The sequence below is a fragment of the Humulus lupulus genome, chromosome 5 (genome assembly GCF_963169125.1).
Source record: "Humulus lupulus chromosome 5, drHumLupu1.1, whole genome shotgun sequence".
In the NCBI taxonomy this organism is placed as follows: Eukaryota; Viridiplantae; Streptophyta; class Magnoliopsida; order Rosales; family Cannabaceae; genus Humulus; species Humulus lupulus.
In genome coordinates this window covers 175475679-175547767 of record NC_084797.1, presented here as the reverse complement: position 1 = coordinate 175547767, position 72089 = coordinate 175475679, and the positions used below count along the sequence as shown (strand labels likewise).

The 72089-nt window shown below is 40.7% G+C and overlaps 1 protein-coding gene across 3 annotated transcripts; it reads left to right on the top strand.

Moving 5' to 3' along the window:
• Positions 1–32385: 32385 nt before the first annotated feature.
• Positions 32386–45947, top strand: LOC133777870 (uncharacterized). Of its 3 annotated transcripts, none has more exons than XM_062217624.1 (3): positions 32386–32821; positions 37755–37795; positions 45678–45947. In XM_062217624.1, the coding sequence occupies exons 1-3, from the start codon at positions 32486–32488 to the stop codon at positions 45736–45738; spliced, it is 438 nt and encodes a 145-aa protein (XP_062073608.1). In that variant the 5' UTR covers positions 32386–32485; the 3' UTR covers positions 45739–45947. The 3 variants fall into 3 exon arrangements, with proteins under 3 accessions (XP_062073608.1, XP_062073609.1, XP_062073610.1); XM_062217625.1 differs by having other exon boundaries at positions 37755–37799; XM_062217626.1 differs by lacking the exon at positions 37755–37795 and having other exon boundaries at positions 32390–32821.
• Positions 45948–72089: the final 26142 nt, after the last annotated feature.

Sequence of the window (72089 nt, the reverse complement as noted above, 5' to 3'; positions counted from 1 at the left end):
ACCTGTCACAACTAAGGGGCTAGCCTCAGCCTCAGTCTGGGTTAAGGTGAATACTCTAGCAGGAGTGAGATTGTCGCACTACTTCAGCTCCTCTTTCTTAGCTTGTGTGCAGTCCTTCTTCAAATGGTTGATACTCCCACAAATAAAGCAGGCCATGATTCTGCACTCTCCCTGATGTTGTCGTCTGCATCGAGGACACACTTGGAAACTCCTCCAGTTGTCACCCTCGTTCTGACGACAGCTGAAAGCACCCGTGCCCTACTATCCGAGCTAGGAGGAATGAAATAGTCTGGGGCCTTTCTCTTCTACTCACCGGGGCCACTATCTCGACTAGATCTAGAAAAAGGAGGCACCGTCCTCCAAGCATCGCACCTAACAACGCTCTCTCTCCATATCTGATCCTCGGCCCCCTCAGATGAGAGGCCTTGTCCACTACTCGAGCATACGTAGTAGTCCACGGATCCAAGGTTATCTTAACATCACAGGCGATCATAACATTCAATCCCCGCACAAACCTATCCCTTCGTGCTGCATTAGTTGGCACCAAATTCGGCGCAAACTTTGCCAACCTATCAAACCTCAAGGCATACTCAGTAACCGTCATCTGGTTCAGAGTCAGGTTTGTAAACTCGTCAACCTCTGCAGATTGGACTGCGACACTGTAATACTTCTTGTTGAAAATGTTTCTAAACTCTTCCCAGGTCATAGCTAGAACATTTCTTCTCTGAGTTACCACATCCAACCAGATGCTGGCACAAGCTACCCTCTTGTTCCCTTCCACCCTCATGAAGTCCAGAATGGAAGAAATCATGTTCATCCACTGCTCTGCCTATAGTGGGTCTGGTCCACCCCCGAAGGTGGGAGGATGTTGCTTCCTGAACCTTTCAAACAAGGGTTCCCACCTATTCTCCATGACAGGTTGAGCTGGCACTGGTGCCACAGCCTGTTGAACCTGCAACATAATGCCCTGAGGAGGGGCCTGTTGCCTGAGCCGTCGAAGCTCTTCTTCTGTTCGGTGAAGTCTAGCTTCCATTTTGGCAAAAAAGTGTTGCCAATTCTGTGGGGTAGGTGGAGGGTCTTGACCCTGGTTGTCATCCTCAGTCATATTGCCGCAGAGTCTGACTGATCACCGAGGCATTTCAACAATATGCCTACAACCAATGACGTCGCTTATTAGGCAAGATAACAACATCCAAAACCACCTCCCAATTCACGCTAACCAACAATAAACAATAGTCCATAATACACAAATAACATACAACACTCAGGGGGGCCATGCCCTAGCATCATGAATATGTTAACACATTCATCATGCTCTAAATAAAATAATCAGGCAAAAAGGGCACTTAAACACGTAATCAAGCATATAATTCAATCATTATCGACCAACCTTGAGTCGAGATTGTCATTGGCAGCGAACGTACATGTTTGATCAATCTCTAGGAACCATAAACCTTGGCTCACTCTGATACCAAGTTGTAACGCCTTACTTCCTTAGAGCCCTTACTAAGTGAGTATAAAACGTGCTAATCACCCACTAATCGAGCTTTTAGGTTAAAAGTGTAGCTAAGTTGAGATAAAACCCATTCCAGTCATTAAATATAAGACATTTGGATATTCGTTGAAAATATCAGAAAGTTTTACACTTGGGAGTCAAAAATAATGTTTAGAAAATATTTACAACTCAAAATACATTCAAGGTCGACTAGGCTACAAAATTTAGGTTAATACATAACATTTCCCCAAAATACCCCTGGCCGTGGCAGCCAGGCAGTACAAACATGTACACGTCGCTTCATGCTCTCCGTACTCATGGTTGGTCGACTTTTCCCTTTCCCTTACCTACACCATAAAGCACCCGTGAGCTGAAGCCCAGCAAGAAAACTCAACATAAACAATTAACATATGCATATATCTCAATTAGCATATAACAAAATAGCTAACAGGCTAAACACATTGCGGCCATGTCGTCCCAGGCGCTTTACCAGGCCTTGGGTTTGCGGTCTACACCGTGAGGATGACTCATGCATCCATGAAAGGGTCTCACCCTAGCGGCTTGCACTCTGCGTACACGCCGCTTCCGGACGCCGCTTCTGGCCCCTTGCCGTACACGGCCTTGCACTCCACATGCTTAACGTCGTTCCCAGCCCCTTGCTATACCCGCCTTCCTGCCATTCTCGGCCTATGTTGTTCCCAGCCCCTTGCCGTACCCAGCTTCGTGTCGTTCTCGGCCTACGCCGTTCCCAACCTTGCCTGCTCATTCATAAATATGCAATACATAGCATATAATCAACAAATACTTAAACAAATACAAACATAGACAACAGGGCTACGCCCTACAATTCAATCACATAGGGTCATGCCCTGCAATACAAACTATAGAGCCACACCCTGATCTACGGGTACAACAGTTTTCTTACCTGTGTCCCAAGCTTCCTGAGCACTGCAATCCTGAGCACAATCCTCTAGTCCGAGCCTCGCTAAAAACCTAGTCATAGCGCATTGACAAAAGCTATCCATCAGGCTCTAATCCATTAAATAATTTTGGAATGTAATTCTAGTCTCCGAGAGCTTGGATTCCATCAATTGGGGTGATAAAATCCATCCCGAGCCCTAACTTTTTGGTTCCCAAACCAAGAACCAACAAAAGGCCAAAACATTGAATTAGGGTGGGGGCCAGCCCCTTAAGGGCCGCGGCGCGCCCCAAAACAGAGGCACAATGCCTCCCTGCTGGGAGACATAGGCTGCGACATACCCTGCCTAGGGCCGTGGCACGCCTCAAGAACAGAGGCCTCCCCAGGCTTCACACGGGCCGTGGTATGCCTAGCCTTGGGCCGCAACTAGCACCCCCAAACCCAGAAAACCTCCATTTTTCCTGCATATTCCTCGAGTTCAAACCTTAACTTTCAAAATTCAAATATCTCTTAAGCTCATAATTGACCTGAATTCCTTATACACATACCCTAACAAACACAACAAGCCCATAAACAACCCCATACACCAAAAAACAGCCATGATCAATCTCTAAAATCCATCCTCATGCAAGCTTATATTTCAAGAAGAATTCAATAGCCAAACCAGTAAAATAAGTTAGATTAACCCTTAGCTATGTGGTATCTCCTCCCTTGAACTGATTCCCTAAAACACAGCAAGCTAAGTCCCTCAATTCTTCAGCTTAAGTCTCCCAAATTCCTTCAGAATTCTCAAGCACCAAAGAGTAGAGTGTAAACCGAATGGGAGAGAGACTTGAGAGTTTTAACTTCTCCTTCTTCTGAGTTATAGTGTTTTCCCCAAACCTCTAAGTGTATATCCATTTGCCAAAAAGACTAAATTTCCCCTAAGCCTAACCTCACCTCTTTAGTGTCGCCAAGGGCATTTCAGTCATTTTCCAAATCCCGTTAAGTCCCCGAGTATTCCTTTAAATCCCTGTTTATTCTCGATATGTCCAATAGGTACCAAACTACTACCCGTTACTCAATAAATTCCAAACACATATTATATACCCAAAATACCCCTAGGCTATTCCCGAGCCGGGTATTTGACCCTGCTGTGACTTTCTAGCTAAACCGCTCCCTAGGACTGTCTCAGATCGTGCATCACAAATATATCACAACTCACACGTGGTGTCAATCACAATATACACAAATATTGCATTTATGGCCTTTAACGGGCTAAAATTACAAACATGCCCCTAACAACCAAATGGGGCCCATATGCATATTTAATTCACCTAAACATGTACTTTTAATCACATACCCAACAAATTCACATATTAATACAATAAATCAATTATTGCCCTCCATGCATGCCAATAAAGACCCTAAGCCTTATTAGCAAAATTTGGGACACTACAAACAACAAGGTCAAGGAAGCGACCTGGGAGCTGGAGGCAGATATGTGAGCTCAGTATCCCGAGCTATTCAGGTAAAATTTCGAGGACGAAATTTCTGTAAGGAGATGATAGTTGTAACATCCCAAAATTACCTAATAAGGCTTTGGGCCTTGATTAGGGGGCCAAGATGGAAATATATGGAATTATGTGCTTATTTTCTGTATTTAATTGTAATTATGTGGATTATGTGATAATATGACTAGTTGTGCATGTTTAAAGATATTAAATGTGCATGTGGCCCGTTTCTTATTAGAAGGGAAATTATGATAATTTGGCTCGTTGTGGGCATAATTATATATCTATGTGCATATATGAGATATATGTGAGAGACCACATTATTATGTGGGTTTATTTGGGTTACTCAGCACGAAGCGATCCAAGGGAGCAAGTTAACAGGAAAGTCACAACAGGACCCAATACCCGACTTGGGGCGAGTCAAGGGGTATTAGACATTTAATTGGGTTATCGGGTTATGTAAATGAATAATTGGAGATATATTTGAAGTTAGTGGGTTTAGGAGGGAATATTGGGGAGTTTGACCATTTTGCCCTCGGGGACGTTTTTGGTACCCCGAGCCTCGGGATTAGCTTAAGCCACTTAAGCTTAGGAAACTAAAGACAAAAAAAATTAGAAGCTGTCACTAACCGGCCCTTTCTCTCTCCTTCATTCTCTTTTTCTCAAAACAAAACTTCACTAAGTTAACCATTGAAGAAATAGGGGAATTTTTTGCTAGATATTAGACAATTGAAGCCTAAAACTTGGGGAATTAGTTCTGCTGCAGCTTGTGGGATTAATCATTAGTTGAGGTAAGCTCTAGACTATGATTTTGGCATTGAAATTATGAGCTTGTTTGGCTGTTTTAGAGTGTTCTTGAACCTTTAAGCTAGAAGAATGGGCTTATTGTTTTGATGAGTTTTAAGACTAGATTTTTGTTGGGTTTTATTGCTGGGAAGATGTTAGAACTATTACACTAATTGAATTATGGTTTTGGGGTGAATTTTGATTAGTTTGGATTGAAATTAGCTGCTGTAAAGTGTGAAAATTCTAGGTTCGAGGGGCCAAGTCACAACCTTGTTCTTGAGGGGCCGCGACTTAGCTTGAACCCAGGGCCTTAGGAGGCCTCTGTCTGGGAGGTGCGTCGTGACCCTATAGGGCAAGTCGTGGTCTGCGTCCCTTGACAGAGGGAAGGAGGCTCTCTGTTAGGAGGGGTGCGCTGCAACCCTCAAGGCCAAGTCGCGGCCTGCCTGGGAATTTTTGGCCTTGGGAAGCTTTTTAAAAAGGGAACCTTTTCCTTAGGGCTCGGGATCGATTCCATTACCCAGTTTAGTGGAACTCGAGGCCTTGGAGGCTAGGACTCGGTCTGGAAGCCTTTATTCGATCGTTGTTGATGGAATTCTATTTTATGGTTGTGACTATGTTACCGCTAGGGGCTAGGAACTGGGATCGTGCTCGATGGTCATTCTTATTTATGATTACTTGGACCTGAGGTGAGAAAACTGCACCCAATACATGTTATATGTGATTAGGGCTTGACCCGACTGTTATCAATTATCGTGACTAGGGCTTGGGCCCTGAGGACATTTATATTTAAGTTTTTGATTCACATGTTGGTTGATATTTGCTTAAGTGCATTATGACTGTTGTGTGAATTCTGTGGTTAGGGCATGAGGCCCCGTTAAATAAGTATGATTAGTATTGTGAAAATGATTATTTGATGGTGTTATGTGATTAACATGCATGTGTGCTTATTTGTTTGGATATGCCTATCCATATCTATTTTTGTATTGCGCTTTGTATTCCTGGATCAGGGCTTGACTCATTAGTCAAGGACGGCAATAGCACGTTTCGCACTGGCCGAAAGGCTTAGGCCTGAACCAGCAACATATTATTACGTTGGCTGACCCTATGATCGATGAAACATTAAAACGCCAGGTATGCTGGACTAGCTCTACGGCTAGTTACTCCAGGCTAAGGGCAAAGACCCTAGGTCACTCTATAGTCATGTAGCTTGGGCATAAGGCCCCGGGATTGACTCTATGGTCAATTGTTTAGGGCAGCAGCCCCAAGTTGGTCCAATGACCACTTGTTTGTAACTAAATGACGAAATTTGTAGGTTATTACTGCTGAACGTGCTAGATAAGTATCTGGAAGTTTATATTATCTATTTATGCACATGTTAAGTTTTCTTGCTGAGCTTTGGCTCACGGGTGCTTTGTGGTGCAGGTAACGAAAAAGGAAAGCTTGACCAGTCATGAGTTGGAGAGCTTCGATGGTGGCGTGTACATATGTGGCTATTCGACCATCATGACTGGGGATATCTTAGAGGAATTAAGGTTATAGCCCTGTGTTTGTCACTTAGGCCGACTGAATGTAATTTTGATGAATATTCACCTTTTTAAAAGTTGGTTGTAATACTTTGGGATCCCATGTCTGTATGAATTTTTTTAAATAAAAGTCAATGGTTCATTTGACCAAAAATTTTAATCCTAACCCTTGACACTAACCTAAGTTACACATTTTCAAATCAAATGACTTGGTTAGCAAGTCTAACACAATTTTAAGTACATAGTGTAATGGTCTTGGATTAGGAGGGCGTTACATTCATGCTCATAGTGAGTTGGCTGCCTAACAATCCTCCCACTACGATGAAGCTCTCTATTGTTCTGACTAGAACTTGTGGTTTCCTCTTGTTGTTGTTCATTAGAAATATTTGGTGCTCTTATTACTTGATCTGAGACCATGTCCTTCAGTGCAACCTTACTGCAAGGTTTGTGGTTTTTAATATAGTCATATTTAAGAAAAGTAGCCTTTTTGATACAAATGTTTTATTTTCTTTAGGACCGTAAAATATACCACATCTGGTCTCTTTGGAATTTCCCACAAACATGCACAGTTCAGTGCGAGATTCCAGCTTTCCAGTCTTTCCTTTCAGCATGTTTGCTGGACACCCCAAATATGAAAAATGGTGTAAAATAGGTTTAGTACCATTCCACAATTTACCCGATGTCTTTTTGATAGACTTGGATGAAACAAAATTCAATATGTACATTGCACATTGAATGGCATAGCCCCAAAATGACAGTGGCAATGATGAGTAACTCATCATTGATCTAACCATGTCTAATAATGTCATGTTCCTTTTTTTTTTTTTTTTTTTCAGAAATGCCATTCTGTTTTGGCATTCCTAGTGTAGTGAGTTGGGATTGAATTCCATTCTCACATAGGTGGTCCTCAAATTCATAATCTAGGTACTCTCCTCCTCTATCAGATCGAAGAAATTTTAGTGATTTACCTAATTGCTTTTCAGCTTCAGCTTGGAATTCGTTGAACTTTCCAAAAGTTTCAAATTTCTTTTGCATCAAATATAAGTAACCATATCTAGAATAATTTTCAATGAAGGTGACGAAATATTCAAACCCTCCTCTTGATGTAGGGTATCAAGAATTTGGAGGGAACAAGAGGCGGGAATTGACTCTAGGGTGATGACATGTCATCGTTGTAGGGTCTTCATCGAAAAAAAAGAGGGAAATATGTTTGGCTATAGCGACGACATGTCGTCATTGTTTTATGGAGAGGGAACTCAATCGCCCAGAGTTGGTTGCCTATTTGCACCCCATATAGCGACGACAAGATTTCACAATTTACTTGAAAAAATTAGTGGTTTGGTGGTAAAAAAAATTATTAGCAAATAAATGTAGTTTTTTATGATTATCACATTGTGAAGATTTATTTTCCACTTGAATTAGTTATGACGATTGACAAGAGTTGGATAACTAATAGACGACGTAACTCTGATGAGTTTTGGAATGGTCTTCAATCATTTATACAAATTGCCAAGAATCATGTGAATGCTTCGAGAGAAGTCAGATGCCCATGCATTCAGTGTGTCAATATGCTGAATCAGAAACTGGATGTGGTGGAGGCTCACATACACATATATGGGTTTCTGCAGCAATACGTGAAGTGGACCTACCACGGTGAAGTTGATATGCCTCCAGTAGTGGACGACGGGGCTCCAGTGACTAATGAGATGATTGACATCATCAATGATGTTATTGATGAACAAGACACTAACGAAGAAGGCGTAAATGAAGGAATTTCAGATGGTGGTGGCAATAGAGTGGAGAATCAATTTGATGACCTGTTTCAAGAGGTCGAAGATGAGTTATACCCTGGTTGTACTTGGTTGTCTTCCTTGAACTTCTTGGTGAAGATGATGCACATGAAGGTTATGAATAAATGGACAAATAGTTCATTTGATGAACTTTTGAAATTTAATAAATTTGCATTCCTAAAGGAGAATAAGATTCTGGCTTAATTCTATGAGTCTAAGAAGAAAATGAGGAAGTTAGGGTTAGGTTATCAATCAATTCATGCTTGCACGTACGACTGTTGTTTGTTCTAGAAGGATAATTCCCAAAAATAGAGTTTTCCTATATGTGGTGAGAGCCGATGAGTTGACAAAGACACAAAGGGGAAAAAAAGTCACCGACAAAGTGTTGCGGTACTTCCCTTTGACTCCTAGGTTGAAGCGTCTTTATGGTTCAAGGCATACATCAAATGATATGACCTGGCATAGTACGTGATGGTCGAAAGAAGATGGTGTGATGCACCACCCTATTGATGGGGGTGCTTGGAAAAAAATTGATTCCAGATACCTTGACTTTTCCAAAGAATCCAGAAACGTTCGATTGGGTTTGGCTGCTGATGGTTTAATACATTTGGTAACATGAGTCTATCTTACAACATGTGGCTAGCAATATTCTTCACGTAAAATATGCCTCCTTGGTTGTGCATGAAAAAGTCATCATTCATGCTGACCTTATTGATTCCCGGTCCAAAATCACCTAGAAAGGACATGGATGTCTTTTTTAGGCATGTGGGAGATGAATTGAAGGAGTTGTGGAATGAAGGAGTTCAAATTAGAGACGCTACAACAAACAGTGTATTCAGAATGCATGCAGCACTATTATGGACTATCAATGATTTTTTGGCCCATAGTAGTTTGTATGGTTGGAGTGGCCAAGGATATAAGGCATGTCCTTCATGCAACGAAGAAGATTCTTATCTTCTATGCATAAGTGTAGGAAGAGTCACTTGTTTGATGAGAATTATGAAAAAGGACGTCCTCTAAGAAAATTCAGTAGTCAAGACATACTCGAATAATTAGTGCATGTTCCAAATCGTTTGCCGAGTAAACATGTCAATTTCGGGGGTGTGAAAAGAAAGCGAGATCCAAAAGAGCTTAATTGGAGTAAAAAGAGTATTTTCTTTGAACTTGATTACTGGTCCGAACTTGAATTGAAGCACAACTTAGATGTGATGCATGTAGAGAAAAATGTTTGTGACAATTTACTCGATACTTTTCTTATGAATGAGAAATCTAAAGACACCACCAACGCATGAGTAGACTTGAAGAATTGGGGTATCTAAGAAGAATTTAACCTCACGGAAGATGGTACGAAGTTGATAAAACCACATCCTATGTACTCTTTCACACCGGATGATATACAATTTTTTTGTCAGTTCATAAAAGGAGTTAGACTTCCTGATGGCTTCGGTTCAAATTTCTCTAAGAAAGTAACTGACAATGATGGCAACATTTTTGGGTGGAAATTCCATGATTGTCACATTCTTATGCAACGTCTATTGCTGGTAGGAGTTGGAGGCTACTTGGATAAGTCTATTTCGAAGACAATCATTGAACTTTGAAATTTCTTTAAGCAAATTTGTGCTCGTACATTGGTTGTTAAGGACATGGAGAATGCAGAAGATCAAGTGATGCAAATTTTGTGCAAGTTGGAGTTAATTTTTATTCTAGCCTTTTTTGACATAATGATTCATTTAATTCTTCATTTATCGCAATAAGCTATGCTCGGAGGATCAGTTTACATGAGGTGGATGTATCTGTTTGAGCAATATATGAAGAAGTTGAAAAATTATGTCAGGAATAAGGCGCGCCCTGAAGGTTCTACAACGAAGGGTTATGTTGCCGATAAAGCTTTGACTTTTTGTTCGCAATATCTTCAGGGCGTACAGACTAAATTTAATAGTCCAGAAAGAAATGTGGATATTATTATTCCTAAAAGACAGTCGTTAGTTTTTGAATCACATTGTTGTCAAGTAGCAAAAAGAAAATAATATCCCTCAACTATGTTCATCGAAAAGAAGCGGAGTGGTTTGTACTCAACAATTGCCCTGAAATCCAACCATATATGGAGTAACTAGCTCAACACATATATGAATTCATTAAATTTAATTCATAGCCAACTGTTATCTTACCTTATTCCTTGTGCTATACAATACATGCCTTCGAGAAAATTCAAACATAAATCTTTAAAAAGATTTCCCTAGCTAGTTTAAATTGAAGGTAAATTATTAAAACTGTAGAATTCGTACGAAATTCATATCGATTAATACTCATCTCATTGTGTTTTTTTCTTGTGTCATACTCTATAGATGGGTCGTCTGCGACAAGTACAACAACTGAGTGTACTGATGAATTATTTGCTTTACCAAACGGGTCCAATTAGAATGCATACTCCTACATGGCTTGCATTGTTAACAGTGTGAATTTTTTGGTCCATAGTCGTGACGAAAGACGTACCACACAAAATAGTGGTGTTTCAGTGCCAGGAACTGATGGTTTCATTTTCTATGGCCAACTTGAGGAGATTGTAGAGTTATGCTATTCCCATGGTTACTCGGTAGTATTATTTCGATGCAAATGGTTCAACACCGATGCAAGCAAGGGTCGAAATGTGATTGAGAATAACATAACTAGTATCATGATTAATTCTGAATGGTACAAGAATGGGCAATTTATTCTTGCCACTCAAGAAAAACAAGTTTTCTACTTGGAAGATCCTTTAAGAGACAAAAATTGGAAGGTAGTAAAAGAAGTCAATCATCGAAAGATCTGGGATCATCCAAGTATTGATGATGATAACGAGGTTGATGTCGTGCATGATAGCACTTCAATCAATATATGACTTTTCTCAACAATGTTTGTTTTTCAATAGTTTCAAATGCATTACCGAAATTATTTAAGTTATGTAATTAACCTCCAACTATAACTAATTTTAAGTTAATAGTTATTTAAACTGCAAAAGATATGTCTACTGCAGTTGCTCTTTCTCATGGCGGTGATGGAGCGGATCCTCCTCCTCCAGATCTCACGCGAGTTCCTACTTCCTGTGAGACAGGTAATATACTATAATTAGTCTATCTTTTATCAATAAATGATAAATTGTTATTATTCTATTCAATTTAATTGTATTGTTTAATTAACATATGCAACGACTCCCACAAAAAGAAAAGGTCGGTCTCGATCCAAAAATTTACAGCAGCTCGTCAACGATAATAAATGTCTGTTGGCTCTACAATTTGATTTGAAGGAGGGAACCTACAAAGCAGTTGGTAATTTTGGGACATTGTTCACGAGACTTATTGGTAATTATTGGTCACCATGTTTCGTTATATTATGATTCATGGCAGAGTGTTCCGGATGAGCGCAAGATAGGATTGATGCAAAAGCTTGAGGTAAATTTATCAACTTATTCACACGTAATGTTTTTTTATAAATTAAAAAATCTCACCATTTTTTTTAAGGAATTTTTCATTCTTTCCCGAGCTCTCCCTAAGTGGCGACTAATAGAGACTAGGAATGAGCGAGAGTTTCAGGATCGCTACAAGGATAGAAAAGGTCGCAAAAAAAGACACTTCGATGAACATGGAGGGTATGAAGATACCAAGGCAGCCAGAAAGAATTACAACTAGAGTTGGCAGAAGTTGGTTGACATTTTCACCACTCCACAGTTCATGGCATGCTCAAAGGCAAATGTTGTTAACAGAGCAAAACAGAAGTATCCAAGTCTCCATGGATTGACTTCTTATGCTTATACTCGATTTAAGAAGGTAAATAAAAATATATAGATAATTTGAAAAATTTTAAGTTATCTTAATAATAATTTTAATATTTAACTGAGATTTTGTCAAATTTTATTTTCTAGAGATGAATCTTCAGACTAAGGAACTGCTCAGCATTATCGATACGTTCCATGACTTGCACAATCATTTGACACGTGGATGGGTGAACACAAATGCTAAGGATGCATATGTAAGTAACTTTCTAAGTTTTGTATATATGTATATTATTCCATTATATTATGTATTAATTGTCTTGTTTCTAAACTGTAGGATGCCTTGTAGCAAGAAGTCCAGATACAATGCCAATCCCAATCTCAATCTAAATCTTCAGCAGGAAGTGCCCCTATCAATGAGACACAAGTCGTCTCAAAGGTACTTGGTCAACGCCGTGGCCACAACTGAGGTATTGGACGCAAGTTGAAGGGCACTAGTACCGTTGCCTCAAGCGCCACCAGATCCTCTTAACAATTAGAGGCATCACCGTTTCTGTCCACCACAGTTTGCCCCCCAACAGTACCACCTAAGGCTTTCTAGTCCATGAATCAACACTTCAGTCAAGCATTTATGACCCAAAACAACAACTTCCAGCAAATGCAATAATTTTTGCAAGCAACAAATCCGAACATCCAAGCTCCACAATTTCAGTCTGTCAACTTGGACATCAATATGATACAGTCCATGATGGCAAGATTTCAATCACAACAACCACAGCAGCCACAACCACCACAACAGCAACCACCACAACCACCACCACAGCCACCACAACAGCCCGGCGATAATGAATTTGGAATTGATTTTGATGAATTTAGTTTTATTATATTATTATTTTGAACTTATTAATATTTTGTGTTTTTTTTTATTTCGGAGAAAATACTACTTATGTTTTGTTTTTTACATGTTTGAGAATATGGATATTGTTAAATTGGTTTTATTATTTAATTTAAATAAGTTGGTTTTGTTTATTTAACTAATATTTAATATTTTATTAAATAAATTTTAATCAATATAATGAATTAATTTTTTTTTTAAATTGTATACCTACAGCAATGACATGCAGTCGCCGTAGAGTGCTCGCTGAACATTAAAATCTGAGTTTTCGAGACACTACAGCAATGCCATGGTGTCGCTGTAGGCATATAAACTCACGCACTCTTTAGCAACAATATGTCATCGTTGTAGATGGGGCGGTCGACGGACCTACAACGACGATATGTGGTCGCTATAGAAGTTTTTGAAATTAAAATTTTCAAATTTTGCAACCACCAACAGCGACGACATGTCATCCCACTATCCCAGTCCAACTAAAAAAAGGATTCCCTACTGCGACTAACATGTCGTCGCTGTAGTAAAACACTACTGCGACGACTGCGTTTTGTCGTCGCTGTAGGTTGCTACACATATGGACCTACAACAACGTCGTTTTGGCGACGACAGGCCATCTCTGTACAACTACAATGACGACTTCTTGATCTACAGCGATGACAAAAGTCGTCACTGTAGAGTCTTTTTCTTGTGGAGTACACCTTTTGCAGAGAAAGGTCTTTTGGTCATCTTGCCTTCCAGACAGGATTCATAGACTGGAAGAGAACAAACAATTAATTCTCTTAAAGGTCCTTCCTTTGCTACTCTATTAATTCTATCAAAACCAATATGCCCCAAAATCAAATTTCATAGATATGTTTCACTGTCGGAATCCGTTTTTACACGTTTAATAGATATTGGGTTTGCAACCTTAAACATTTCAGAGTTGTATATATATCGTTTTTTTGCCTTAAGTTTATACAGCCCATCATTGGATTTCGCATGACATATTTCAATACTAGATCTTGAGATAACAATCGAATTATTATTGAAAGAAATATCAAATCATTATTCATGCAGCATAGAAACTGAAATTAAGTTCCTAGTAAATCCAGGAATAAAATAAGCATTGTCCAAAACAAGAAATTTATTTTTATCAAATTCCAAATGGGCTATTCCAACTGCATCGGCAGAGACGACCTGAACAACCCTCACAGTCACCTCCTCATCAGCAAGCTCCCTCAAAGAACTTAGAATCTGTAAAGAAAAGCAAACATGGTTAGTTGCACTAGAATCAACAGTCTAGTATGATGTATCGTCTTCCACTAAACAAGCTTCTAAAACAAGTAAATCGTATTTACCTCTCCTTTCTTCATTTTCAAATTCATTTAGGTTCCAGTAGCCTCATGTTTGCATTGATCGGACTGCTGTCCAAGCATGGCTTGAAGAGACTCCCATACATCAAATGCACTCTCCATGTCTTCATGCTTCTTTATGAGTACATCACTCATACTAGCAAGCATGTAGCACTTAGCATTGTTGTTGGATAAAATCCAAGCATCATACTTCTCCCTAGCAGTTTTGGGAGTAGTGGCAGCAGGGACCTCCGAACATTCCCTAGTAAAGACACACTTGTGGTTCTCATATATCAAAACAATGTTCATGTTTGATTTCCATTTCATAAAATTAAAACCAGTAAGTTTCTCGTTTGTAAGTAAAGCAGTAATAGGGTTTGAATTATTCATCATTGCTGAAATACATAAATAAAACAAAATTGAATTTAGCATATATTATGAATATCAAAAAAATTTGGAATAGTAAATATGATGCATGAATGAAACAATAATTTAAACAACACATAAAACACAATTATTACTAATTCTATGATAAATTAGTTTAAAATTAATGGACCAGTCTTAGGGTAGGTCAAACTAATCTTAAATTAATTTTGAGACATTTCTCAAATTCATAAGTGAAAACTTAAAATAAACTATTTTCTCTTTTGACTTACAAACAACCACTTTTTTTTGTCAAGATTAACTAGTCTGCTCGAAAACCTAGTTAAACTTTGTGAGTGTAACTCATTATTTTAGATTAATGAATTAACTCAAGAGTGTGCCTTAGGGTCAGTCAAACTTGAAATACATCATCAATCATTTTCTTTATAGAAGTTAACCTTGAATAATAACAAAGTCAGAAACCTTCCTTAGGGGAATGAAAGCAAAGGCGCCTCAAGGCCTATTCCATGAAACATCGATGTTAACTAATAATGGAGACCATAGGAGTTATTGGTATTACCCCTTCTCCCACTCACTATTTTATAATATGTGTTTTCTCAAAACATCCTAGCTTTTTAATTAATTAAATTAATCCAAATAATTTACCAAATGATATTCTAATAATTACAAATCTCATTAAGCACTTAAATCATTAAACAATATTTAATTATCTCACTAAATAGACTCTTAAATATCTAGTCAATAAATGCTCTAATTATTTAGAATATCATTTGTTATCTAATAAAATTAATTATTAAATAGGTCTTTGAAATTAACACTTAAAATCAATTTACCACTTTGTTCTAGATTAATTATATGATTTATTTAATGCATATGATCAAAGAGGATGTTCCTAATTTAAACATATTTCTACTCGATATGAGATGTATGCTTGAATTATATATACTGTGTGGGTAATTTGAATGGCATGTTATAATGCATGACAATGTTATTAAACACTTTCAATACATTCAAACATTTAAATAAATAAATAAAACAATAAATGAGTAAATAAATGTGAGCCATGTATTTTGGGTATTTCTAGAAAAATTACAACACTTGCAATAATGTACAAAATTAATAAAAATAAAACCAAGGAATCATGTTGAATCTCCATCTCCATCTTTTGGGCTTTCTATTATTTTTATGTCATCTAGCCCAAATTTGAATTACAAATGACTTCAATAATTTTAAACAATCTTTTAAAATATTGAACTTGGCTAATATAGGCTTAATTAGTCATTTAGATCCATTTAGAACTTGGGCCACTTAATTCAAAATTTAATTAGAATTTTAAAATTCCAATTAACAATTTTTGGGCCAAGCCCACAAATTCAAGGAAACCAATAATCACTCTAGGGCTTGGGTAAGGAGCCAAGTGAATTTTAGGTTAGCAATTTTATGGCTTGGCTTGGTGGGGCAGCTCAAAGAGCCACCGACAACCAAGCTGCAAAGGTGCGAGCACAACTCTGCAACAAGGTGTGGTTGCGGATGTGGCAGGTGCGGGCAAGGGGTGCTACAGGCGCACATCAGGCTCGGACAAGAGCCGCACCAAGAGCACATCAGGCATGAGACAGGTTGGGGCATCACATACGCATGGATGAAATAGGCAGGGGACTGCGAGGCTAGTGCACAAGGAGCATGGACTCGGACTCTGGCTAAGGTTTGCTAAGAGGGTATCGGCAACCTTTGGGGCTCGGGGCTTGGGATTACAAACTTTTGTAAATAATATTTAAATATATAAAATTAAATTACAAAAATCCTATGCCCCATATTGCTTACAATTTTGTAGATCTAGAAAAAATTAAGAACAATTCCTAAACCCAAAACATCATATACTTAACGACTCTTAAGAACAAACATTCATCAAAATAAATATCCATTCATTCATCAGCTATTACAATAATTTAAGAATGCATATTATACCCACACAGTAATTAATGCATGCAGAGATTAATGACTACTCTGGTACTAATTGTTGGTAACTAGTTACCATATGCACAGAGAAAACCATGAGGTGTTGGGCCCAGAGATTTCAAAAAAAAATTATTTAAACAAACTTTAAATAATTGGATCCATTAACAAGCATAACATTAATCATAAAGAAAAAAAGACGAGGATTTCCTAGTTGAAGAACTATCAAGAATCCTTGCTATCTTTTTGTGTCTCCAACGAATATCCAATCCTAAGCAATTCCTTAAAATACTCAAACCAATATCATCCAAGATGTATCTCTACACCTCAAGACGTGTGTGGGCATGTAGAGCAATGGCATGAAAATATTTCTGATTCACAAGATATTCTCAACACATGGAATCCTAGAATATTAGGTCTAAGACAGATTTCAGGGATGGGAAAATATTACGATATATTTTCTTTCTCTTTTGTATAATTTGTATATTACATCTTTTTGTAAAACTATAATTCTGATAAATTTATAAAAGAATTACTTAAATTCAAAATTTAAAATTCAAACTATAAATGTATTATTAAATAAATAAAGAAAAGAAAAATATCAAGATCCAATCTTGATCTGTTACATGTTGTACACGCCAACTATAGTCCCTGGATTGTGGTTGGTGTGTAGTATCCCTATGTTTAGGGATGTGTTACAACAAATTTTCTTTTAAACATATTTAATAATTTATTTATTAAAAAATATCTAAACCTGATAACTTATCTTAACAGATTAATTAAAGAATAAATATTAATTCAAATTCAAAAATAATTTGAATTATTAGAAATATATTTTCACTATATTTAAATAATAAAATTAATTAGTTCAAAATTAATTATTTTAACTATTTAAATGCTATTTTCAAAAATTCCATTTTATTTAAAAAAAAAAATTAGAAATTGCCTTAATTAAAAATGCCAATTTTGAAAACTGCCACATTAATTAGATAATTGGTCTCAATTACATATTTGACCCGAAGAACAAATTTCTTCCAAATATGTTATTTTCTTGATTTTTTCCAATTTAAACTCTTACATTGAATAGTGTCGATAGAGCCATCTCAGGGACCTATGGACCTATAATTTCAATCTTCAATAAATTTAGATTATTATTTAAAACTCTCTAATATAATAACATTAATTTATTAATCTCAATATTATTCTACCAAAAATATGAGACTACACTCTTGTAATTATAGACATTTATTTATAGAGTACTTTTAAATATATAAAAAGTGTCCATCGATTTAATCACTACTTACAATTCAATCCTCTATTAATGGTTCATAATTAAAGTAGGAATTAATCATTTTACCTCTTTAATTATATCTTGTTTCCTTAAGTACCATTAACTTTACTAGTGAAGGTTACTTCATAAACTAATTTATGAATTTGAGTTCAATAACCTTTCAGTTCCAAAAGCCAACCCTTAAGAGAACCATTATTCAATTCCTCTCGCAAAGGTATAGATTTCATATCTGTATATTATGTCTGCAACCATTTACATCAATGAGTTCCCAAAACAAAAGTTTTCAACTTGATTATTCAAACAAACCATAACGCGTGAATCAAAGAATTTGTATTACATAAACAGAAGTTCAGAATAACTTCAGGATTAATATCAATTTGTATATCATCATCTTATTGATACGTTAAATTAATACTTATAAAGTAAATGGTATTATTAAGTAGTAATAACATATCGGGTCTCGTTCATGTATAACCACTTTATAGAAAGTACCCTACTAATTTGTCCTACTACATAAATAATCCATATCTAGATTACATGTATTCATAATACTAATGAACCGAACTTACAGTATTTAATCCAAAAAATCCATATAACTTTGTTTTACTGCGAACTGCTTAAATTCGTTTCCTACAATCTTAATCCTCTCGTACCAATACAAGATTGTAGTCACAATAACGAATTTAGAAATTTTTTGATATTCATATAATATTATTCTAATAATAATAATAAACAAACAATATATGCAAAAATTCATTTCATTATTTATTTCATAAAACATTGTTCAAATCATATCCTTTAAAGGGCACTAATACCAACATCCACGACCCAAAACGTCTAATCCATACCCTAGGTGTCATTTTGCCCCGTACCCAAGGCAACCTTTTCCCATGCTAATGATCACCATCCATGCCTCTTGAATCCTGACCGTAGGATTACTCTGGAGTGCCTATGTTGTAGGTAATCAATGGCCAGGGTGGAGGTTTTCCCCCAAGCTCTTCGCGTATAAATTTTGAGAATCGCCTCTCAAAAAGCATTTTAGCTTTTGAAATTCAAAACCTCAGAACCTTAAAACTCTCTCTTCTCCTTCACTTTCTAGATTTTTGAATCTCGCCAATATTTGATTTCTCGACGCTCTGGACGGTTGGTGAGAATCATCTTACTTCTGGTCAGACGACAAACAATTTTTTAAAGTCCGGACTCACTTCAGCACATACAAGCCCTTCATCTCGAGTAAGTCTTCACTTCTCCGTTTCATTGTTTGGCTTTAAGTTTATTTTGGAATTCTGTTTAGGGTTTTAGGCGCATGCTTAGGATTTAGAATTTCTGGCACTTCTGAGGTCATTTTGACCTCTTTTAGACCTTTTAGGGCACATTTTGACGTTCTTTATGCGACTTTTCGTATTTATGGGAATTTGACTGGAATCTGGAATATTCTAGATTTTGACGATCTTCATAATTTTCTGGTAGTGTTCTCCAACGACTATCCTTTGACCTCGAAGACACTTCAGTTCCTTAGAAATTCTCTTCTCCACTCCCTGAGTAGTAGTCTTGGGGGTTCTCGTCTTGGCCTATCTTTCTTTGGGTCATGGCGCTAACTGCTTAGTTTTTTGTTTAGATGTCCTAAGAGCTTCAATAACTACACCAACAGGGATTCTACACATTCGACTCTGAGATAATAGAGATGGCTTGAGAAGCAGGAAGACTTCTCGAGAAGGGAAAGCAAGTGGCAGAGAGTACTCAGGCTCTCATGGTAAGGGAAGACCATACCCTGGCAGCGGAGAGGCCCTTCCAGCTTGGCATCTTGGAGGAAGAGGCAAACATGGGTCCCGTGTTGATGGACAAAACCTACATCGCCAAGGGATTGCCACTCCACCAGTACTACGTCGACTTTTTGAAGTTTGTCAGCATAGCTCCATTCCAGCTATCCCTGAATGGATATCAGGTGCTACCAGACTATTCGTTCTGTACAAGAATCAGAACTGGCCCGTTCCTTCTCCAGCTGAGATATTATACATCTATAGATTCTGATATTTCCCGAGAAGGATGATCGGGATGGGTACTACACTCTATAGAAGCATATGAACCTGGGAATGAAGTACAAGGCTTAGCGCGGTAATGAGAGCCACACGAGGGACTCAAGGAACACTTCTTCTGGGCAAGTGGCTTCCCCATGCGGACCAACCCGACTCTTCTCTTGGATTTCACCAGGGTTGGTAAGTATTGCTCCTTGAGTCATTTCATTTATTAGTCCTCTGCTCGTAGTAATTGTTTCTTTTCAGATTCCTTTTGCGACACACTTTTCGTTGACGCCTACAACGAAAGGTTCAAGAAAATGAACGCCCTCATCGACGAAGAGATGAGCCTCACCTTCCTCATCACAAATGCTTATCTTTAGCAGTATGGACTACTTTGGAAGGGGCAAAGGATAAGCCCCGTGGTCCTCACCAGCTTTCATGACTCAAAGAAGTCGCTTCACGAAGAGAGGCTCCACACGAAGTACATAGCGACGAAGTCTCAACATGAGTACTCTCAACGTCTTTGTGAGGAGCACACAGAGAACATACTCACAATTAAAGATGCCACAAAGTCAAAGTAAGACGAGGAGCTCGAGGAAGAGCACAAGGCTGGGATTGAGTCATCCTCCATGCCTCAAGGTAAATCTCCAATAGTTGTTCACTACACCCATCATGTAGGGGAGGGAACTAGTCCCGACCAATCCTTATTCTTACCATCACTCCTCGAGTGTGGTAAATCTCGGGGCGTCCTTGGACCAATGAGGAGTACTAGGACTACCAAGACCTTATCAACGTATTTCTCTACCACCCAAAGAGGATGAAACAACCCCAAGGGTTTATGCCTCTGGACGAGGTGGCATCCATGCACATGTTATGTTTTTGTCAATAAGATACCAACATGACACATCTATGAGTTTTCCCACTCCATTCTTCACCCAGAGGTGCCTTATTGTAGTGGGCCTTCCGAGGAGGCTTCTTTTATATCTTGCATGCATGTTTTTCGCTTTTTCAAATTACATTTCCTTCGAGGACTAGTGTGATTTTTTTCTTCGTGCATAAAGCATAAGCTTGTCCAACTTGGTTAGGCAGAAGCACTAGAGGGTGTCGGGACTGTAACACCCCAAATCCCCTAATATGGCTTAGTGCCAAGATTAGGGGGCCGGGAGGAAATACTTGTTTTAATTATGTGCTAATATAGTATGAACATGTCCTTATCGTGAATTATATTATAATATAACTATGCTTGAATGTTTAGGAATATTAAATATGCGTGTGGGCCCATTTCTTATAAGAAGGACATTTTAGTAATTTGACTCACTGGGGGTATAATTGTGAATATGTGTGTGTTATGATTGAGACCAAATTATTATGTGGATATATTTGGATTATTCAGCGTGAGGTGATCCTAGGGAGCAAGTTATCAATTTAGTCACAATGGGGTCAAATACCTGGCTCGGGGTAAGCCTAGGGGTATTTTGGCAATTTAGTACATTACTATGATTTATCGGGTAATGAGAAATTATTTAGTGAATATTTGAGAATATTGGAGATAACGGGAATTTATGAGGCGTTAATTATGATTAACGTGGAAAAGTGGCAAATGACGGGTTTGCCCTTGTGAGCATTAGAGATTAGCTAATGGGCTAAGGGGTAATTTGGTCATTTCTAGCCTAAGGAGGGGATTCACTTAGAGAGTCCTGAAGCTAGTGGAATGCTTAGAACACTCTCAACATCTCATTTTCTCTCCTTCTCGTTATTCTCTCTCCCTCACACCCCTTGGATGAAGTCTTGAATTCTTGAAGAGAGTTAGCTTGGAAATTTAAGGCTTGAAGCTGGGGTTTTTTGGTTAAGAGCACCTTAAAGCTTGAATTAAAAAACTGAGGTAAGAAGTTCACTATAACGCTCTGGTTATCCCAGAATAGTTATGGTGAATGGTGAACCAGAAATTTAACTCGCTACCCGAGTCCTTTGGTTAAAAACGTGCTTCTAGTGTTATTAACAGGCTAAGGTGGAAGACCAATCAAAAGGAAAGGATATATTTTATTTAATGCATAAAACTGTTTATGGGCCCATCAAAAACATTTACAAGTTATTTACAACTCAAAATGGTCATTACTGTTAAAATTTACAACCCGCCGACCTAAGCGGCAAAAATAGGGTAAACCCCCTAGTTCCTCTGAGAACTCCTTGGCCATGGTGGTCAAGCGGCCACATATGTACACAGCACCACCAAAGCTCTCCACTCAAGGCTGGGTGAGCTTTTCTTTCCCTTTACCTGCACCACGTAGCACTCATGAGGCAAAGCCCAGCAAGAAAACACAATAACGCATGAATATAATATCAACAATGATCATAATAATCATTCAGGACTTTCAGTCCAAAACATATGAGTGACAATTGGAAAAGTCACTAAAGCGAGTTCAATTCCCTTTAGCCATGTGACAATAGGGTCACCGGGGCTTTACAAATAAGTGATCTTTTCACTAGCTTATCAAGATAGGTGCTCGGTGAACTGGTCACCAATATAACCTATCGCATGACCATAGAGTCATAACCATGGGATTCCGCCCCTAGCCATGTGACAAGCAGTCACCTAGGCCTTAGGCCCTGGCTCTGAGTAACTAGTCCTAGACTAGTCAAGCGCTTATAATTTTCATTGAACTTAAGGTGGGTCCAGCATTAATGCTCCTAGAGTCATTCAATGATGATATCGATTAGATCTAATCTTTAATCGGCCCTGCGTTCAGGATGCTTATGCCGTTTTTGACTCTCAGGTTAGTAATATGCGACCAGTGCCGTCCCTGACTAATCAGTGCCATACAAGAGTAAGAAAGCTCTGCTAGGCATTTAAAATGCAATCAATGTCCACATTTACCAACCAACATGCCTCAACAACAATCATGCATGTCATATACACAGGGTGCATTTTTCTTACCTCTGGTTCGAGCGAGAAATAGAACAAGAACGACTCCTAAGAAGGATCGACCTTTTGATTCCTTAGTGGTTACCTTATCATAACCAATTTTAACCTCAATTAATGAAAATCAACAATGAATGGATCTTGTCCTAAATCCCACTCTCGCGACCTCGAAACATACCCACACGGTGAGTAGATTCGATCCCGGGCCTTAAGGATTGAAACCCCGAGCCAAAAACCCTTAAAAACACTCAAAACGGGATTCTGAAGGAACAGAGTAGCACTACAGCGCTGCTCACTAGTGCCCCAACACTATTCTCAGAACCCCAAACTGCCCAACAAAGCACTGGGTAGCGCTATAGCGCCCTCTGGTGGGCGCTGTAGCGCTACACCCAGCCAGATCCTCCCCTGAACCCTCTTCCTTCGACTCCTTCAATTCCAACTCGATTCCAATGCTTCCAAACCTCATTTTTGGTGCCAAATGAACCCAAAAACCATCCCCACATGCCCTAAGCATCACAACCACAAGAACCCTAGCCAAAAACTCCCAACAAAACCAATCATCCAACCTAGAAATCTCAACTGAAAACCAGAGCTAAAACAGAGCAAACCAGGAATTTTAATGGCTAGAAACTTACCTCAAGCTCAGATTATGATGCTCTTCAATGGTGGAACACACTCCCAAGCTCTCAATACTTACTTCCCAAGCTTGAATCCCCAACATAAGCTCAAAGATCCAAAGAGAAAATAAGGAAAGACAGGTACGGGAGAAGCTTTGTTCTATGCTCTATTTTCTCTTTCTTTCTACAACCTTCAATGGCTTTAATCTATCCTAGGGGTGAAAAGACAAAAATACCCCTAGGTCAAATAAACATTTCTAAAGGGTCCCAAGGGTTAAATTGACATTTTCACCTATTTTGTTAATCATAATTAACGCTCTCCAATTCCCGCAATTCTCGATATTCTCAAACACCAATAATTCATATCCCATTACCCTTTAATTCCCAGCAATGCTCTAATCATTAAAATCAACCCGAGACTCACCCCGAGCCCCGAGCTTAAACCTGTTATGACTAAACCGCTAATTAATATTCAAAGATCGTCTCATGCCGAATAGCTTGAACAAATCCACATTATAATGTGGTCTCAACAATATGTCACCGACATGCATACAAATATACAATTACGCCCTCAACGACCAAATTACCCAAACACCCTAATAATCAAATGTGGACCCACATGCATGCATATAACATCATATTATAATATAATTCACATAAACATGCACATAATTAGTTAATGGAATAATTAAACAATTATGGCCCTCCCAGCCTACTAATCCAGCCATTAAACCGCATTAGGGATTTCGGGGCATTACATTCACTCTATTTTCTTGGTAAATTCATGCTATGGTTTAAGTTTCAGCAAAATTGTAAGCTATGGTTGGGTTAGAGCTTGGGCTTTGTTTTTAAGGTGTTAGCACTGTCTATTAGGTGTTATTTGCGATTTGAAACTCATTCGGGACTTTTAGACAAGTTAGGGCAAGATTTGAGAGCTTTGGCTCGTGGAAAAATGGTGGAAAAACCCAATTTTTTTGGGTTCGCGTAGGAGCGCCACGACCCTGTTCTTCCGTGTCGCAGCGCTGGGATGAAACAGGGTAAGGGGCCCTAGCTGTGTGTCGCGACACCTGTGTGCCTGTGCTGCGGCGCTAGACCAATTTCAAGGCCTTTGAATTTTGTATGTTTAGGGCATGTGCCCAGGGGCTTGGGGGGCATGTTTTAGCTACCCCATTTGGGGAAAATGGAGGTCCTGAGGGCACAGGATTGGTCCCAGGGCTCTATCATGTTATTGAATAATAATGAGAGTGTTATTTGTGGGTTGTGACTAGGTTACCACTAGGTCTCGGGAAAGGATCGTTCTCAGGAGTTGTGCTTGCTGGTTATTTGCTTGTGTCTGGACTAAAGGTAAGAAAACTGTGCCCAGAATATGATATACATGATTGGGGCTTGGCCCGAATGCTGAATATAATCTTGATTTGGGCGTTGGGTCTGTGAATGCGGATGATTATGATTATGCCGATGTATATCTATGACTAGGGAGCTCGGTTTATAAACTTGGGAGTTGTTGTGATATTTAGTTAGAGATAACTTATTAGTCGAGGGCATATTTGATTTGAGGGGCTCGGCTTATAAGATGAGGGTCTCCGAAGCTCGGCTTATAAGTCAAGGATCTTAAAGCTTTGACTTATAAGTTGGGGGCATTTGAGGCTTGACTTATAAGTCAAGGACCTGTAGGACTCGGCTTATAAGCTGAGATTGGCATTACGCACGTGGAGTGCAGACCACCATGGCTGGGCCACCTTGGGGGTGCGCCAAGTACCTGACTGGCTCGGATGCCAAACAAATTGAAAGAGAGTGCGACACACACTTGTGCAACTCTATGGTTGCTGATTTGTATAATGTGTATGCTAGATTCAGTTATTACTGTTAGTCAAATATATTACTTCGTGTTCTTGCTGAGTCTTTCGTCTCATGGGTGCTTCGTGGTGCAGGTAAAGGTAAAGAAAAGATTGGCCAGCCATGAGTCGGAGGGCGATAGCAGTGACATGTACTTATGCAGTTCTCTCGACCGCCACGGCCGAGATTCTCGAGGAAGCTAGGGTTGAACCCAACTTTCGCCGCTTAGGTCGGCTTGTTATGTAACCTTGGTGATGTAACCAACTTTTAAACTTGTGTTTTTTTTGGGATCCCGTGTAAGAGCAAAGGTTTTTATCAATGGAAATGTTTATGACTTGACCAAATTTTTAAAACCTAAACCATTAGTGGCTTAATCACATGTTTAGTCCAAATGACTTGTTTAGCAAGTCCAACACTTTTTTTAAACACACTTGGTAAAGGACCCTAATAAGCAGGGCGTTACAGGGACCCTCTCAAATAGACACCTGGACTATGTCGACCATTGTACTTCCATCCCCAGCGGCTGCGCCTTCGGCCCCGACAGCTTTTCCAATGGCCACTCCTCCACTTCCAGTGATTAGTGAGGTCTTTGACCTCGAGGTCTCCCCTCCCCAAGATGAGGGGACCTCCCAGAAGGGAAATGAAATCCATTCTAAGGTGCCTGGAAATCTTCCAGTTAGGACACCTGGCCTTGTGATCTTTCCCGAGCACTACGAGGGGGAAGACTTTGAAAGGTACATGCAGGTGGTTGAGTACTTCAACGCCCGTATTGACGTGGGTAACGAGGACTTCAAAGCCCTCATGGAGTACCTATGGGAAGACAAACCTCAGGGTCCAGTCGTTCCTCCCAGCCGCAAGGAGTTGGAGTCTCTACTCAGAGAGAGAGTTGGAGAAAGGATAGCTCTACTTTCCGCAGAGCTACTCCAGGAATTGGCGGGGTCTCTGTGCGACATGCTCTTGCGTAGCTTTGCTCATTGTGGCAGCGATAATGAGATCTCTCTAATAGCTGCCAGCCGCCACATCTTTCTAAGGGTAAGTCAAATCTTTTCTAACTCCTCCTATTTTTACATTTCTTCTATAAGTTCTTCATCGAGCTAACAAGATTATAGCTTTGGTGTAGATTGCGGCCTTCAACCAATGGCTCGGGGACATCGTAACCATGAGTTCCTTTGAGCTGAAGGATATTCTAGAGGAGCTGGTACAACTCAAGGAGATTGTTGTCCCAATGGTGGAGCACTCACTGCTCCAGAAGGAAATGGAGGATGTTAAGGCTCGCACCTTAGAGCTAGAGACCCAGTTGGCCACGGAGCAGTCCAAACTATCAACGCTCGAGGACACTTTCGTGAAGCTACTGGAGGATGTCGCAGGTCGTACTCGAATCTTTATGGAGGCAAATGACTAGATATTAGTGGATCTTACAGGCGTTCGAAAGGAGCTTGGCCTGAGCCACGAGGAGTCTTCAGCTCATGCCGTATAGCTGGCCAGAGTCTAGGAGGAGGCCACCAAGACCAAGGAGAAAGTCGCGTAAGCTGCTTCCCATACTAAGAGCCTCTTACGTGAGAATGAAAACCTCCGGCTTCGAGCAAAGGATCTGGAGAGGGACCTCGTCGTGATGGTGGATGACACCCTATTTGTGCCATGGAAGAACAATAGGAATATGGATTTGTAATTCATGGACATAAACATGCGGATGATGCTTGAGGTGCATCTTTTGGGCTAAGGAGGCTAAGGTAGCTCAAGAAAGGGAAGCTGTGGCGACCGGTCAAACTCCCAAGACGGACCCTATCATCGAGGTTGTAGGAGAAGTTCCTCCAGGCGAGGGCCCGAAGTGATTTTGTTTTTATTAAGTAGGCATACATGCCTTTTGTTTATTGAGGTATAAACAATTTAATGCTCGAGCCCCCGAGCGCCATTGTAAATACTTTTAACTCTTATGCAGCTTGCACTACTTTCCTTGCCATCATTGCTTCCTTAATAACATGTCTATATTTGTAATTACGCAATTTGGTCTTACCCATTGGGCTGGGTAATAACGTAACTCAACGTAACATAGCACCATGAGAGTTCAAAATCTCAACCCGTCAACAATTTGTGGGCCTTAAGTCTCAAAGACTTAGGTCTTGTGCTCGAGTCTTGGTGGCTCGAGTCTATATCGAATTCTCTTATGAACTTAGTGTTGTCCCTCAAGCTCGTAGACCTCAGGAATAACTTTTAATGTGAGGTAAAGTGGGAACACTTAACGGGGTCCTATGCCCCTGAGTCCCAACAACTCGGGCCTTAGGCAATCCACTATACTTAGAACTTGAAGATCTTCCTCTTAGTGTTTAGACGCCTTGGGCGTTTAGGGTTGTCCCCCAGGCTCGTAGTCATTGGGAGTAACTTTAATGTCGTGTCAAGTGGAACACTTGACAGTCCTATACTCTCGAATCCCAACAACTTGGGCCTTAAAATGAATATTCCACTATAGGGTTTTAAGGCTTTTATCTTAGTACCAACACTTTGGGCATTTAATGTTGCTTCCTAGGCTCGTTGTCCTCGGGAGTAACTTTAATATTGTTCTGTATCCTTGAGTCCCAACGACTCAGGCTGTAGGAGTTCAAATGCACTAAGGTAATTCCTCCTAGGCATACTGTCCCCAGGATGTTATTTTGGGCTTCCCATCTTTCTTGTCGTGCGCACTGACCCTGACCTCTAAGTCCCTGGAGCATGCAACCGAGTTTTCCACCCGTAGGCTAGGCTTCATGATGTTCAAGTTTTATTGCCTTAGATTTCCATCCACACCTCAAGATTTAGGGACTTGGTTATTACTCCTTGGGCACGGAGTCCTTGGGAGGTAACTTTAAGTTAGCACTCATGTTACTTGAATTTCTCATCGCTAGGGTAACTATTTTGGGGTTGTGCCCGAGTACAAACGACTCGGGATCATGTTCACATCTCGAGGATTGGGACCTAGTTTTTGTTCCTCGGGCGAATTTTCCTCGGTAGAATACCTTAGGTCTATCCTCGTGTTACTTGGATTTTTCTTATGCTGGGGTTTTTCCCAGGTCTGAGCTTTGGGGTCTTATGACACTAAGGTTGCTTCGCTCGTCGACTAGCTTAGCTTCCTAGGTCATTGATTACCATTGCTATGATTAACCTTACGGTGCTGAAGTATTGGTAACACGAGGCTTTGGGCCCGAGTACGGATGACTTGGGTTTCCGTTCGCACCTCGAGATCTAGAAACTTGGTCATAGCTCCTCAAGCTCAACGTCCTCAGGAGGTAACCTAAGTCCGCTCTCACGCTACTAGGATTATTAGTCTTCGAAGTCCTGTGACACGCGAGACTAATAATCTCGAGAGGATTATTAGTCTCGTGTTAATAGGATTCTTAGGTCATGGACTTCCCCAGATTTTGCTTAGTTCCCTTAATTTCTCTATTCTCTGGGTATTGACACTAGGCCTACTCCACTCATGACAAGCTTAGTTTCCTAATTCATCCTCCGCGAGATGCTATACTCTGCAAGGCTACCCTAACCCCATGCCCCCAAGTGATGGGAGACTAGTCTGCGTTCACTTGTCTAGGCCAGCAAGCGGGTGCTCTACAAGAAGTAAAAATAGAATAAAAAGGAAACTAACAAACATAAGCAAATTTGTTGAAATTTTCTATTGTGTTTTGTCTACACAGTTTCCATTAATTGTGCTCGGAGGCTACAAAATGATTACAAAATTTAACAAAAACACCCTACTCATACCACTAGTAATACCGGCAAAGATTCTCAGCATTCCAGTCATGGGGTACCAATTCCCCACTCAGTCACGTCGGTTTGTTTGTCCTTGGACACACAATGCTCTCGACTTGGTACGAGCCTTCCCAGTTAGGTCTTAACACTTCAACACCAGGATCCCGGGTGGCTAAGAAGACTTTTCGCAACACCAAATCTCCGACCCCAAATTTTTTATCCTTCACTTTAGAGCTAAAATATATGGCTACTATCTGCTGGTAGGACGCTACTCGAAGTTGAGAAGCTTCACAGAGCTCCTCCACGAGGTCCAAAGACTCTCGGAGTAAAGTGTGATTTGTTGTCAGATCATACGTATCTCGTCAGTGTGTGGAGATTGCTACCTCAACTGAGAGAATGGCTTCATACTTGTAGGCCATGCAGAATGGCGAGTGATCGGTGGAGGTCCTGGAAGTGGTGCGGTAACTCCATAATACCTTAGGCAGCTCCTAAGGCCATGCGCCTTTCGCATGTTTCATCATTTTCTTCAAGGTGGCTTTAAGCGTCTTGTTGACTGCTTCCACCTGCCCATTTGCCTGCGGGCAAGCTATGGAGGATAAACTCTTTACGACTCCATGCCTTTGACAAAAATCTGTGAACAACTCATTGTTGAACTATGGTCGTTTTCGGGGACTATCTTCGAGAGAGATCGTAGCGGCAAACGATGTTCTTGATGACGAAGTCCAGCGCCTTCTTGGAAATGATGGTAGCGAGAGGACATCACTAAAAACACAAGAACTAAAATTAGTGGTTTTTTTTCTTTTGAAAAATGATATAAATTTCTGTTAAAGTGTCACGACAACAAAGTCCATTAGAAGTAAAAAAATGCTTGAAGAGACAATTTAGATCTCCTAAGAGAGATAATCAATATAAGCTTACCAAGCCGTTAACAATTGAAACACAACTATTAGTTGGTTTTACACATGTTGCTTAAAGTGGGTAGGAGAAATATGTAGTAAAGTAATTAAAATTTGTATTATTTTATAAATAAAATGGGAATAGTGTTTGACAGCTTCAATTTTTTTTAAATATTCAAGATAAGTTTACTTCTTAGGGTATATATCATTTTACCCCTTCTATCTTTATTAAATACTCACTTACATTTTTATGATTTGTCTTAAAAAAAAAAAAAAGAAAATTACACCTTTATATTGTGTTTAAATACCCATTTATACCTATGTATTTGTCCAAAAGTACAAAATATACATTTGAACATATTTTTAGTCATAATTAGTATTAATAAGAAAATAATGTCCTTTATTTCTCTATATTCACTAATACTGTATAAAGTTTTGAAAAATAATAACGAATATTATTTCACTTTTTTGAAGAAAATTTAGTTTTAAACCATTTAAAGAAATCAATTATTTTAAGTAATTTTTTATATATATATGTTAAGAAATTACTTTTCAACAAATACTTTATTTATCATATTTTAATAAAAAAAATTTATTTCAAAAAGTAAATTACTATGTTTTTTATTATTTTATTTAAAAATCTCTTCCTAGTACTTTCGGTAAATATTTGAAAATAGAAAAATGATTTCATGTAAATAAAGAAGGATAAAATTATCTTATTAAAATTAATTTTGGCAAAAATTTGTTGCATTGGTTATTATTGAAAGTACAAGGGTATAAGTGGGTATTTAAACAAATATATGGGTGTAATTCGGTATTTTTGAAATAGCAAGGATGCAAGTGGGTATTTAAGTAAAATACAGATAGTTAAAATAGTATATACCCTAAATATTATTTAGACGATTTTTAATTATTATTTTTTATTTTTACTGTCTTAGTAATATAATATATATATTAAATATATAATATAAGCAATATATATTTAGTAAAATATACATAAATTGTATTTTAAACTTTAAAAAAACACATAAGAGAATTATATTTTTAATTTTTTTTAAAAAGTATTAATTTTAATACCAAGCCATCTAAAGAGGGGAAGGGGGGAATTAACTTCACAAATATTACTAATTTAAATTAAGAGAAATTGGTGAAATCGACCTTTTTTTTTAAGTGATTTTACGCTTTGTCCTATTTTTGAAATTTTTTTACAAAATGGTTTCTACTTAAAAATTTCACTAGTTGCTAAATTTTTCAACTAGGTGTTTAACATTTTCGACTGATTATCTAAATTTTTCAAACGGCTGTCTAAAAATTTCGACCATCTGCCTGAATTGTCAGGTATTATTTTGCAACGAGTTATTAAAACTAGTTTAGGATGCAAAATGACTTAAAAAAAATAGGTCGTTTTACCAAAGGACATTTAAATTAATCAAGAAATCATAAAGCCCTTTTTTTTAAATACAACCGAATTTAAAATAAATATCACACCTCTTCGGAGAGTAGATAATCATACTATCTCATTTACTATTAAGTAAATTTTAAAACTAGTATTTGTCAAAATAATAATAATAATAAAACTAGTAGTAATTATAGAAATTAGCTAAAACAAAGTTTGTTTATATAATTAAATAAAGTGAAAATTACATGTTATATGAGATTTTTAATAGATTGTGCAAAAATATGGCATTTTTTCAAAAACAATTAATCTATGGCTTTTTTTTTTAATTTCACTTTTATGGGTTTAGTTTTCCATATTTTTGTATAAAAAGTTTATTTATGCCATATTTTCACTCTTAATCAAGTTTTATTAATTTGGAAGGGTATGTTTGTAATTTGATTATTATTTTTAGCTTATTTGATTTTTTTTATATTAATTTTATATAACTATTTTTATATTAAATTTTTCCATGGTTGTTTTGCAAATATTTTTTTTAATATGAATTGTGTTTATTATTTTTTTTATTTATTGTAAACATTTTTTCCCTGTTTTTTAGGTTGTACGTTTTTTTTCTTTCAAAACCTGGGTAAGGTAACCAGTTACTTACTTGATTTTTCAAAGTTATGTAAAAAAAAATCATACAGCTAGCTTAAATAACATTTATCTAGAGGGGTAACCAGGTACTTGTTTGATTTTTCACATTTATGTAAAAAAAATAGTCTTAGAGGTTAAATAACATGTATCAGGAAGGGTAACCAGTTGCAGTGAGATTAGTAACTTAATGCCATAAGAGGGGTAACCAGTTACTATAAGAGGGGTGACGAGTCACTCATATTAGAAATGAAAAGAAACATTACATTTGAAGGAAAAAAAAAGAATAAGTATGATTTAGTAACCTAGGTAACCAGTTACCATATAGAACCCATAAATATACACACACATCAGCATGCGAAGGTAACCAGTTACCTCTTAAAATATACAAACAAATAACGTGAAGGTAACTTACCACATATCTTAAGACAGAAAAAAAAAAACAGATCTGACTCAAGTTCTATTGGATCATTACAACGACAATCCAGTCGTTACTTAATTTTCCTAATGAATAAATACAAAAAAAGAAAAAAATTATGGGCATTCAAATTGACCTGTCTAATTCAGTTACCCGGACTCGCGCCGGACATGAGGCAAAAAATATCCAAAGATTCACAGAGAATCACAAAAAGTCAGTTTTCCTTCTTCAACCTTCTTTCCAGTTTTCTTGTGTCACCAACTCAAGTTAAGCAGCCGTTTACGCAGAGAACTTTTTCTGTCCCTTTTTTCTACCACGTCGACCAAGCCAACTTTTTGACAATATTACATAAAGACCCAAAAAATAGTTGAAACAATTCTCATAGCTCCATATTCATTGGATTCTAGCATAACACCACTAGCCACCATGGATTCGCTCTCTGTAGTCTCGCCCTCTTTAGTTCTACCCCCAAATAATCCCCTTTGTCCTCGACCTCGCCAAATGGGTTTCTATATTTCTTGTCGTTTACAGAATCAAAGTCGTCGTTCTTGTTCTTTCTTCGGTACGTGCCTGAGCTCACCCATGAAGCTTTCTAGGAGATCATGGAGGCGAACTTCTAGCAAATCAGACGGTGGTGGAACCACTAATGAGGACAAAGATGATAATGGGACGGAGGAGGTGGAGAGAGCGCTTCACCTCGATGGAACAATTCCTGGGACTTCAGACGAGTTCGTGAAGCAGGTCTCATCACGTGCTACGATGGTATATAGTTACTTATATAAATATATATACATATATATTGATGCAATTTTTTTAAAAGTTAATTATATGGTTGTGCATATTAGCTGAACGCTAGAATTTTTTTAACTATTATTGGGATTAAAATAAAATTGGCTTATATATGCTGTTGAGGCGGTTATGGCAAAATGAAAGAGGATATGTGACTTGACTGAAGGAATTTTGGCTATGTTAATTATTATAGTACCCTTGATTTTGCTGATTTTTTTTTATTAATTTTGATTTCTAATATGGGATTAGTTTTCCCATAAACTAAGTTTTTGTTAATTAAATTTTTCCATACAAATTAAAAAAAGTTTAACTCTTATATTTTTGCACATTAAAAGTTAAAATGCCATATTTTTAAAAAATTCCATTAAATAAACACTAAAGTGATTCACATGTCATAAATAAGTTAAAAGATTTTTGTTTTCTGTTTTTTTTTGGGACATTAGACAACAAAACACAAACGAGTGGTTTTATGTGCATAGGCCGTAGATAAAGTTGAGTTGAGAATTTTGGGTGAGTGATTCAATGTTGGCTCAGCCCACAATGAATCAATTCTTTGTTCAGTTTTCTTTTTAGAAATTTACAACAATTATGGAATATTTTATGCATTACATTTTATGGAATATTAGTTTGTTCTCAATCAAAATTAGATTTTTTTATTTTTATTTTGATGATGAGATTTTTGGGTGGCCTCTCCTCTCGACTCCTTCAACCTCAACCTCACCCTCTCATTTCTATTGATCACCTTCTTCCCCATTGAATCTCTCTTCATTTTAAGTTAGTTTTTTCCTTGAAGATTTGTTTTGAAGTTTGCATTGGGTTTGATTTTTTTTTTAGATTTAAATTTTTGAATTGATGTTGATGGGTTTGATGGAATATATATTGTGTTCAATGGAAAATCTATTAAAATCTTTTTAATATATTTTCAATGGATTTTAGTATGGATTTTGAAATAGATAAGGATTCATTATATTTCAATAAAATAAAATATATTCTTAAAAATAACATAGTACTTTTTCTTAAATTGCTAATATTTATCAAATAGTTTAAATATTTTTTTGGCTTATGAACGTGTCTACTTGAGAGTAATCATATATTTACATTAAACTGCTATTTTTTTTTGCCGCAATTTGAATTATTTATAACCAATAAACTCCAAAGTTGCTACCTTTTATGCACAATTATGTTGGTTAAGAAGCCTGAAAACCAAAACTAAGGCTAGAAGAACATTAGAAATTACTTTTAGATTTATTTTTGAATTTGCTGCTATAGTAATCATTTTATCATTCCAATAGTTCCTCTATGAATCAATGTATTGAGTAGGGTGTTCATAAAACCGCCCACATCGCACAAACCGCCCACACCGCACCGCAATTTGCGGTTTAGAACCCTTCGTGGTGCGGTACTGTTTGCGGTTTTAAATTTTATAAATGCGGTTCAAACCACACCGCACCGCAACATTATATATATTAACTTTTTTATATTATTTTTTTCAATTTTACTACATTTAAAGTTAATGCATAAATATTTATATAGTATAATATAATATACACAATATCTAGAAAGAAATTTAATGTTTTATAGGATGCTAACACATATTATACTTAATCTAAAGATATTTCTCCTTAATTAAAATAATATTTACTTTTTGTTATCCCCGTTTCTTGCCGTGGGCCCGGGACCGCATTCCAGGCCCACTAACTGCCCAATTGAGGTTGGGCCAAGTCCAGGCCTGTTTAGCAAGGAGCAGGATGGATCGACAGCCCAATTCTGGGTGAGGCTCGGAAGGCGTCCGGGACGGTCATCCGGGAGACGATTCAACTGACTGGGGATAATAGTCGGGATCGGTACGAAAAGTCCCGAAGCCTGGTAAACGATCCAGGCTCCTGGTGGATGATCCGGGCTTATAGTAAACGGAGAGGGACAGAGGTAAACAGACCTGGGTCGAGTCCCTAAGGTTGGTAGGATAAAGCATCCATGACCCTGACTCCGCCCTATGAAGCGTGGAAGTTGTCCCCACGTTTCATCTACGGAAAAGGGCACCTCGGGATTGTACGCCGCTGGTTCAGACCTATGCCGCCACTGCTCTGACCGATCTTGTCCCCTGAATCTGTCTCGTAACACGAGATGCCCAGACCAAAAGCTCTAATTTGTTGGATGATAGTTACGGTTTGGGCTGGCCCAATGGGTTCAAGTTAGCATTTTTCTTTGATGTTTTATTTCTTCTGTATTGGGCTTCCGATAGAGAAGCCAGCAATATTTATACCTTTATTGGGCCCGGGTCAGCCCGGCCCACACCCAGTGCTCCTGTGAACCTATAAATACATGTAACAGAGCATTGGAGAATGGACTCTTTTTAGCATGCATACTGTTACTCTGCTAAAACTAAGAGAAAACTCCATTGTTGCAGACTCTCTAAGTTCTAATACAACTGTCTCGTGGACTAAGGCTCGTTAACGCCCCAACCACGTAAAAATCTTGCTTATAACCTCTAAACCCTTTCTCTCAATCTCTCTTATATTTTATTATTATAGTTTCTGAAAATCTCGGTAAACACTTTTATATTGCATTTTTTATTTGTTATTAGTTTGTTATATTTTTATTGTTTTGCTTAAAGTTTATTAGCTTGTTGTACATTTAATTATTTTGTTAAACACTCTATGGTTATGAGATTTATTATGAATTTTTTTTAATTATAATATTTAATTTTTAAATTATTTGGCGATAGGTATAAACCGCCAAAACTGCACCGCACCACACCGCATTTTTGCGGTGCGGGTTGCGGTTTGGAAAATTGTTCAAACCACATATGTGGTGCGGTCCAAAAAATTAGAGAAAAACCGCACCAACCGCACCCCTAGTATTGATATGTATTTCCGACTAATGTAATCAATGATTACCATTGTTTGGGGAAAGTGGGGAGAGTTGACGAGAGTTTAGGGCATTGCTCTGTCTGTTTAGCGACGTCGTTCAAGTAAACCATTGACTATTAACACCAAAATGGCCCCGAGATTTTCTCTTAATTTTTTAATTTTATTTTCCTCTTTTATCTTGTAGCATTTTTTTTGTAATTGCTTTTAGAATTAAATAGTTAAGGATTTTTCCCCATTTTAATTACTACCTATTTAATTTGGCATTTTCAAAGCTATAGATTTGTGCTCGTTAATTGAACATTGAGGTATTAAATTAGAATCAAGGATTGATAAATTTGTTAAATTATACTCTGCCAATAATTTTACTGTAGTTATATTTCTTTAGTCAAAATGCATTTAGTATGGAGAAGTTCTTTTGAAAGGTTTTTTCGTCAACTATAAATAACTAGATAAAGCTCAAAGAAAAGAAGAGTGAACACCAGGTTTTTACGTGATTTAGGCTATTAGTTAGCCATAGTCCACGAGTCAATTGTATTAAGGATAAAGATCTTGCACAACTCAAGTTCTCTTGAAATTTAGGCAGTGTTTTTGCATGCACTAAAGTTGGGATCCCTTTACAAGTGATACTCTAGCCATATTTATAGGTGGCTAAGAGGGTTAAGCTCATTAATGAAAGCTAATTACAATAATATTCCCATAATGGGATTAGTCTACACATAAATTATGATTTCTTTCCCATAATATATGTTTGTGGGCCCCATTTGTCATTCGACGGGCCCAATACGAGGATATCAAGCTCACTACTTTATTAGGAAATGTGATTTCTGGTACTTGTCAGGAGGGTAGCTACACGTATCGCCATGTTAGGCACCATCTTGGGACATCCCCTTTCTTGCTTGTATGAAACTGACAGCACGATCTGTGCCACCATTAACTGTGTCAAGCACGTGTCTATGGTCCCGAATGCTTTTATGGATGACACCTGGCAGGTGAGTTCTCCTTCCATGGAGAGGGTTCCTCAGGGTTTGACAGATTGATCACGACCCGAGGAGATTTGCAGGATCAATGTAATCCACTTGGGAGGCTACTTTGTGTTCAGGTTCTCGGGGGATGGTTCTTGTGGATAACCCACCAAGCATGTTCTCCGATTATGATAGGAACGACACCCACAGATTGGGCTCTAGATCCCGAGGGGGACTAAATGACATGATCCACTGAGGCCACATTGTGGTATGCAGAATACATGGACAACAAGATCCAATTTACGAAACTATCTTAGTATTGAAATTTTGAATTATAACACGCCCTTAAATCTTTTATGGTCAAAAATCACCATTTGCCTAAGATAGATACTCAATTCTCAGGATACCACGTTTATAGGTTGGATTATGTTTTGGTTATAGATAATGACATTGTTATTGTTTTTGTAACATTAGGTTTAGTAGATTTAACAAATCTTTTATTTTTAATTCAAATAGTAAATTTTTTTTGCAATGTTTTAGCAAAAATAGGAATAAAATTAGCATTAAATATATATATATATATTTTTAAAATTTTGTAGATTTAAATTAGCACCTTTTATGAAGGGGGATGTGCCGTCTTTAGCATATTGTGTGCCTGTATAGGCTTATTTTGAGACTGTTTGTAGGTTGGTTGTGGCAGTTTGTAGGCTTCGTTAATGCCTGTTTGAAGGTTTTTTTTGTACCTTTTTGTAGGCTTGGTTTTTACCAGGTTGCTGATGACCGAGCTCCCCTTATAGTACAATATATTATAAAGAAAAATAGAAACACTAAAAACTTTATCTATCAACACTATACATTCATTCTTACAAACCTCCTTTTGTGCACCAAAGTTTCTTATTCACATTGATTTGATGATATATGTATCAAATTGACATTTTAAGGAGAGACACTTGTTCTTTTAATCGGCGTTTCTAACATCCAGCTAGAATAGTTACAAACCCGCCCAATATATATATATATACATATTTATATAAAGTGTATCTTGGTAACTTATAATTCTTATTTAATTTTCAGGATGGAATCTCTCGCCTTCAGGGGTTTTCATATTCGACCAAGTTTGTGGGCATTCTTTTATTTTTTTAACTTTTATTGTCTAATTTTTTGACGCATCTTTGCATGCTCTTTGGCTAGACAATGAGGCTAAATTGTATCCTTATGTCGATAGTTAAGTCAGTATGATGATCAAAATAATAATGAAAGGACTAAGTGCTTGGAGTAGAGTTTGAAGTTGAAAGTTTGGAAGTGATATAGTCTTAGGTGAACAACGTTCCAACTGTTACTTATGTCATGCCCATCAGATTCTTGGAGTTTGTATGCTCCTTGTCCAACTACCTTTGTGATCTTGTAAGGTTTTTCCCATGTCGGACCTAACTTTCCAGCTCCTGCTTCTTTTGTGTTCTGGAAGACTCTTCTTAAGACCCAGTCCCCAACATTGAATTTTCGAACCCTAATGTTTTTGTTGAAATGTTGTGCTACTTTATGTTTGTATGTTTTAACCCTTATTAATGCTTGTCTCATTGTTCATCTAGTGTATTGAGATCATGACCCATTTTCTGCCAATTCTCTGCATCTTTCGTGTGCTCAAATCTAGTTGTAGGGAGTCCTGTCTACATGGGAATGTCTACCTCAATTCCATAGGTTAATGAGAATGATGTTTCCTTGGTTAATGTCTTTGTTGTCGTGCGGTAGGCCCATAACACCCCCGGGAGCACACGAAAGATGCTACCCCTATCTTGTTGGTCTACTCTGCTTGTCCATTTTCCCGAGAGTATCTTAGTGATAAGAACGAGAGTTGTTTTCCTCATTCCTTCCAAAAATATTGAAACTCGATACTCATAAATTGAGAACCATTGTTAGTCATTATCTCCTTTGGCACCCCGAATCTAGATATGATGTTCTTCTAGATAAAGCTTTTTCATTCTCGGTCCTTGACTTGTGCATATGCTTCTGTTTTGACCCACTTGGTGAAGTAATTAGTCACTGCTAGCATAAATATTCTTTGTCTCGGTGCTGTTGGAATCTTTGCTATGATATCCAAACCCCATTTCATGAAGGGCCAAGGTTTCAATGTTGAATGGAGTTTCTCAAGTGGCATGTGTGACACTTGAGCAAACCTCTGGCACTTGTCCTACTTCTTAACAAAATTGAATGAGTCTTTTCTCATTGTTACCCAATAGTACCCAGTTGTAGGGGCTTTGTTACACAAGCTCCTTGATACAGGAGTGGTTTTCACATTCGCCTTCAAGTAGCTTTGTAAGTATATGCTTTGCCTTGGCTAGATTCAAATACTCGAGTAAAGGTCTAGTGAACGATCTTTTGTATAATCGACCGCTACTGAGGGTGAACCTGGCTTCCTTTGTCCTTAGCTTTCTTGACTCGTACTTGTCTTCTGGTAAAGTGTTGTGGAGCAGGGTCTCAATGATTGGCGTCATTCAAGATCTAGTGTTGATTATGTTCGTTGGCTCTTCTGGTTGCTTCCATACGGCTCACCATTGCATGTACACTACTAGGATTGCTATTCTATTATTAATTTGGATTACCAAGCCCAAGTTTGCAAGTGCATCTGCATGGTCATTCTCTAATCTAGGAACTTGAACAATTGAAAATTCAGTAAAGTGTTGTACCTTTTCTTTTACTACCTCTAAGTATGATGTCATTTATAGTCTTTTTCTTGGTAAGTTCCATTGAATTGGTTGACCACTAGCTGGGAGTCCGAAGTGACTTTGATATTCTTTACATTCAATTCCTTTGCTAAGTCGAGTCTGGTTAGTAAGGCCTCATATTCTACTTCATTGTTCATAGCTTTGAATTTACATCTAATGGATCATTGTATAATGTCTCTGTGAATGCCAAAAATTGAACAGAGCCATAGTCAACACTCAAGAGAAAAACTGAGGGTTACCCTCATTAGCCTCGGGCAAACCAAGCAACCCAATATCTTGCCCCATGAGAGACCCATGTCTCATAGGATGCCTTAGCGAAAATTACCTAAAGGACCCAAGGGCCTCGCTATGCGAGGCTGCCCTTCACCTGTGCGCGCCTGCTAAGGCCCCAAGGGCCTCGCTATGCAAGACTACCCTTCGCTCGCGCGCGCCTGCCAAGGCCCCAAGGGCCTCGCTATGCGAGGTTGCCCTTCCCCCGCGCGCGCCTACAAAGGGCACAAGGGCCTCGCTATGCGAGGCTGTCCTTCCCCCGCGTGCTCCTGCCAAGGCCCCAAGGGCCTCGCTATGCGAGGCTGCCCTTCACCCGCGTGCGCCTGCCAAGGCCCCAAGGGCCTCGCTATACGAGGCTGCCCTTCACCCGCACGCGCCAGCCAAAGCCACAAGGGCCTCGCTATGCGAGGCTATCCTTCCCCTGCGTGCTCCTGCCAAGGCCCCAAGAGCCTCGCTATGCGAGGTTGCCCTTCACCCACGTGCGCCTGCCAAGGCCCCAAGGGCCTCACTATGCGAGGCTGCCCTTCACCCACGCGCACTTGCCAAGGCCACAAGGGCCTCGCTATGCGAGGCTGCCCTTGCTCATGCCCCTAGCGACCCAGCTTCGCACCAACGCCTCGCATAGAGAGACACCATCTCGCCTGCACGCCTCGCGACCCAGCTGTGCGCCAAGGCCTCGCACAGTGAGACCCACCTCACCATGCCCATGTGTGTCTCGACCACGTTAAGGAGCCTCGCGCCACCACCGTCTCGTGGCCCTCATGCAACCCCATCATGCCTTTTGAAATCCATCCCTGAGCCTCGTGAATGCCGGGTCACGCATGGGTACTCACTTAGGCACTAAGGGTCTCGCCTTGTGAGACCCATCCCCGAGCCTCATGAATGCCCAGGTCACGCATGGGTACATACTTAGGCACCAAGGGTCTCGCCTTGTGAGACCCATCCCCGAGCCTCGTGAATGCCCAAGTCATGCCAGGATACTCGCTTAGGCACTAAGGATCTCGCCTTGTGAGACCCATCCGCAAGCCTCGTGCACATGCCTATTTCCAGGCCTCATACCTGGAGGTAATGCCGGGATAAAAGAAGTATGGATCAATACTTACTAAAATATTAAGAAACCTAGAGAAGATGTTTAGGTAAGGCGGGCCACTAGGCATGAGATAAATGTACATGCACGGGATGTACAACCCTGAAAGAGGGCAAAGACATGACTCTGACATCTGTGTCCTACAAGTAGTGGAGGTACGAATTTGTACAAAGAGTGGAAGCACTACATGCATACCTCTAACTATGTACCAGGCTGACACCATAACCTTCTGCTCCACCACGACCTGTGCCACTACCCTGACAATGTACCTATGTACAATCTTGTCCCCTGGGACCACAATGTATGAGGAGCCATTAGAGCTCCAGTATAAATAGATCATCACCCCTCCAGAAAAGGGGTTGGAAAATTCCTTGTATGCTGAGGCTATTAAGCAATATACGATCTTACTCCATTGGGGTTCTGCATATTTACTCTTTCAAGTTTACTCCATCTTCTTCTAAGATATCTCTTGCAATACAGTCTTAGTTTTCTAACCTTATATCGTTGACGAGATTTCACCGTCAACAGTTTGGCATTGTCTGTGGGTAGAACAAGCATCAAGACAACGTTCTTTCATCACTTCCAGAGAAGAAAGATGCCAAAGCATTCACAACGCTTGCGACAGCTACAAGACGTTGATGTTCACCTGAACAGAGAACGAATGAGGGCTTCCAGGAAAGATCCTTCTCTGCCTGGGCATGGAGATATGCCGGAGGAATGTCTTCCCCTAGGGGAGGAGAAGGAAGCATCATCCCTGGCTGTCCAGTCAGACGGAGGTTACTAAAAGCCACCAGTGTACCCACATCCCCGGTCCCCGGTGGCACCATGCTCAGGCTACCAAGACCCGGGTCCCTCGACGCACAGGCCAGGCAAGAGTCCCCGAGTACACTCAATAATTTCTGGCTCAAGGACCCACTTCTACAAGGATGAGATTCGCGAGTTGCATAAAAAGACTCGAAGGATAGAAACCACGATAGAGAGCATGCAAGAGGTCTTAAACGATCTCCTGGAAGGAAAGTCAAGCATACCCCTTCCTAAGCGTAAAGAGAAGGAGCTTGAAAAAGGGGAAAATACTGTCCCCGCAAACGAGGGGAGAACCCGACTTTCCAGCAGTAAAACTCCCCAGACAAAGTTCCATGAGGGACCTAGGCCGACGAAATGCCCCTAGAAGCAAAGGCGGAGGGAAGACGGTGGTCGTAAGAACGAAGCAGAAGTCACCTCAGAAGAGGTGCCCCCTGGCCTAAGAGAAGAGTGTCATGGGAAGAGGTCAGAAGTAAGAAACACACCCCCCGTGGCTCCCCTGAGGAACACAACCAAGGCAAGGGATCAGCCTGAGAACCGGCAAGACTCCTTATGTAAAAAGAGGAGGGAACTAGACATCAACATGCATCACCCTCAAGGCAAGATTATCACCGCACCTGGGGGGCACAGAGATGATGAAGAATTTGACCATGATTCGCCCTTCACAAGGGAGATCCAGGCTGAGAAAATCCCCGCCAACCTCAGAGAGCTTCGCATGACTCCATACGAGGGTACTACAGACTCAAAGTGTCACTTAGACTACTTCAATGACTTGATGAGGTTAAGAGGGGTCAACAGCAGAGAAAAATGTCATTTCTTTGTTGTTACACTTAAAGGTGTTGCATACAAGTGGTTCAAGATGTTAAGGCCAGGAACAATCAAATCATGGCAGCAATTCTCTGGCGAATTTCTTCAGTAGCACCATACGGTCTGTGATTACGTTATGCCAATTACCAACCTCACTAACATAAAGCAAGGCAAAAATGAAAGTCTGAAGAACTATATCCATAGGTTCAATATGGAAGCAACAAAGGTGGGAGGTTTAACCAAAGCGGAGATCAAGATGGCTATTACAGCCGAAGTTCGTCCAGGAAGCAAGTTATGGGGTAACAGGCTCAAAAGAGAAGTTTTGAATTTAGATGATTTCTTTGAAAGATTACAGAAGTACATACGGGTGGAAGAGGGCCATAAGAACTCGCATGTTGAAGAAAGTGAACCTTCATCCAGTTGCCCTATTACCAATACGTCTGAAGAGTCCATATAGAAGGGGACGTCATGCTAGAGGGGTTGCTGACCAAGTTTAAAATTGGACGAGGACCATCAAGCCAAAAAAGTCCCGACACGAGGGAGATCACCTCAAAAATCGTAAAAGGGTCTCCAAGTAGACACTTGCAAAAAGGGTCTCAAAGTAGACGCTTGCAAAAAGGGTCTTAAAGTAGACACTTGCAAAAAGGGTCTCAACATAGACGCTCGCAAAAAGGGTCTCAAAGTAGACGCTTGTAAAAAGGGTCTCAAAGAAGGTGCTTGCCAAAAAGGGTCTCAACGAAGACGCTTGCAAAAATAGTACTATGCCTAATGATGAGAAGGACACTTCTCGCAAAAAAATAATAAGCGCACGCAAAAGTACATAAAAGGATAGCAAGAACCCAAGGGGTCAACATATCCTTACAAGTAATCAAAGTGCACCAACGGACACGAATCACCCAGCAGTACCATCAGAGCATAGTGAGTGTAACATTATTATGAGTCTACCAGGAAGCCTAAAGACTTCCTAATAGACTGGGGGGCAAGTGTGAATGCCAAAAATTGACCAGAGCCATAGTCAACACTCAAGAGAAAAATTGAGGGTTACCCTCATTAGCCTCGGGAAAACCAAGCAACCCAATATCTTGCCCCACGCGAGACCCATGTCTCATAGGAGGCCTTAGCGAAAATGCTCAGAAGGACCTCTCTATGCGAGGCTGCCCTTCACCTGCGCGCGCCTGCCAAGGCGCCAAGGGAACGCTGAGAAGGCCTCCATGTCCAACTGTTGTATCCACCATCACATCTATGTGTGGCAATGGGAATGAATGTTTTGGGCACACCTTATTTAGATATGTAAAATCAATACAAACATGCCACTTACCGTTCTTCTTTTTCACCACAACGAAATTAGCTAACCAGTCAGGATAGTCGACCACACCTTATGTCAATCAGCTTTTGGATCTCCTCATTAATTACTTGATTGTGCTCTGGAGTGAATTTTATCCTCTCTGGTTTGACTAGAGGGTAATTTGGGTCTACATGCAACCTATGAACAATGATATTAGGATCGATACTTGGCATGTCTTCATGAGACCATGCAAAGAAATTTTGGTGCTTCTTCAAGAATTCAATGAGTCGAGCTTGGAACTTGGGTGCAAGCTTCAATCCTATCTGGACAATATGCTCTGAGAATTCTTCATTAATGGACATCATCTAAATCCTCCATTTCTGGCTCTATAGGTGTATTTGATGACATAGTGTGATGTAGTTGCTATGCCGAGGCTTGCTTGTCCTTTAGTTGTAGAGTCCAAGAACTTTACTTAGCTAAGATAAATAGTAGTATTATAGTATTTATAGCATTATCTTTGTAACTGTGGATTTTTGGTTCAGACCGGGAATTATTTGGACACTCATAGTAGTACTTATAGATTTTCTAAGTTTAACCTATAGTTTAAGAATATTGATGTTAACCTAAGGTTTGATTAATATGACTGATATTAAGGATAATATTTATTATACTATAAGGTTTAGATAAGGACCAATAGGATTTTAAGCACATGTTATGTATGGATAATTAAGGATTAAGTATTTTGAGGATTAAATTTAATAAGGGTAAAAGTTTGAATGCTATAAGGTCAATCAGCAGCTTTGAATACGTTGAGGGCTTAGTCAAGGCTGTTTACTCCATTCAAACTTAGCTAAAAATGTGTAATTTCATGTTTAATTAATCAGCGTGTGCCGATATATTGCAGCTATAGGGGGCGATATATCGCAGCACGTAGATACGGAAAACACGAGACGATGCACGACAGCCTTAGGCATACTGGCCCAGGCGATAAATCGCCTACAGGGGGCGATATATCACCTACAGGGGGCGATATATCGCCTCCTTCAGCATATTTTGAAACATTTTGAATTTGTTTTCCATTCAGCCATTCAGCCATTCAACCTCTTGATAAGTCCATCACCTTTTTGAACGAGTCTTCAGCCTCTGCTGAACGATTATTCAAATTATTTTCACCTAAAAAGCTATTATTTTTATTCAAGTAAAATTAAGATCCTTTCATTCCTAAACTCTATAAATAGGACCTTGTACCCAACCATTATTCATCTTTTGCTCTAAGTTCAGAGGCTGCAAGTGCTAAGTGAGTGTGAGAGTGTAACACCTGGGTTGGGGAATCATAAGCTTATCAAACACTTTGGGAAGTAAGGTTTTATAGTATTTCGGTTTGAGGTGTAGATTGGTCTTACAAGTCTTCAAGGTAACCCAAAACTCTAGTTCAATTCTGTACTTTTATTTTAAGTTCTCATAGTCTTCTACTCAGCCTCTAACCTTAATCTTTATTTTGGTTAGGAAATCTAAGAACTTACACATAAGTTTTGGTAAGTATGTTTCTCAATGGTTTAGTCCTTCCATTCCTTTCATCTCCTTTTCTTCATTAAACTCACTCTTTCATAATGGTTTTAGGGGTGTTCCAAAGTCCCAGCGCTGTTCTCTTATCCCGGTAACTTTGGTAAGGAAAATAGGATAAAATCTATATGTTATATGCTTATGTTATCTTATGTTTCTTATGTTATGATAAGTGATATGATATGTATGATTGTAGGCTTGGGCATATGACCCATATGACTAACAAGACCCCAAATAGATTACGGGCATAAGACCTACTTAGCTAGTAGGACCCCACTAATCTCATGGGCATATGACTTGTTTAGTCTATGGGACCCCAAGTAATAATGGCCATTATAGTATGTGTATGATAAAGTGTTATGTTATGTCTTTATGTTTCTTATGAAATTTATGTATATGAAGTATGTGTTAGATTTTCCTTGCTGGGCATTAGGCTCATTCCTTTTTGTTTATATGTGCAGGAAAATAGCTATTAGTGGTGGTAAGGTTCGTGGATGCTTGGAGATTGTGTATCGATGGTGAATGGATTCAAGGAGTCGAGAATTCGATTTCGAGGATGTAGTCTTTTATTTATGGGTTTATGTGTAATTTTTCCGCACTTTCTATGTAACTCCTTTATTTTAAATTATGTTTTGTATTTAAGACAATGGGATCCCATATCCTTCTTGATATTTTTGTAAGTAACTCTTATTTTTACAAGTTACCTAATAAAAATTATGGTATTTTCGCAATGTAAGCTTTATTAAGGATTTGTATGTATAGTTTCATTAATGGTCCAAAAGTCTAGAGTAGTTGGGTCATTACATTAGTGTAGTATGATAACAATCATGTGTTGTCTTCTGTGCACCCCAAATCTCTTTCACTCACCACTTGCTTGGAAATCAAATGACATTGTCATATGTTGATGAGACTGCTTTCATGTCATTAATCCAACAACGAATAATGATGGCATTGTAAGCTGAGGGTGAGTTGACTACAAGGAATTTGGTATGGAGATTGATCCTTCTACATATTCATGCAACGTCACTTCACCAACAAGGTGCTTTTGCTCACCACGAAATCCCACAAGCATAGTTGATTTACGGATGATGGTAGATTGGTCAATCCCCATCCCCCTGAGAGCATGCAATAATAAGATGTTGTTGAGATTGGTTAAATATAATAGTTAAGATGTTTATACGATGAGGTGCAAAACACTTAACAATTTTCACTTAAGTTGAAGTAAAACAAGAGATTGTGTAGTAGGCATTTAAAAGTGACTTTTATGGATCTAAAGTAATACAATCAGGTATCAAATCAGTCCCAAAAGTTTGGAGGCATTTAGAGAGATTATGGGGTCATGCTCGGGGCCTTAAAACAGAGGCATATGCATTGTGTCGCATGTGGGAGGCGACGCATCACGTAAAAGTGCCTAGGAGGAAAGATGCCTACACTATAAATAAGGGTTGTTAGAGTTGAAAAGCCTTGATCACACTTTTAACTCTCTCTCTAACCTCTCTCTCATTTTATCTGTCAAAGAAAATAAGTTTTCTCCAAAAAACTCATCAAGCATTAATTGACATGCATGAGTTTCAAGACTTGTTAAATCATAAATCTCATTCTACTTTTGAGAAGCTTCAAGCAACAAAGGGAAGACTTGGAATAGAGATTTTGGAAAACAATATACTTATTGTGTACAAACCTTAGATGTTCCCCAAGTTTGAAGATTCAAGTTGCTCAAAATTAAAGGTTGTATCTATGTAAACCATAACTTTGTATTTGTGTTACTCTTTTGGGTTTGCATTGTTAGTATTGATGATTAAATGTTTCTAAGTTCATCTTATCATCATTTAATCACTTAGTTCCTTATTATCAAGATTTTCATTCATACTTTGAATTAGGTTCTTCATTAGCATATAGGGTTTCTAATAATGAATTATTCTCATTACTCATTGTTGATTTAGAAATTATAAAGCCATAAATTCCCAACAGATATTAGCTGAACTTCCATTGTAGATTAATATATGTTTAATTAAACAATTCAAAATAAACAATGAAATGACTAAAGCATCATGGAGAGGGTTAAGCAAATATGAGGCTTCATCATCGATGAAGCTTATGGCTTGTTTGTGGCTTCCTTGGTCTTCTATCCGTCCGCAAAATTCCCTTGTGTGCCTCTTGGCAGTTGACACTACTACAAAAATGGTCATTTGTGATAGTTCCCAACTGCCACAATTGATTTTTTGCATCAATTTTAAAAGTGACGCGGAATCCTATGACACAAACCTGTTTGACATTTACGTCAGTGCCCAGCTGTCACAAACGTGGCATTTGTGGCAGTTTGGAACAGACGCAAATGTTAAGCATTCGGGTCAGTGAGAAACTGACACAAATATAACATTTTTGGTAGTTCTCCACTGACGCAAACTACCTTAACATTTGTGGCATTGTTTTTTGTGAGTTTTGCACTGACACGAATATTATTAAAAAAAAAACAAAAAACAAATAAAAATCTCAAAAACTATATTTTATTCAAAAAATTCATTACACCAAAATATAGTTCAAGGAAATTCAAAAACTCACAAATATTAATCCAATAATACAACATATTTGAATTTAATATTTCCATAATACAATATTTAAAACCTTATACACAAAATTTACAAATAATAATCTAATTCACATAATGTCTACAATAGAAGAAACAAAATAACTTTCATCTTCATTCTTCAATTTTCTCATTTTCAATTTCTTGGTCTTCAATGAAACCTTCTCTATCATGTCGAGTAAAGAAAATTAAAGGCCAATAACATAACCCTAAAAAGAGTATCATTTACAAAATAAAACATGATTACCATTGTTGATGGTGAAAACTCGTCAACTATGTTAGGTCGGACAACTCAAAGTTTAGTAAGAGAATAACTAAGTAAGAACTTAGAATAGACTTGACGAAAGATAAATGCAGATCAACAATGGAGTAAAAACTCATATATTGCTTAATAGCCTGAGTATAGAGTGAATTTTCCAACCCCTTATTATGAGGGGTGAAGGTCTATTTATAGTTGGGCTCTAATGGCCCCTTATACATGGTGGTCCTTGGGGGACAAAATAGTACATGGGTACACTGTCAGGATAGTAGCATAGGTGGTAGTGGTGTTGGAGGAGTGGTGGTAAGCTTTAGTACGTGTTAGGAGTCTGCAAAAGTACTTCTGCCTTGGTACCATATTATACCTCCACTACTTGTCAGGTATGGACTTCATAAGCATGCTGAGGGAGTCCTTACCATGTACCATTTATGTACTACCACTACTTGTCCGGCGTAGACGTCGTGTCCGTACTCTAACCCCTCTTTGTTGGTAAGTGCATTTCGTACCTGTACGAGCTCTTCGAGTCATACGTAGGTTCTTACCCTCACAGGTACCTTATTCCTACGAGCTTCAAGTATTTAAACCCTTATACGTTACCATGGATGATGTGGTCCCAATACGCCTATGGGGGAAAGACCTCACGAGATGGACCTATGAATATGAGACGTGAAGGGGCCTCTCGGACCTTAGGCTCGATATCTTTGGAGCAAGGAACAACATCATAGGCGAGGCATGTGCCTCGTAACATAATTAGCATGAGATGTGCACCAGGTACGAAGGATGACCTCGCGAGACTCTTGATGCGAAACGAGGCTCCATAGGCAAGGCTGTGTCTCGCGAGACCTTTGATGCAAGGTGTGAGACTGGGTAAGTGCCTGCTGGGCATGAGGCCCCTCGGCCGGACACGAGGCCCTGATGGGCGTGAGACCCCTGCTGGGCGTGGGGCCCTTCGACAGGGAGTGAGGCTCTATTGGATAGGAGACCCCTGCTAGGCACGAGGCACTTGTTGGGGGTGGGGCCCTTTAGCAGGGCACGAGGCACCTACTAGGTATGAGGCCCTTCGGCTGGGCGTGAGGTGCATGCTGGGCCTGAGGCGCCTACTGGGTGTGAGGCCCTTCGGCTAGGCGTGAGGCGCCTGCTGGGCACACGACCTCTGATGGGCGCAACACCTTGATGGCGCCAAGCCCTTCGGCTCGGCGTGAAGCAGCTACTGGGTGCGAGGTCCTTCAGTTGGGTGTGAGGCACCTATTGGACGCGAGGTGCTTGATAGGTGCGAGGCCCTTTAGCTGGAGCTGAGGCGCCATCGAGACTCAAGGTGCAACCCAAGGTGTGAGATGAGGGTCTCACTAGGTGTGAGACGCAGGCATGTTTGGGACCACCTTTGGAGTGTGTCATCTTGGGACTATAGGCTATGTGCTTTTGGAAATTTTCCTATATTCATACTTGGTGTGGAACTTTTTGATCAACAACCTCTTGGTAGCACATAGTAGCCTTTTGCCTCCAACATGTACTTGATGCCTTCGGTGACCCTTAGCCATTTTATTTCAATAAGGGACCAGACCTTTTTCCTTGGCGGATTTTTGGCATCCACACTTGCCCCTTATCCATGAGGAGGTCTTTAGGCATCCTTGTAGACTTATTATGATGCTACACTTACTATGTTCTGGTGGTAGTGTCGTGTGCCTTCTTGTAAACCAAGTTGCTGACGGTTCGAACTCGTCAACGAAGTTCGAGAAGCTAGTGACAATGGTAGCATACTCCGGGTTGTCATGGTCGTGTGAGTGGAAAAACAGCTAATCGATATTCTGGGGTACATTACCTCCATAGGGGAGTTTTTTAGCATCATAGCATGGTGTTATTGTTTCGTGAGACCTCATGGGATGACTTGGCATAGGTGAAGCATATGGCACTTGAGAACACGCTTTGAAGGGTATGATCAAGTGCTGGGTGAAAAGAACTAAGCATGGACATGCAAGGCAACAAAATATGTCATTTGGGAGCATCAGGCCGAGGGTGACCTTCCTTTGTGCCTTCGAGGCTTCAACTTTCGTCCGCCAACATATAAGGTGGCGAAGGATGTCATACAACACTATTGGGTGATGAAGACCTTACTATGCAAAATGGTCTCGCACAGCGAGACCCTCTCACATGGTGAGGCTTGCCTCCTTCTCTTTGTGCTTCATCTATTGACATCCCGGGACCTTCATCGACCTTCCTTTCAAGGAAAAGGCTTATATGAAGCTTAGGGGCATGTTAAACACTTAAAAGAATGCTTGGAAGCACTAGGCTATAGTTGGTTTCTCTATGAGAGGGCCCTCTCGCTGTGCAAGGCCTTTTAGCCTCCTTTTGTGTCTCTGTTACTTCATTCTTCATTTATGTCTAGAAGGTGGCAATTAGGTAGATGTCCAATGAAGGAGTGGAGCCCGATTGAGTTAGAAGGCCGAGGGAAACCTTGCCGAGGGAAGGTGCCTTTGCTATGCGAGACCCTCTTGCAAGGTGTGAGGGGTCTCGTCCCTTTGTCAACTTGAGCTATTCATTTTGGACATCTTTACTTGGTGATGTTGTAAGGAATGTCTAAGGTAGGAAGTGAACTCAATTGGGAGCCAAGGTCGAGGGAGGATTTCCATCGTTCACACTTTGTAAAGTATGAGTTGAGATGCCTCTTGTTTTGCGAGATCGATATTACTAAAGAGATATCCATATGTTGACTTTTATTGCGACCTCACGATGCGAGCGCATCGAGATATCCATAAGTTGACTTGCATTGTGTCCTCGTGATGTGGGCACATCTGAGCTAGGAGGTGAATACACAAGGGCATCGCATTGCGGCCTCACATTGCGGGAGCATCTCGCATTGCGGGCGCATTCCATTTGAAGGCAACTGAATTGTGGCCTCGCATTGCGGGCGCATTTTTCCAAGGGCCTACGACACAAGGATCTCTTATCTTGCAACTCTTTCAGATGTACCAATTCACAAGATAATTTTACATGCTCACATAAGTATAAGGGAAGTGTAAATCCCTTTCTCTTTCTCTCATCGGTGTGAGACTTTGAGAAGCCCACTTTTTTCTTCAGTTTAGGACTCTGAGGAGCCTTGTTTTCCTTGGTCTGGGACTCTGAGAAGCCGTTCTTTTTTTTTTTGTGAGGAACTTCTACAAGTCCTCATGGTCATAGTGTCAATAGCTTTATTTGGAAAGGGTTCCCTTTGGGACCTCTCTACTGCGTGTGATTCGTGTTTGTTGGTGCACCTTGACTAGTTGTAAGGATATGTTGACCCTTTGGATTCTCGCTATCTTTTTATATATTTTTGGGCGCGCGTTTTATTTTGTGCGAGAAGCATCCTTCTCATCATTATGCATAGTGCTATTTTTTCAAGCGTCTTCTTCGAGACCCTTTTTGCAAGCGTCTTCTTTGAGACCCTTTTCACAAGCGCCTTCTTTGAGACCCTTTTCACAAGCGTCTTCTTTGAGACCCTCTTTGGGCTAGATGACCTTGGTCAACCTAGGATTGTTATGAGGACCCTTTTTGGTCTTTAAGGTGATCTCCCCTTGGGTTGGGACCCTTATAGGGAGATGGTACTTGTGAAACCTCGCAAGCGCCTGTTTTCAAGGACCTTTTTCCCTTGGTAAGGCGACTCAATCAATATAGACTTAGGGATCTCTTTGGGCTACCCTTTTGTCTTCTGTGACATGGTCCCTTTGTAGGGTGGGTGTGTTTATGAAGATGTCACTTTTGAGGGGCCTTTTGACTTCCTTAGATTCTTTAAGGGTAGCTAGTCCTTATAGATTAAAATGTTGTCTTATAAGGTTAATCGATAACACATATATACATTATAAGTACTTTTATATATATATCACAAGGCCAGACACCTATTTTGCACTTGGCCAGGCACCTATTGAGGCTCCCAAGGCTAGGCACCTATTTTGCACATGGCTAGGTGCCTGTTGAGGCTCGCGAGGTTGGATGCCTATTTTGCACAAGGCTTGGTGTCTGCTGAGGCTCGCGAGGCTAGGCACCTATTTGGCACATGGCTAGGTTCCTGTAGAGGCTCTTGAGGCTAGGTTCCTGTTGAGGCTCTCGAGGCTAGGCACCTATTTTTCACATGGCTAGGTGCCTGTTGAGGCTCACGAGGTTGGACAACTCCTAAGTGGTTGATGGGGTCTATCTTGCCAAGCACTTTGTTTTTCGTTCTCTCCAATATGCTTTGACAATTTCAGCTAACAATGGTAATATGTGTGTCGTACAAGTGTCCTTGGAATCGAGAGATGTAATATATAAGACAGGTGCTTGAAATTAGTACTAGTAGACAATGTGAAAGGGTAGCATAATGTCATTGTCCTATTATATCTCTGGAGTCAGCTTGGCGACCTCTTTGAATCTTTATGGGGGCCAATTGTGTTGGCTTCTTTGGTTCCTAAGTGACTTAGATAAAGGGAGTCTTATCGGAGGTTATCCTTGATGAATCCCGCTAGCTTCTTCCTTGAAGCCTTTTTATAGACATCTTCCAATCTTCAACTTGATCAGTGATTCCTCTATCACAACGATCTCTTCTATGCAAAATCTTTAGACGTATTGGTACAAGGGTGATTGGAGGAAGGTTTTCTTACCTCAACATGCAAGTTCTTCTGGCCCTCTTCCACAAGTATATACTTTTGGGCTCTTTCGAAGAAGTCGTCTAAGTTTGAAATCTCCCTTTTGAGCATGTTATCCTATAACTTGCTTCCAGGATGAACTCCAGCTGTGATTGCCATCTTGAGCTCTACTTTAGTTGCATTTCCCATCTTAGTTGCTTCCATATTGAATCTGTTGATATAGCTCTTCAGGTTTTCACTCTCGCCTTGTTTTATGTTAGCAAGTTTTGTACTCGGCATAACATAGTCACAGACTGCGTGGTGTTGCTGAAGACATTCATCAGAGAACTGCTGCCATGACCTGATTGTTCCTGGCCTTAACCTCTTGAACCACTTATACGCCGCCCCTTTGAGTGTAACAATGAAGCAATGGCACTTTGCTCCGCTATTGATCCCCCTTAACTTCATCAGGTTATTGAAAGTGTCTAAGTGATATTTTGGGTCCGTAGTGCCCTCGTACGAAGTCATGCAAGGCTCTTTGAAGCTAGTGGGGAGTTGCTCAACCTGGATCTCCCTTGTGAAGAGCGACTCACGATCAAATTCTTCGTCATCTCTGTGCCCCCGAGGTGTAATGCTAATCTTGCTTGGAGGGATTTGTATTTCAATGTTTAATTCCCTCATCTTTTCGTTTAAGGAGTCCCGTAGGTTCTTAGGGTGAATCCTTGATTTGGTTGTGTCCATCCAAGGAGCTGCAGGGGGTATGGTTTTCACTTCGGATCCTCTCTGGTTAATTTTATTCCTAAGGTCGGCTGAGGCTCTTTTGCAGGCTGTCTTGGTTTCACACCTCTTGTAGGTGGGGTTCGCACCAAGTTGTTCCATTGGTGTAGACTCTTCCTCGCATCCTGGGCAAGGGGTATGACTAGTAGAGAATTGCATTTTTCCATCATCCATGGGCATGGTGGTTTATCCACGTACATGTTCCCTCTTTTTATGCTCAGAGAGGGGAGCATTAGAGTTTTTGTGTAACAGGTCATTGAGTACCTCTTGCATGTTCTCCACGACGGCCTGCAAACTTTGGTTTTTCAAGTGCAGGTCACATATTTCCTCTTTGAATCGACTAGATCAGGAACTTGAACTCACTGAGTGTACTCATTGGCATTTACCATGTCTTTGTTTGGAGGGACTTGGGTCCTGATGGTTTGGACTTGGGGCCACCGGTGGCGGTGGCGGAGGGTGAGTTGTACAACCCTTTGTTGGAGAGGTTGTATGTGCTATAGTGTCTGGTGTAAGATGAATGGCAGAGGATGATACTTCTTCCTCTTCGCCATTGTCTCTAGGCAGATCCGTCGCACCTCCATTCATCGGCGAGGGAGGTTCCCTCTTGGACGCCCTTAGCTAGGTTTCGTCTAGGTGAACCTCCGCTTCTTGGTGGTCTTGTAGGCATTTTGAACGCCATGGCATGTTTTCTTACTGAAATTAATGGAAGAACTATTATTTGTTAGTTGTTATTCCCACAGATGGGGCCAAGCTGTTGACGGTGAGAACTCATCAACTATGTTAGGTCAAAAAACTCAAAGTTTAGTAAGAGAATAACTAAGTAAGAACATAGAATATACTTGATGAAAGATAAATCCAGATCAATAATGGAGTAAAAACTTGTATATAGCCTAATAGCCTGAGTATACAATAAATTTTCCAACCCCTTATTCTAAGGGGTGAAGGTCTATTTTATAGCTGGGCTCTAATGGCCCCTTATACATGGTGGTCCTTGGGGACAAAATAGTAAACGGGTACACTCTCGGGGTAGTAGCATAGATGGTAGTAGTGTTGGAGGAGTGGTGGTCAGCTTTAGTACGTGTTAAGGGCCTGCAAAAGTACTACTGCCTTGGTACCATATTATACCTCCACTACTTGTCGGGTACGAACCTCATAAGCGTGCTAGGGAGTCCTTACCATGTACCATTCTTATACTGTCACTACTTGTCCGGCATGGACATCGTGTTCATACTCTAACTCCTTTTAGTTGGTAAGTGCATTTCGTACCTGTACGAGCTCTTTGAGCCATATGTAGGTTCTTACCCTCACAAGGTACCTTATTCCTACGAGCTTTAAGTATTGAAACCCTTATACGTTATCATGGATGATGCGGTCCCAATATGCCTATGGGGGAAGGACCTCACAAGATGGACCTATGAAAATGAGACGTGAAGGGGCCTCTCAGACCATAGGCTTCATATCTTCGGAGCAAGGTACAACATCATAGGCGAGGCATGTGCCTCGCGATATAATCAACACGAGACGTGCACCAGGTACGAAGGATGACCTCGCGAGACTCTTGGTGCAAAGCGAGGCTCCATAGGCGAGGTTGTGTCTCGCGAGACCTTTGAAACAAGGTGTGAGACAGGGTAAGTGCCTGCTGGGCATGAGGCCCCTCGGTTGGACGCGAGGCCGTGATGGGCGTGAGACCCCTGCTAGGCACGGGGCTCTTCAGCAGGGAGTGGGGCCCTTTGGCAGGGCACGGGGCCCTTCAGCAGGGCACGAGGCCCTTGCTGGGTGCAAGACCTTTATGGGCGCAAGGCACCTACTGGGTGCGAGGCCTTTCGCTTGGGGGCGGAGTCCTTTAGCAAGGTGCAAGGCCCTGTTGGACGCAAGACCCCTGATGGGTGCGAGGTGCCCACTGGGCGTGAGGCGTCTGATGGGCGCGACATCTTAATGGCTCAAGGCTCTTACTGGGTGCGAGGCCCTACGACTGGGTGCGAGGTACTTGATAGGCACGAGGCCCTTCAGCTGGAGGTGAGGCGCCATCGAGACTCAAGGTGCAACCCAAGGCGTGAGATGAGGGTCTCACTAGGTGTGAGACGCGGGGATGTTTGGGACTACCTTTGGAGTGTGTCACCTTGGGACTATAGGCTATGTGCTTTTTTGGAAATTTTCCTATATTCATACTTGGTGTGGAACTTTTGCATCAACAACCTCTTGGTAGCACATAGTAGTTAGGAAAATATGTATTGCCTCAATGGAAATAGGTAAGAATATTACAACTCTAGGCAATATATTACAAATAAATATAGATTGATTAAATAAGGTTACAACTCTATAACTGAAAGTACAAATAAACAAAAACAAGCAGAAGAATAGAATAGTGAAAAATACAACTCTAAGCAAGTCATGGCATAAACTAATCTTATAAAACTGAATTAAAAGAGTAAATATTAGTAAAGGTGTTTGAAACAAAAAGAAGATTACAACTCTAAACAAAAGTTGCAAGTAAACAGAACAAGAGAATGAGAAGAAAAGCAATAGAATAAAATGTAAGAACAGAAACACAAGAAAACTCTCACTTACACAACCTAAGTGAAGAGGGTTGGAGATCACCAACTTGAACAAGGTTTAAAACCTTTGTCCAAAAGCTTATTTCCCCCTAACTCAAGTACTAAGGGATCTCTCTCAGATTAAAGGAAATGCTTTCTGGAATTATCAAGCCTCAAGGTGTTTCTAGCCAAGTGCTCTAATGGATAGAAATGTTGTGTCTTTCAAGTGAGCGATAGGCTCTTATTTATAGAGTTTAGAGACATCCTTTGAATTTTAAATTCCACCAACCCCTATGGCTGTTATCAATGATTAATTTGATTATTATGGAATTAAGAAATGAGATTTGAGAGTTATTTGGGTTTTTGGAACCGTTCAACACTTTTTGAAAAACTGAAGAAATGGCCTGAAATGCACCTGTGGCCGCGACCAGGGACATCAGTGGCTGCGGCCACTGCTTTCTGTCCCCTAGGTCACGGCCACCATCATTCATTGGCCGCTTTTGAAAATGTGCTGTTTTTCCAAACGGTTCTAAACCCTCCCAAATGATATTGTAACCCCCAAAACACATTATTATGGTTAAAATCATATCTCTAACAGTCATTTCACATGTGGCTTTTATGAAATTCATCTCAATATTGTGTAACACCAAATTTACACAATAAAGGGTAATATTTGGAAGTTACAAATTTGTAACACCAAATATGTTAAATATTTGGATATATCTCTTATATCTAAATATTGTAACTCTCTATTATATGTTACAATATGTGACACTCTTTGTCACATTTATTTAATCTTTAACACTATATTATAAAATAATATAACATTCCCCCACTGGATTAAATAGTTATTTATTGTAACACTTATTTAATCAATCATTATATTTTAAAATATAACATATCCCCCACTTGATTAAATAAGAACTCTCTCTTATAGGAGTCATTGCATTAGTGCATAAAGCAAAGTATTTTTCAACTTGAACTTTACTATAGTGTAATTATTACAAAATTTGGTTGCACTGACCATTGAACCATCTTTTTATGATAACAAATCGGTGATGGCACACACACCTTTGCGATGTTCACTTGAGACCTCTATGTCTCGCTTTGCACTGTTAATGGCCATGTGCACTTTCCATTCATAGACGTTCTTGAGAATACTCCCAATTCTCATGAGATGCGGCACCACCCCTTGGTCCATCTAGGTAGAATTCTTACAGTATTTTGTTACCAAAAATATTTGTCTTCACAAGACTGAATTCTATTAAAAAACCTTTCGGTTTTGTTGACGCGGTTTTTCGCCAACAGATAATTATACGAATAAATAGGATGGATTAGTGCAAATTGGTAAACCATAATATGAAAAGAATTGTAATCTAGACTATGGGAAACTAATAGCAATAGAAAGATGGTCACTCCCCTTTTTTTTAGGTAGTTCGAAGGTTAAAATCTCTCTAGTCCACCAGTCGATATTACTGATATCTCTTGACTGTTTCTTACAAAGTGCTTCTTTACAAAAATCTCCCAACCCCTTGCACTACCCAGGGTCTTGGTATTTATAGTAAGATGATATCTGGGTAGGTATTGGGGTCATCACGTGACCTCTTCATCCATCAAATCATTTATGTGACATCGATGATTAATTCCTAAACCTTGTAGTGAAGTGTGGTCTAATCAATAGGTAAGGACGGATAATGGGCCGCATGGCCCAAATCAGGCGTGGGATGTCTGAACACGCACGTTTATACTGCGTGTCCGAGAATTCAGGAATAGAATAGACACGTTTCGCCTGGGATATGCACGTTTATATTGTGTGGTTTACTTTAGAAAGATTCGGAGGTGTCAGGCCTCTGATGCACTACGAGCTTAATGTGGTGCTAGCTCATAGATTTCAACATGTCGACACAATGGCTCTAGGGAGCAGCTAAATGATTAACCATCTCTGGCTAATTAAATTAGGGGATGGTAACAAACAGCTCTAGGTGGATGGTTGACACGTGGCAGACCGAGTTAACCCCTTTTTTTAGCTCACCAATATGCGCAGATATTCAGGGCGTACATTTGCCCCCCAAGCCCCTGCTAGTGACTTATGACGTCACCTCTTATCTTTACAACAGGGGCTTCTAAACTTCCCTTTCAACTCTTCATGTCCTGCCCACTATATTGGTACCGGACACGTGGAACGCCATGGTTGGCGACTGTTCAGATTTCGAGAATTGCATTAAATGGCCTAGCCACCTTTCTTCTGTCGTTTCGCCTCCCGAGTTATGACCATCGTATCTCGCATTAATTTGATCGGATGGTCCTTGCTTTCTCATGCCTCTTACGTATATATAAGGTGGGCAATCTTCAGTACTAGTCCGTCTTCGCTTGAAATTTTTTCCTCATTTTCTCTTTTTGAGTTTCAAAAGTCCTTCTTCTAATCATAATCCCATAGATCCCCACGTTCTCGCCACAAGAGTCTCTCAGAAGTCCATCTTTAAGGATTCAACCAGGACTCATATCCTTAAGCTTTCTGCAACTTTCATTCGGAAAAACACACCGTAAGTTCCCTGTCCGTTTGCATGTTTCGATTTCCCTATTTCTTTGATAGGAAAATTTATTTCTTAGTTGTAAAAAATAGGTTGTTTTTGGCTGGTTTTTGGTGCATAGGTTCCAATTCTAGGTTTATTGATTACACTTAGAAACATGTCTAGGAATGTGATGTTCATAACTAGGGGACTTCTGGGTAATTTTCTGGGTAAATTTTTGGATATGCCTATTTGGAGTATGGGAGGTGAGAGGTTTTTAGGGTGCAAAACTGGGTAGCTTAGGGGTTACGCTTCCTAGGTGATTTTTCTCTCAAAACTTCCCTTCCAAGGCAAGCAATAATTTGCCCTTCCTGAGACAAAGATCCTTGGAGATCAGGGATCCATTGGGAACGTGGGCGCGTGACTATGGCAACGCGTGGCTTCACACACCATGGGCTGAGATTACCTTAGCCCGTGTATGAAAATCATTTCTTCTCGTGCCGTTTTCCCTTTTCTATTTTTAGGTTACCTATTTAAGCTTTTCCTCATTCTTGTTCGTTAGGCGACTAGATGGGACCTAGGAAGAATGTGCCCAAGAAAAGCATGGCTGGCTCATCGTCCCAGTAGTCCAGCAAGGGGAAAGAGATTGAAGTGGAGTCTCCCATCCCCCAATTTGGTCCCACGGTGGAGAAGGAGGTCGAGGTGGCACCTGACGCTTTCTTCAAGGCGGAGAGGATAGTCTCGAAGATTACGACCTAAGGGAGGGTCAACAAGATTCTGCTGTCCCATAACATCGAAGTTGGAACAGGCGCTCTTGTAGCCCGACCTCCCCTCGAGGGTGAGAGGACCTGCGCACCTCTTGATGAGGAGTTCGCGGCCTGGAGCAATGAACACCTCAAGATCGGGGCATTCCTACCTCTGGACCAGTACTTCGCGGATTTCCTGAATTACGTGAAGCTGGCCCCCTTCCAACTGCCCCTAACTCCTACCGTCTGCTGGCGGGGCTGAGGTACCTCTTCCTAAAGCACGAGTGGGAGGTCCCTACTCCAACAGACATCCTTGATTTCTTTTGCCTCAAAGCCAGCCCGGATCAACGAGGACAAGGCGACGAGTTCCACTACTTGACCCGTTTCCCAAACGCTCCTGCAGTCATCGAGTTGCCCAGCCATCCCAACGACTTCAAGGACCAGTTTTTCATGTCGACGGGGTTTCACAACTGCGAGTACCACTACTTCAACCGTCCTCGTAAGCTGTCCATTCTCAGCCTACGGTTTTTAAAAAAAAAACTTTTTTTTTTCCTTTTTTTTGTGTGCATACTGAGTGGAACAACGTCGTGCAACCATCTTTGCGAGGATGGCCAAATTAGTGACCCTCGGGGGTCAATATGACACCTTTGCGGGACATCCGTCGAGTGAAAAGGACTACCACCAGCTCGTGTCTGATGAGACAATGCTGACGTGTAAGCTGATTTCTGCAGGCCAGACTTTGGCCCTGAGGAGGACGCGGGCCAATCAACCAGCAGCCCGCATGATGGAGACCATTCCTGAGGTCGAGGTCGCGGCTGGCGATGGCGATGAGCAGGAAGATGAGCCTGAGGTACCCCTTGTGTGGAAGAGGAGAGCTCCGGAGGCTGCTCGGGATCTAGATTTGGACCGAGCTCAATCAGGGGCAGCAGCCGGCCCCTTCGGCCAAGGTAACCCCTATCTCTTTTGGGACCTAGATAGGGAAGCCCCGGACCTTAAGGTTAGTTAGGTTTAACCCACACCAGCTCGTGCACCACCACCGAAACAACGCAGACCTCAATGTAACCCTGCTCCATGCGTAGACCAGTTAGTACTGCGTAATGACGTGGGTCGTCCTAGGGGTACCGTAGTAGTAGACAATACGTTGTCCTTTAGGTCGGTCTTCTTTAAGGAGTACGGGACCAACCTTAGGTCATGGCCCTCCCCCCTAGAGGGTATAGTTGCCTCTGGACTTAGGCAATACGTGGAGGAATCTAGCCCCAAGCTAGAGGCTGAGCCGGTACCTCCCACAATCCAAGAAGTGGTTGTTTTAGATTCTCCTTCCCCTGTAGCAGCTCCGAGGTCGGAGGTCGTGGTAGTAGACTCTTCCTCTAGCTCGGAGGGTAGGAAATTTTTTTACTGTGTTGTTAATAAGTTTCTTTTAAGGAATGTGCATGTATCCTTAACGTATTTTTCATTCTTCTTTTCAAGCAAAGATATGGCAAAGAGGGGAGGACCTGACATCCGATCGATGTTCCCAAGAGGGAAGCCAGTCGAGGGTCCCCTCGTCAAGAGGCTTCGGCCTTCTTCTAAGAAAATGCCGCCCCCGGCTGCAACCACCTCTCAATCCCCGGTTAAGGGGAAACGCTCGGGCCCAGGAGCTGCATCTGCTGCCGGACCTACTGCGACATTTCCTCGCCCTCCTCCTCCTGCTCGGGAGCCGGTAGCACCGATTGGTCCCCCAGCTCTGGTGGTGCCTGCTGCCACAGTCCGTATCCCCGTCAACCCTCAGGATTTGGAGCTGATTCCATACACTTTCTGGGGGGACCCTCTACGAGACGGCGAACTACTCGGTGGAGCATTTCTACAAGGCCAATCCCACCGATCTGAGGGAAATCGGGGGGAGGAGCCCTGAGAACGTGATGGAATCTTCTCTCGGGATGAACCTCACAGTAAGTACTTATTCCAACCACTTTTTACATCTTTCTTTTTGGGAATGTGTCTAACGGTTCCTTTGCCTCTTGCAGGTTGTCTTGGCCCTCCACCGCAACATCTCTAGGGCTAGGTCTAGGAATGAGGAGATTAAGGTCGAGCTGACCACGGCCCAAGCTGCTCTCGCCGCATCGGAGTAGAACGAGCAGACTGTCAGGGCTGCCTTGGCGGTGGCCCAAGCGAGTGAGCGGGAAGCGAAGTTTGCCCTCAATATTTCCCAAGAAGCTGAGCAGGAAGCGAAAGCTGCCCTCGCCGCAACTCAGGCAGGTGAGCAGGAGGCTCGAGCTACTTCGGAGGGGGCCAAGGCAAAGCTGTTGGATGCCGAGGCGGCCATCTGGGAGGAGAAGGAAGCGTCGGCATTTTCCATGGAGAGTATCCTGTACCATTGTCGGGCCTTCAACTAGGACAGAAACTTCTCATTCATGGCCCCTGATGCATGGGGACACTACCTGGAGAAGTTCAAGGCTGGGCTACAGTCGAAGCTGACAGCGGCGACTGAGACCGGGGAGACCTCTGTTGCCGATGAGCAGGATGTCGAGGAGGTGACGTCCTCGGAGCGACCTGGGGGGGCTTAGGATATTTTTGTTTCATTTTTATCTTTTGTAATTATTTATTACGAGGTTATTCTCCACGAGACAATTTTAAGATTTTAGTTATTTCATCATTTATTTTTCTTTTTAACATGATGTGTTTGGTAAAAACTTAGTTTGTGTTAGTTTATTGACCTATTTTTCTTTGAGACTGCAAAGCATTGCCAGTCAATTTTAACCAACTTCTATGTTTTAGGACCTGTTCGTGTCCAGGATATTTAATTTAAAAAAAAATACTTAGTTCTCATTAGTTTTATTGATACCTTGTGCCTTTTAGGAAAAACACTGATTAATCAATTTAACCAACTTCTAAGTTTTAGGACCTGGTCGTGTCCAGGATATTTAATTTTAAAACATAGTTCACGTTAGTTTTATTGATACCTCGTGCCTTTTAGGAAAAACACTGATTAATCAATTTAACAAACTTCTAAGTTTTTGGACCTGGTCGTGTCCAGGATATTTAATTTAAAAACTTAGTTCGCGTTGGTTTTATTGATACCTCGTGCCTTTTAGGAAAAACACTGATTAATCAATTTAACCAACTTCTAAGTTTTAGGACCTGGTCGTGTCCAGGATATTTAATTTAAAAACTTAGTTCGCGTTAGTTTTATTGATACCTCGTGCCTTTTAGGAAAAACACTGATTAATCAATTTAACCAACTTCTAAGTTTTAGGACCTGGTTGTATCCAGGATATATGCCCCCCAAGTAAACAGAAAGAGATCTTTCTTGGTTACATTGAGCATGACTTTTTAAGCCTATACGCACACGGAAACATACAACGATATAAATAATGTACTTCTCATTTTTTTAATAAAACAAGGTGGCTTTTATAATTAAGCCTTACAAAAGCACAACTATTGATAATATTTCTTTAGGTACACAACGTTCCATGTCCATGGGACTGTTTCCCCATTAAGACGAGCGTGCTTAAAGGTTCCTTCCTTCACATCATCTATTATTTGATAGGGTCCTTCCAGTTTGGTCCCAAAACTCCATCCTTGGGATCCTTACCGGCTAAAAAGAGCCTTCGGAGCATCAGGTCGCCTAAGTTAAAGACGCATTTCTTGACCCTTGAGTTGAAATATCGAGTGATTTTTTGTTGATAATGCGCAAGCTACAGCTGCGAATCTTCTCGTTTTTCGTCAATTAGGTTGAGGGACGCGCTGAGCAGTTTGTCATTTTGGTCTTGGTCAAATGCCCGAACTCTATGCGAGGCTATCTTTGTTTTGACAGGAAGGACGACCTCGCTTCCGAAAGTCAGGGAGAAAGGAGTGTGCCTGTAATGACCCAAAATCACTAATATGGGTTAAGGGCCTTGATTAGTGTGCCAGGAGGGCATAATTGGTTTATGTGTGAATTTATTGATTTAATGCATGACTACATGATAAGCATGCTTGTATGATTATATGAATATAAATGTGATTAAATGTTATACTTGTGAGAACCATATTATTATGTGGGTAAATCTGTAGAGCACGACTCGAGGCGATCCTAGGGCTAGATAGCGTGAAAAGTCACATCGGGGCTTAATAGTTGACTCTGGATCAGTCAGGGGTATTTCAGGTATCGGGTAGTTATTTAGACTATCGGGTTATGAAAATAAATATATGGAGATATATTTGAGGTTAGGAAGTCTAGGCGGGAATATTGGGGAATTTTTCCATTTTGCCCTCGGGGACGTTTCGGTACCCCGAGCCTTGGGATTGACTTAACTAATTAGTGATAGACTAAGTAAAATATAGAACTCAGTGGAACAAAAGTTAGAACCGACCTTCTTCCTTCTCTCTCTCTCTTTTTCTCTCAAAGGAACCACAGAAACAAGAGGAAATTGGCTGGGAAATTCAAAGAAATTGAGCTGAGGCTTTGGGGATTAGCTCAGGGTTAGCTAAAGGATCTAATAAAGAGTTAAGGTAACTTCTGAGTTTTATTTTTGGTGGTTAAATTCTGTGTATATAGTCGAGTTCTAAGTGTTTATGGGTTTTGGCATTGAAGGTTGAATTTGAGGCTGGAACCTTAGAAGTTAGGTCAGAGAAATCTTGGAGGATTGGTTTTGCAGCTGAGGTAAACTCTAATTTAAGGTTTAAAGGTTGGGTTATAGTGTTTTCATGGCTGGGCTTTGTATTCTTGAGTTAGAAAGTTTCAGTAATTGAAATGGGTTTTTGATGGGTTGCTAGCCTAGGTTTCAGCTGGGTTGTGTTGTTGGAATCTTGTGGGAAGTTTTTGGATAATTGAGTTGTGGATTTGGGGTGGTTTTGAGTGAGTTTGCATGAGGTTTGAGAGTTAAAAATGGAGGTTTTTCTGGGTTTGAAGGGGTTGGGCCGCGGCATAGTTCTTGGTGAGTCGTGGCCCTTCAAAGCTGATGGGTGTTGAGGAAGGAGCGTGGGCCGCGGCATGGTCTAAGTAGGGCCATGGCCCTTACCTTTTTTTGGGCATTGGGAGGTCTCTGATTGGGGCCATGTCGCGGCACGGGTGGCTAATGCCGCGACCCTTAAGGGATTTTGAGATTCTAGGGTTGGGAATTTAACCTAGGGTGCTTGGGATTGAATCTTTTACCATGTTTAGTGTAGTTCAATGTTCCGGAGATTAGAAGCTCATTTAAGTTTGTTAATGGTATCTTTCACCTTGGTTGTGGCTAGGTGATAAAAGCTAAGGCTCGGGAACGGATCGTGCTTAAGGAGCGTTGCTCATAATCAGTAATCGCAAAGATTAAAGGTAAGAAAACTGCACCTGGTTGAATATATGTAATGGGACTAAGGGTTCCCTATTGTGTATGCTTGAATAGATGATATTGTGCCATGCAAGCTAATTAGTGAACCAACGACCTAAGGGTGCCAAGGGTTACAACAGCCTTGATTATTATGTGATATGAATGTTATAAGTGTTTGATTGCATCCATGATTCTGAATATATGCTGAATGATTCATTTGGTTTGTATGATGAGGGTTCATGCTTAGTGAGTTTATTATCTGTTATAACTGCTTGTGTTGCACATCATGTTTTCTTGCTGGGCCTTGGCTCACGGGTGCTACGTGGTGCAGATGAAGGCAAGGGCAAACTTGATCAGCCTTGATTAGGAGAGCTCTGCGAGTGGAATGTACATGGCCAGCTGCTCAGCCGCCACGGTTGAGGTTTAGGCAGGGACGCGAGACCCAAAAATTGTTCATTTTTCCTTAGTATGGTTGACTGTTGTCTGTATTTTTTGGAGTCTATAATCCAACTTTTAAACTCTGTTACTTTTGGGATCCTGTGTATATAACTGCTTAATTTTATAAAATGAAACTTTTGAGACCAATGCTTTTTTTAACACTAGCTCATACATGTTTAGTGACACATTTTTAAATTAATGACTTGATTAGCAAGTCTTGCACCTTTATAAGTACACAGTGTAGCGGTCTTGGCTATCCAGGGCGTTACAACTTGGTATCAAAGCATCCTAGGTTTAAGGGTTCCTGAAGACAGGTTGGACATGTACATTCGCTGCTAAGGACAAGCTCAAATCAGGGTTCGGTAATGTGTATATGTGTTTATATGCTTATATGCTTGAAATGAATATGAATGTTGTTATTTACTGGATTAATAGGAAGCATGAGATACTGATGGGGCCTGGCCCTTGATTGTTGTGTGAGAATATTGGGGCATGTTTATTAGCATTGCCGTGCATGTAAATGAATATATGGATGATTAATTGTATATTGTGCATGGATGAATGCCTATTTTATAGCCATTGAGTAATGAGATTGGAGGCATGCTTATTAGTAGCCAGTGCACGAGGATGGATGCTTATATGTTGATTGTTTGTGATTGGTTATGTTCTATTGGTGGATCTTGGAGAAGTTTTTACCTTGTCATCATGGTCTGACTGCCGAGTCGTTATTTGCAGATTGACTTGGATAGCTATGCCTCCAAGAAAATCTACACGACTAGCCGGCACTAGGTCCGGGACTGGGGGTGATGACCAGGGCCAGATTCCTCCTCCAGTCCCTGAGAACTGGCAACAGTTAATGACTGATATGCAGGCTCGATTACAGAGTCAGGATGGGCAGATCCGTATTCTGCGACAGTAAGCTCCATCAAGGAGTGTTGCCCCTATTGCACCACCTGCAGTGGTACCAGTTGTGCAGTCAGGGGAGGTTGGTAATAGATGGGAGTCGTTATATGAGCGGTTCAGGAATCAGCAACCTCCAATCTTTGAGGGTGGACCGGATCCATTGAAAGTCGAGCAATGGCTAACTATGATTACTACAATTCTGTATTTCATGAGGATAGAGGGGCATGATAGAGTGGCCTGTGCCACATATATGTTGAGGGAGGATGGCCGCATCTGGTGAGAAGTGGCATCGCAGACCAGGGATGTTACTACCTAGAGTTGGGAAGGTTTCAGAGACTTGTTCAGTCAGAAGTACTACAATGTTACTGTCAGAGCAGCAAAGGTCAATGAGTTCGTGAGTCTTGTGGAGGGCAATATGACTGTTACTGAATATGCCCTAAAATTTGATAGGCTTGCGAAGTTTGCACCAGATCTTGTGCCCACTGATGCAGCTAGGCAAGATCGATTTATCAGGGGGCTTAATGCTATGATAGCCCGGGATGTCAGGATCACAACGGTACCTGGAGGAACAACTTATGCCCAAGCCGTTGAGAAGGCTCTTACCGCTGAGGAAGTAGAAAACAAGATATGGAGGGAAAGTGCAGTGAGGCGTGAGAGCCGTAGAGTGGTGCCTCCTTATTCAGGGGCAGGTAAGGGCGGAGGCCCCAGTGACTTCAATAGAAAGGCTCCTGACACTTCGACCACTGCTGGTCCTGATAGGAGGGGTTGGGGTGGATAGGGTGGCCGTCAGGGTGGCAGTGAGGCATGGCGGACCTATCCGGAGTGCCCGAGGTGTAGAAGACGCCATCTGGGCGAGTGTCGGGCTAAGGCATGCTTTGTGTGTGAAGCAGTAGGGCATCTCAGGAAAGACTACCCAACGGTGAAGAAAGGTGAAGTAGGGAAGGTGGATAGCTTGACTCCAGCTCGAGTATTTACCTTGACTCAGGTAGAGGACGAGGCTAGTCCCTCGGTAGTGACAGGTCAGCTTTCTAGCACTGGCTTTCCTTTTACAATATTGATTGATTCTGGTGCTACACATTCCTTTGTTTCTAGTAGAGTGATTGATAGTTTGTGTAGACCTAGTGAGTATCTGACTGCAGGATTTGGGACTTTATTGCCTACCAGAGAATTGGTAGTATCTAGGAGATGGATTAGGGCACTACCAGTGATGGTTGATAGTAGGGAACTTTAGGTGGATCTGATTGAGTTAGATATGGAGGATTTTGACATGATTCTGGGGATGGACTGGTTGCTTAGATATGGAGCTACGATTGACTGCAGGAAGAAGATGGTTACTTTTGAGCCTGAGGGCGAGGACCTTTTTTTTTTGTGGGTGCGGTATGTGGACCCCGTGTACCCATGATTTCAGCATTGAGAGCCAAAGACCTGTTGCAGGGTGGATGTATAGGCTTTCTGGCAAGTGTGGTGGATACTACCAGGGTTATGCCGGCAGGGCCGGGAGAGACTAGATTGGTGTGTGAGTTCTTAGATGTATTTCTTGAGGATTTACAAGGGTTGCCACCGTGCAAGGAGATTCAGTTTGAGATAGAGTTAGCACCGAGGATAGAACCAATATCAAGGACACCATATAGGGTGGCACCAGCAGAGTTGAAGGAATTGAAGATACAGTTGCATGAACTTCTGGATTTGAGATTCATCAGGCCTAGTTATTCTCCATGGGGTGCTCCAGTGTTGTTTGTTAAGAAGAAGGATGGGACTTTGAGGATGTGTATAGACTATAGAGAATTGAACAAGCTGACTATCAAGAATAAGTACCCTCTACCAAGGATTGATGATTTGTTTGATCAGTTATAGAGAAAGACGGTGTTCTCAAAGATTGATCTTCGATCTGGTTATCACCAGCTGAGGATCAAAGATGAGGATATACCGAAGATGACCTTTCAGACACGGTATGGGCATTATGAGTTCTTGGTCATGTCTTTTGGTTTGACCAATGCCCCGTCAGCTTTTATGGATCTGATGAATAGGGTGTTCAAGGACTTCTTGGATCCGTTCGTCAATGTTTTCATCGATGACATCTTGGTTTACTCCAGTTCAGAGGCAGAGCATGAGCGGCATCTCCAACAGGTTTTAAAGAGGTTAAAGGAGCATCAGTTGTACTTCAAGTTTAAGAAGTGTGAGTTTTGGTTGCCAGAGGTGACCTTTCTTGGACATATAGTTGGATCAGAAGGGATTAAGGTGGATCCGTCCAAGGTAGAAGCAGTAAGAGATTGGCCGAGGCCAAGGAACGCCTCGGAGGTGCGGAGTTTCCTTGGGTTGGCAGGTTATTATAGACGATTCGTAAAGGGGTTCTCAAAGATTTCTTCACCAATGATAGAGTTGACGAGGAAGAATCAGAAGTTTGTTTGGTCAGAGAAGTGTGAGAACAGCTTTCAAGAGTTGAAGCGACGACTTATTTGTGCACCTATGTTGAGTCTTCCTTCGGAGGAAGGAAAGTTTGTAGTCTATTATGATGCATCAAGGATGGGTTTGGGCTGTGTGTTGATGCAGAATGAAAAAGTTATAGCTTATGCATCTCGACAGCTAAAGGAGTATGAGCTATGGTATCCTACTCATGACTTGGAACTGGCAGCAGTGGTATTCGCATTGAAGGCGTGGCGTCATTATTTGTATGGGGAGAAATGCGAGATATACACTGACCATAAGAGTTTGAAGTATTTCTTTACTCAGAAGGATCTGAACATGAGGCAGAGACGTTGGTTGGAGATGGTTAAGGATTATGATTATGACATCCTTTACCACCTTGGGAAAGCCATTGTGGTGGCAGATGCGTTGATCCGGAGGGGCCCAGGACAGTTGTATAGTTCCACCCAGATCTCAAGAGAATTAGCTGATGAGATGGCCAGAGAAAATAATAAAACTGGTGGTATGTTAGTTAGCTAATATTACCTTGCAGTCGACCCTGTTAGAGCGGGTCAAGGAGGGTCAGTTGATGGATGCGCAGTTGCAGGAAGTTAGGCAGCATGTCTTAGCGGGAAAATCTAAGGATTATTCTGTTTCTGAGATAGGTTTGCTTCGATGTCAGGGACGAATTTGTGTTCCGACAGATGTGGGGGTCAGAAGAGAGATACTGGATGAGTCTCACACTATGCCATACTCACTTCATCCGGGTACCACGAAGATGTATCAGGATCTACAGACATTATATTGGTGGCCCGGGATGAAGAAGGATGTGGTAGAGTATGTGGCTAGATGTTTGACATGTCAGCAGGTAAAGGCTGAGCATCAGCGACCAGCGGGATTGCTTCAGCCTTTGTGTATCCCAGAGTGGAAGTGGGAGGACATCACGATGGATTTTGTAGGAGGATTACCCAGAACAGTTGGACTTCATGACTCGGTGTGGGTGATAGTGGACAGATACACCAAGTCAGCTCATTTTCTACCAGTGAGGTCGACCTATACAGTGGAACAGTATGTCGAGTTGTATGTGAGGGAGATAGTTCATCTCCATGGGGTTCCAAAGTCTATTGTATCTGATCGAGACCCTATCTTTACCTCCAAGTTTTGGGGAGCCTTGAAGAGAGCCATGGGGACTCAGTTGAAGTTTAGCACAGCTTTTCATCCTCAGACTGATGGACAATCTGAGAGGACTATGCAGGTGTTAGAGGACATGCTTAGGGCGTGTCTGATTGATTTCGATGTGTCTTGGAGTAAGTATTTATCATTGATTGATTTCTCATATAACAACAGTTATCAGTCCACGATTGGAGTGGCTCCTTACGAAATGCTATATGGGAGAAAATGTAGATCACCCATACATTGGGATGAGTTGGGTGAGAGGAGGTACTTAGGACCATACATGGTTCAGAAGACCAATGAGGCTATTGAGAAAATTTGAGCTAGAATGCTTGCTTCACAGTGTAGACAGAAAAGCTACGCTGATCCTAAGCGTAGGAACATGGAGTTCTAGGTTGGGGACCATGTATTTTTGCGAGTTTCACCACTGAGAGGGGTGAGGAGGTTTGGAGTGAAGGGCAAATAGAGCCCTCGGTTTGTTGGACCTTTTGAGATCCTAGAGAGGGTTGGACAGGAGGCTTATAGGTGGGCCTTGCCACCGTTGCTGCTAGGAGTTCATGATGTGTTCCATGTCTCCATGTTGCAGAAGTATGTTTCAGATACAACACATGTGTTGAAGTATGAGGACTTAGAGTTACAGACAGACTTGTCCTATGAAGAGCGACCAGTTCAAATTTTGGATCGGAAGGACAAAGTCTTATGGAATAAGACAATTCCGTTAGTAAAATTGTTGTGGAGAAACAGCAAGGTCGAGGAAGCGACCTGGGGGTTAGAGACAGTGATGCGAGATCAGTATCCCGAGCTATTCAGGTAAATTTTGAGGAAGAAATTCTCAGTAGGAGGGGATAGTTGTAACGACCCAAAATCACTAATATGGCTTAAGGGCCTTGATTAGTGTGTCGGGAGGGCATAATTGGTTTATGTGTGAATTTATTGATTTAATGCATGACTACATGATAAGCATGCTTGTATGATTATATGAATATAAATGGGATTAAATGTTATACTTATGAGAACCACATTATTATGTGGGCAAATCTGCAGAGCACGACTCGAGGCGATCCTAGGGCTAGATAGCGGGAAAAGTCACATCGAGGCTTAATAGTTGACTCTGGATAAGTCAGGGGTATTTAAGCTATCGGGTAGTTATTTAGACTATCATGTTATGAAAATAAATATATGGAGAAATATTTGAGGTTAGGAAGTCTAGGCAGAAATATTGGGGAATTTTACCATTTTACCCTCGGGAACGTTTCGGTACCCCGAGCCTTGGGATTGAGTTAACTAATTAGTGATAGACCAAGTAAAATATAGAACTCGGTGGAATAAAAGTTAGAACCGACCTTCTTCCTTCTCTCTCTCTCTTTTTCTCTCAAAGGAACCACAGAAGCAAGAAGAAATTGGCTGGGAAATTCAGAGAAATTGAGCTGAGGCTTTGGGGATTAGCTCAGGGTTAGCTAAAGGATCTAATCAAGAGTTAAGGTAAGTTCTGAGTTTTATTTTTGGTGGTTAAATTCTGTGTATATAGCTGAGTTCTAAGTGTTTATGGGTTTTGGCATTAAAGGTTGAATTTGAGGCTGGAACCTTGGAAGTTAGGTCAGAGAACTCTTGGAGGATTGGTTCTGCAGCTGAGGTAAGCTCTAATTTAACGTGTAAAGGTTGGGTTATAGTGTTTTCATGGCTGGGTTTTGTATTCTTGAGTTAGAAAGTTTCAGTAATTGAAATGGATTTTTGATAGGTTGCTAGCCTAGGTTTCAACTGGGTTGTGTTGTTGGAATCTTGTGGGAAGTTTTTGGATAATTGAGTTGTGGATTTGGGGTGGTTTTGAGTGAGTTGGCATGAGGTTTGAGAGTTAAAAATGGAGGTTTTTTTGGGTTCGAAGGGGTCGGGCCGCGACATAGTTCTTGGTGAGCCGCGGCCCTTCGAAGCTGATGGGTGTTGAGGAAGGAGGGCAGGCCGCGGCATGGTCTAAGTAGGGCTGCGATCCTTACCTATTTTTGGGCATTGGGAGGTCTCTGATTGGGGACATGTCTCAGCATGGGTGGCTAATGTCGCCGCCCTTAAGGGATTTTGGGATTTTGAGATTCTAGGCATGGGAATTTAACCTAGGGTGCTCGGGATTGAATCTTTTACCATGTTTGGTGAAGTTCAATGTTCTGGAGATTAGAACTTTGTCTAGAAGCTCATTTAAGTTTGTTAATGGTATCCTTCACCTTGGTTGTGGCTAGGTGATAAAAGCTAAGGCTCGGGAACAGATCTTGCTTGAGGAGCGTTGCTCATAATCTGTAACCGCAAAGATTAAAGGTAAGAAAACTGCACATGGTTGAATATATGTAATGGGACTAAGGGTTCCCTATTGTGTATGCTTGAATAGATGATATTGTGCCATGCAAGCTAATTAGTGAACCAACGGCCTAAGGGTGCCAAGGGTTACACTAGCGCACAGGGCGCGACTTGGCCACTGGTTGCCAAGGACAACTTAATATGCACTGAGCTCGGCTTAAGCGGGCCGGAGTCAGTGGGGTAAACAGCGGGTGTGGCCTAAGTTGTCAGCCCTGATTATTATGTGATATGAATGTTATAAGTGTTTGATTGCATCCATGATTCTGAATATATGCTGAATGATTAATGTGGTTTGTATGATGAGGGTTCATGCTTAGTGAGTTTATTATTTGTTATAACTGCTTGTGTTGCACATCATGTTT

Excerpts from the sequence above, each read along its gene's own strand:
- LOC133777870 (XM_062217624.1), top strand. The coding sequence starts at position 32,486 with ATGGATTCGCTCTCTGTAGTCTCGCCCTCTTTAGTTCTACCCCCAAAT. Across the intron at positions 32,822-37,754 it reads TCTCATCACGTGCTACGATG|GATGGAATCTCTCGCCTTCA; the intron begins GTATATAGTTAC and ends TTTAATTTTCAG. Across the intron at positions 37,796-45,677 it reads GGGTTTTCATATTCGACCAA|GAAAATAGCTATTAGTGGTG; the intron begins GTTTGTGGGCAT and ends TTATATGTGCAG.